Raw genomic sequence first — 60,948 nt, 5'->3', positions numbered from 1 at the left:
AGCCTACTGTTGATTACTCAGACTGACATTTGGATATTCGCATCGCTTTGATAAGTTTGCTTAGATATCATTAAGTTTCTAAACATATCGAGACCAGACTAGGTTTGCTAACGGTCCGTGTGTATTTTGGCAATTGGATTTTCCGTTCTGAAACGGGTATTAAAAAACAAAAATTTGATTTGATTTTCGTTTTAAAATATAAAAATTAAAATAGAAATACAAGGCGTTCTTCCTTTTCATGATCAAAAAGGGATATACGAATTTTTTAAAAAATTCTTTGATTTTCATTTTCTATTTAGACTAACACAAAATAAAACTAGTAAGAGACAGAAACGAAAAAATGTCCGTTTTTTTTCTCGTCACTGACGAGATGAAGTCGTTTTACTCACCTTCGACGCTTCCAACAGGAGAAATCGTAGCTCCTCTCTGTCAGATAGCTGTTGAGCTCTGATTCACCGAGCAGCACCACGTTTGGCGGGCTGGTGTTTGGGTGCGCCGCTCTAATTAACCCGTGTGGAACGTTGCGTCGCATTACTTCCGCTTTTGGCGCGTGTAAAATCATTATAAACTGGCCAGGGACATGTCTACAGGTGCACGGGCCTCCCTAGGCGATTTTAGACCAATTAAACTCAGAATATAATTGTATAATAAATGATAATATAATAATATTGGCCGGTTCCCAGGACCTGGGCATTCCATATCTTTGTTCTTGACATGTGATAAACAACGTGTGTGTGTGTGTGTGTGTGTGTGTGTGTGTGTGTGTGTGTGTGTGTGTGTGTGTGTGTGTGTGTGTGTGTGTGTGTGCCATCTTCAGGCGTGGAACTAATGCAACATAAATAAAGGAGAGGAGACATGAGTATGTGGTCTTCACCAGGCACAGAACATTTACGACCCAAAGCTAGGAGGAGGCTGTAATCTTCTTTTTTAGACACATATGGCATTCTTGAGGTATTCCAAGCTGGTTTTATGGATCTTCACAACACTTGATCTGTACTTGTAAACTTTTTAATCATCTTTTATTAGAAACAAAACTCATCATAAAAGTCATGTCTTTCCATTGGTATAATGATCACAAACTCTGGGTTTTGTTCTCTGAATTAGACATGTAAATATTCTGGCTCTACATGTGTTTTTCCATGCTGGTGATGAGCGACCTTCCTCTTCCTCACTGTCCCGACGTGCAGCGTCTTCATTTTCCCTGGAGTCCTGGTCGTTTGGAGTAACCTTTGATGTTTTGAGGTACCTTTGAGCCCTGATATTGGAACCATGTGGTACCTGTGATGTTCCCGGTGTCACGTATCTCTCTGACCTTTTACAACAACACGTCCCTTCAAGGTCACTCAGGTCAGGTCCTTGTCCCAAACTGAAGCACAGAGGAAACAGTTTAAGCCCCCAGACTCTGGAATGAGTTGCCTCTGCATGTTGGGCTGACCCCCACACTGCCTGTTTTTAAATCCTGTCTTAAAACACATCTTTATTCTCTGAATTTTAACTCGCTGTGACAGTGGCCTGTCTATATAATTGTCTTTTAAACTGGTCTTTATGCTTTTACAGTTTGCTTTTATTTTGAATTATTTGCTTTATTTTGATTGCAGAGTACTTTGGTCAACTGTTGTTTTTAAATGTGCTTTATAAATGAACATAGATTGGACTGGATTGGATAGTAATCTTTTAACGATATGATGAACTTTAAATCGCCCGTTGACAGCCGAGATAGGCTCCAGCCCCCCCATGACCCCGAAAGGGATAAGCGGCATAGAAAATGGATGGATGGATGAACTTTAAAACATTCACTCAATTGCAAACATTTAGCTTCATATATAATCATCTTAGGTTAATTAACATTGGTTGTCACTTTCCTGTCAGCCTGTTTGTATCTAGAACTCGGCTTCAGTCGCTGTAGCATCGCAGCTCAGGTGAGTTTTGAAGAACTCCTGGATCTTCTTCCACAGGTGGACTTCAGCTGCTGCATGAGCCTTGGGCTCACCTCCCCACATGACTGGAAAGCCGATGAGTCCATGTACAGATGAGGTGCAGTGCGGTCCGTACGGTGGCTCCAGTAGGTGTCCAGCTTTTGGGTAACACACGCTCTCAAACTTCTCCTTCCCATGATGCTTCAGTCTCTCCACCATCTCGTCCAAGTAACCTTTGCTGTCCCAGTTGAGGTCGTCCTCCGCAGCCACAAAGAGGAAACGTGCTTCGGCTTGTTCGATGGGGATCAGACTGCCCTTGCTCTCCTCTGCCAGGGGATTTTTAACACCATGCTTGATAATTCTAGCTCCTGACTCAGTGAGAATCACCTTGCTGGGGTCGAACAGTAAGGGTGAGATGATTTGCTGGTTCTTATAGAACAGAGGGAGGCCCAGATTGGCATTGCAGCCATTGATCCAGACTACGGCCTCAACACCCGGCACAAAAGCAGCAAGTGAGAGCGCGATATCTCCTCCCTTTGATCGTGATATTACACCAACTCCTTTACTGCCCACCTGTGGAAAAACAAGAATATTAGTGGTGATAAAATCTGTGGAAACACACAGAGGTTAGGAACTGGTCTATGAAGGTGACTCAGCAAACGGTGTAAAGACTGGATGAAATGTAAGATCTCATCAAGCATGCGGGCTCAAAAAAAAGACTTCCTTTGTTGTCACATCTAACATCCTGTGACCCCGGGTTCACAACTTGCATCTGCTGTGCTCACAAATCAGAACCAGAACATTTCTGGCTTCCTACCAAATGTGTCAAAATGAATGTCTGTAACTTTATGCTGCTGTGTTTCAAAGTTACTCAGAGGACTCACCTTAGGCTGTCGTTGTAAGAAATCCTTTGCTTCTTCAAAGCGGTCCAGATGCATCTCGTTGAAGGTGCCAGGCCTCTCAGTGGACACTGGCACAGTCAGAACCACAAAGCCCTTGTTGGCCAGCAGACAGGCTCTTTTTTCTGACATAAGGCTGCACACGTCCAACACAGCAGGAAACGGACCGTCTCCTGGAACATCGACATACGAGTGAATGTCAGCAGCCCATCATAGTGAAATCACAGAGCAACTCTGAGCAAGGACGGGACAGATGCTTTCACCTTATTGCTTGGTATGACGCATATGATTGGTTGTTCAATTTTGTCACAAGGATCAACTTTATGAATGTGACCCCTCAAGGGAGCTGTTACTGGATTGTTTGATTTGTTGGTAAATCAGCTGAATCCTTATTAAATCTGTGCCATCAAAATACAGATAAAGCTGCAAGCTACTTTGAGTCATCCATATTTATTTAGCCGATGTTATTCGTAACGTCTGTCCTTTTTCTGCTCTGCTGATGATCCTAATAAACACTGTCATACTTTCATTACAACATACTAAAGGCTTTAATTAAGCTCTGATGAGGCAGAACATGGAGAACCACCGACCTGGGGGAGTAAACAGGACTCCCTGAATGTTCCCCTCTTTGACGGGGAGCCGGCTGACGCCGTCTCCCATCAGAAGCCTCTCATTGGTCGCCTCTGCCAGCATCCTGCCCTCACCTTCGTCCTCGTGCACAGAGAACTTCACCACGTGGGGGTTCAGCGCCTTGTTTTTTTGACACCTTTTGTGCAGGGTCTCTGACCTCATCGACCACAGCAGACCCATGGGTTCCAGGTCGATCTCCCCGCTCCCATCTGCCCTGTAGGTGGCCGAGGAGCTGAACTCCACCCCCTTCTCGTCAGTCGATCTGGCTCTGATGGTGACCACCTGTCTGGGCCTCAGCCCGGCCACCTTCACCTGAACAGGCTCATCATACAAGCATCTGGCGCTCGGCTGCAGCCTCAGTCTGACTTGGGAGGACATGTCTTCTCAAACTGAGGATCTTTTGGCTGGAACAAAGTAAACAGCAGGACATAAAATCTACCTGCGTCAGTACTGACACTGTCATGCATCTGATATAGAGCTTCATGACTGTGTAAGAAAGCAACGAAATTAAAAGTCAAATGATTCATGGTTTTGTGCAGATACAGACTCAATCAGTTTTATTATCTGGGATGTAATAATATGTAAGTCTGTTAAAACACCTGTACGGATCACTCAGTACCCCTCCTGTCCAAAGTGGCATCAAAATCTGCATTAATAATCGGGCAGTTTATCTTTGTATGAACAAAGTCCATAAAGGTTACACATTAACTTTGTTTTCAAACATTCAAAACAGAACAAATGAGATACTTAAGTCTGATTACTGGTAAATATTAAAACCTTTCACATTTATAGACGACTGAGATATTTTAAAACGTGGTTGTACTTATTTATATGCACATGATCAAGCTCCGTCTTTTCTTTCTTTCTTTCTTTCTTTCTTTCTTTCTTTCTTTCTTTCTTTCTTTCTTTCTTTCTTTCTTTCTTTTTTGATACTGTGTGTCTTAGCATTTAATGGTGTCTGTAACTGAGTGTTGCTTGAATGTGTTTCAGGTCTAAAGGTATCAGTTACTGAGGAATGTAAGCACTACTAATTTTCAGAAAGTAATGGAAAGCACAAACAAGTTCAGCCAGACCAAAGACGACCAGTGATGGGAGGATACTGTGGTTCAAAGTCCACTCAAGGAGGAGGTAGGTTTTGTAACTGTGTGATTTTGGTTTCTGATTAACATTAATAGTCAAAAATTTCATGCACGCATTCAAATAGAACAATATGTTTGAAAACTGAAAACACTCCCTCGATGTTTAATCTGTGCCAACTGCAACTGTATGCCCTGTGAGTTAAAGATAAAGATAAAGACCTGCCTCACCAAATTCCATCCAAATTAAACTAAACTTCATGAGCAAGAAATAACAGAGCCTACAGTTTCACACTGCAGTTAAATATGATGAATCATGGGTCGTTCTGGTTAATTCGGCAATGAATGTCAATGAAATTTGAAAAAAATCTCAACTGGAAGGACAGTCTGGGCTAAAGGTCAGCAATGTGCAAAGGGGTAAAACTGGTCACGGAACTAATTTCCTAAGTTACATTTTATTGCAGCTTCTTAACACCATGGAGGTCATCGTATAACTTGGTTTTGTTAAAGTTCAACGTTGCGTTACTGTTAGAAGAAGTTTTACGGAGGCAGTAAAGCTGAACCACAGGACCCTAAAAGCCATGTAATACCTTTTTATTGATTTGATTATAACCAGAAGCTTTTTGTGAGTCTGGTCAATGTCCAACTGTACACTGGGTACTGAGCTTGATCAAACATATCAAAATTAAGAAACTAGATAAATGAATCAATAATCGAATGACTAACCTGTCATGTGAGCCTCGCACGGACCTGGTTTGAACGCTGATGAGAACATCAGCTGGTGTTATTGAATGAAGCTCTGTGCAGTTCAGCTGTTTGGCCTGCAGAGGGCGCTAATCAATCTGAGTCAGAGGGTTTTACACACCTGAGACATGAAGTGTCTCACATCAGTGGTGGAAAGTAACAAGTGCAGAACTTAAGCTCACTTTTGAAATACTTTAACTTGAGTATTTTCATTATGTGCTTCTTTACTAGGGATTATTGTACTTTTATGCCACATCTACTTTGAAGAGCTGCACGGTGGCGCAGCAGGTGGTGCGCGTGCCTCACAGCAAGAAGGTCGCAGGTTCGATTCCCGGGTCGGGCCTCTCTGTGTGAAGTTTGCATGTTCTTCCTGTGCATGCGTGGGTTCTCTCCGGGCCCTCCGGCTTCCTCCCACAGACCAAAAACATGCTCATTAGGTTGATTGGTGACTCTAAATTGCCCCTAGGTGTGAGTGTGAGTGGTGTGTGTACGTGCCCTGCGATCGGCTGGCGACCGGCCTGCCTCTCGCCCGTTGACAGCCGAGATAGGCTCCGGCCCCCCCGCGACCCCGAAAGGGATAAGCGGCATAGAAAATGGATGGATGGATCTACTTTGAAGATCAAACACGATGTACGATATGAACATGAACTTCCCAATCAAAATGTAAAGAAGATAAACTTTGCTCCACTTCAACGTGATGCATCAAAACGCAGCTTACATGTGTATGTAAGCTCAATATGAATCCAATAATATAATAATACAACACTCTGCAAGGGGCCACTATGCAAACGATTATGTATAATCACATTTTATTCTTCATTCTCCAGACTTAAATAAACATTTAAATGCATGGCTTTTACTCGTGTTAGAGTATTTTTAAGTTGTGCAACTGCTGCTTTTTCTTCAGCAAAGGATATGAATACTTCCTCCACCACTGCAAAAAGTGTTGGTGCAAAAGCTCGTGCGATTTGATTATTAAACATGCAGCGTGGAAGGAAGGAAGGAAGGAAGGAAGGAAGGAAGGAAGGAAGGAAGGAAGGAAGGAAGGAAGGAAGGAAGGAAGGACGTGGATAACAAATTATTTCCGACATTCGTTTGTTACCAAAACACGCAAAACGCAACGGAAAAGTTAAGTGTAAAAATGTGTAAAAATGTCATGTATTTATCTTAAATACAGCACACATTAAGCAGCATTTCTGTAGCCGGCTGGATCATTTTCAACTCAAATTTAGAGGCAGAGGACAAGACGACATGAAGACAGCAACAGCAGCAAAATATGCAATGAAATAGTCCTTGTCAAATAACGGCTGTATGATTGTCCTTTCAGACTCATGTTACTAAAACCAGACACCATGATTTGGCTCCTCTTACAGCAGAGAGGGGGCGCTGTCCTGGCACAGCAGCCACACCTGGCAGGTAAGAAGCCACAGAAAGAGCAAGATCACTTTTTAACCTTGAGCGTGGAGTAACATTAGCTCCACACTTCATATGCAGCGTGAGATCAGCTGGTTGTGCTGTGACAGGAAAGCCTCCTCTGCTGCTCGCTGTGTTGGTATGTTGCTGCTGTGTGTAAATGTACTTGATAGACGTGCCCTGTGGTACACTGACGGTTGTACTTATGTACTTTGGATTGTCTGCCAAATAAAAGATGTTGAGATGCCTAATCCTATTCCTTGTCTAACTGAGAGTGATTCACACAACATTTACTGATTAACTTAAATTACGGGGCAGGTTTCTCCGTCCAGAACACCTGTAGACTTAGGCCTCATTTTCATTCCTATTTTCATCATTTTTCTATCAGCTTGTCTTTCCTAAGATGTGTTGCTTTACATTGTTGATATAGCAAAAAGAAGTAGAATCATGTTTTGAGTTGAGTCTCCCTGTTATTTCAAATCGCCCACCCTTAACTTCAACCCAGGTGTTTTGCACACCATAGAGCCTATAGAACCGATGATGCAAAGTAATTTGAGAGGTTAGGGTTAGGGTAAAATTGCAAAATATGCAATGAAATAGTCCTTGTCAAATAACGGCTGCATGATTGTCCTTTCAGACTCATGTTACTAAAATCAGACATTAACACAGGCATGTGCATTCAGTGGGAGACTCATCCCACCAAAACTCAGGACTGAACGCCACAGGAAATCATTCCTGCCTGTGGCCATCAACCCGTACAACTCCTCCCTCTGAATGGACCTTGGACTTTTCACTTATGCTGTTACATATTTGACCAATTGAACTTTGCGCATCCTGTTGTATATAATGTTCATTTTTTCCTCAGTATGTATATTGTTTTATATTTTGTGGTATATTTTGTTTTAGATATATATTCTCAATATAAATATTGTTTTTATACTTGCTATTTATATATATATATATATATATAGTTCTCTCTCTTTTCTAAATTTCTTCTAATTGTATCCTTGTAAGGAGCACTGCAACAAAAACAATTTTCCCTCAGGGATAAAAAAGGATTTCTGATTCTGATTTGGCTCCTCTTACAGCAGAGAGGGGGCGCTGTCCTGGCACAGCAGCCACACCTGGCAGGTAAGAAGCCACAGAAAGAGCAAGATCACTTTTTGACCTTGAGCGTGGAGTAACATTAGCTCCACACTTCATATGCAGCGTGAGATCAGCTGGTTGTGCTGTGACAGGAAAGCCTCCTCTGCTGCTCGCTGTGTTGGTATGTTGTACTTGATAGACGTGTCCTGATTATTAAACGTGCAGCGTGCTGCATCACTATTGTTGGTTTATCTTGGAATCAATGAAGTGTGCAGGATTTGGAAGTTAAGGATAAAAAGTTTCATGTCATTGATTTATTTATGAGGACAACACACATGAATCAACATTTCCGCTGCCGGCTGGATACTTTTCAACTCAAATGAGGTGATGGCTAAAATTTACAAACAGATGATGAGACGCCATAGAGTCAGCAGCAGCAGCAAAGTCTTCAGTTAAACAGTCTTTGTTCAATAATGGCAGTATAGTTGTCTTCTTGCTATAACATGTGCAGCAGAACTGACCTCTAACTGACCTTCTTTCCCCCTTTTTGCATTCCTTCAGGAGAAATGGAGTCGCTAAACATCCCAACTTTTAAGAGCTTTTGACCATTTGAACTGTGTACAGGAGAGCGTTAATTCAGAGAGAGACGAGACGTCTGGCTGTAGAACACCTTCTCACATTCCTTCAGGGGAGACACAGGCACCTCTAAGGTGACCTTTCACCCAAGATGTTGCACATCGAGACCCTAATTCTTTCTTGATAGCCCCATGAGAGATAAGGACAATAAAACTGTCTGAATGGACAAGTGCTGGTCTCAGAGGAACCTACGAGATCAGATAATGCAGATAGGTTGTAAATCAGACATTCCTGAAGCAAACGGTTTGTATGTCTGTGTGCCTTCTTTCCCATCACACCAGGATGATGCAATCTATGTTTGATTCAACTGGATGTGCAGCAGGCAGCGAAGGCATGGTGGAGGACACGCCACCAGCGGCCGCAGCAGGGATTCGAACCGGGACCTTCTAGCCGTGAGGCGACAGTGTTACCACTAGTGTTACCACTTGTGCCACCGTGCCACCATTGTTACTATATGTAGTAACAATAACAGTGATAATCATTTCAGCAAATATAGTCTGCCTGTCTTTATTTCTTTGTCCTATTAAGTTATTTATACCATTAGTCATAATGTGAGGAGGAGTATCTGAAAGTGTTTTCATATGTGTTTTATTATACAAGGATGTTGTCATTATTCATCCAAGGTGTGTCGGTGACCTCCAACACTTTGTGCTTGACAAAGACATGATTTGTAATTGCAAAAAATTAAGAAATCTCCTGAAATAATTTTACAAAATTGCAGTCCTAACAAACACATCCAGAAGCTCCCGCCTTCCTTCAGTGTTGACTATGACTGCACTCGTATCGATAACTCGGCTTCAGTCGCTGTAGCATCGCAGCTCAGCTGAGTTCTGAAGAACTCCTGGATCTTCTTCCACATGTGGACTTCAGCTGCTGCGTGCGATCTGGGCTCACCCCCCCACAGGACTGGTTTACCCACAAGCCCATGAATACTGGAGGGGCAGTAGGGTCCATAAGGTGGCTCCAGGTAATGCCCGGCTGCAGGGTAGCACACACTCTCAAAGTTCTCCTTCCCATGACGCTTCAGTCTCTCCACCATCTCGTCCATGTAGCCTTTGCTGTCCCAGTTGAGGTCGTCCTCTGAAGCCACAAAGAGGAAACGTCCTTCGGCTTGTTCAATGGGGACCAGGCTGCCCTTGTTCTCCTCTGCCAGCGGATTATGCAGTGCATACTTGCCCATCATGGCCCCTGACTCAGTTGGAATCAACTTAGTGAGGTCAAACATTAACGCAGGCAGGAGCTGGCTCCTCTTATAGTAGAGGGGGAGCGCTGTGTTGGCACTGCAGCCATTGATCCACACAGTGGCCTCAACACCTGGCAGGTAAGAAGCCACTGAAAGAGCAAGATCTCCACTTTTTGACAGTGATATCACGCCAACTCCTTTATTTCCCACCTGAAAAAAAAGTCTCCCAGGTTAATATCACAATGAAATCCTTCATGTTTTCTGATGAACGCTGGTGTGGAGGGATCGCTTTCCTATAAAAGCTGTCTGATGCACATGAAATGTTTTTGAAGTGGATTTTACCAAATGTCCTTTATGTGGCTGAACACACAGAGAAGAGTGGCATCTATTTCCACACAGTCTAACTTAATGAACAGAAATCCCATTAAAACTCAGCTCTGACCCCAAACTACACTGACCATTCACGTAAACTTTCCAATGTTAAAAGCAATGAATCATGAAGACTTAGATGTGACACTATAAACTCACCTGATCTTGTTTTTTCAAAAACTTTATCGATTCCTCAAAATAATCCAGATGGACCTCTTGGATGTTCTTCGGCATGTCGTCGTGGCCGTACAGAGCTACAGTCAGAACCACAAAGCCTCGACTGGCCAGCAGAGACGCCCTCTTCTCCGACACACCTCCACCCAGAGTGTACAGATCCAACACGGCAGGGAAAGGTCCCGTTCCTGGATCGAAAGGTTCATTATAAATGACAACGTATTTCAGAAATCTTACAAACGACTGACACACACACAGCACAGAAATTCAATCCTGAGACGCCTCGTTCAGATTCATTAATTCCAACTGGACCTGAGGCTCTAATGTGGGCCTTTTTACGTGAAGCACTTGTGATTTCTTTGTTGCAAAGCATGTTGAGCTGCAAGCCTCGTATAAAAATAAAGTTTATTATCATCATCACCACGACGAACACGTGTGAACACAGGTCCCTACCCTGAGCATGCTCAGTGAAGTCCGCCTGATGCAAAGTGACCCTCTGCTGATTAAAGATGCAGAGTTTTGTCAGAGTGAACTACAGGCCGAATGGTTGCTTTAATGAAAGAATATGGGAAATATGTCTGCCACTGGGAGAATGCATTTTCTGTGTTTTTAATAGTTTTTGGATGAGTGATTTTCTGTGGAATGAGATACATCACGCTGTGGATGAACAGATGAATTAGTTGTTCCTCTTCAGAGGGCTGGTGGCTGCTGACCATAAAATAATGTCAGCGTCTTCCTCTGAATTCACTGATTAAATGATTTCAAGCCTGAGAAAGACAAAACCACCGACCTGGAGGAGTAAACAGGACTCCCCGAATGTTCCCCTCTTTGACGGGGAGCCGGCTGACTCCGTCTCCCATCAGAAGCCTCTCATTGGTCGCCTCTGCCAGCATCCTGCCCTCACCTTCGTCCTCGTGCACAGAAAACTTCACCACGTGGGGGTTCAGCGCCTTGTTTTTTTGACACCTTTTGTGCAGGGTCTCTGACCTCATCGACCACAGCAGACCCATGGGTTCAACCCCAACATAGCTCCCACCGAGTGAGGGGTCTGTGTCCAGGTCGATCTCCCCGCTCCCATCAGCCCTGTAGGTGGCCGAGGAGCTGAACTCCACCCCCTTCTCGTCAGTCGATCTGGCTCTGATGGTGACCACCTGTCTGGGCCTCAGCCCGGCCACCTTCACCTGAACAGGCTCATCATACAAGCATCTGGCGCTCGGCTGCAGCCTCAGTCTGACTTGGGAGGACATGTCTTCTCAAACTGAGGATCCTTTGACTGGAACAAAGCAAACGGGACAGTCACCTTTTTCAGCCAGTGTCTATCAGCTGACTGTCGAGCATTTGACACAGAGCCATATTATTTGAGACATTTTCTTTTTTCTGTGCTGTAACTGTGAGAGAAAACACAGAAATTAAAGGTCCAATGATGCAATGAACTGAAGTTAAACACAACAAAACTACAAACACAAAGTGATTCATAGTTTTGCGCAGACAGAGACTCCAGCAGTTTCATTATCATTATATAATAATATATATGTAAGTGGGTCTGTTAAAACACCTGTACAGGTAACTCAGAGCCCCTGCTCTCTTAGGTGGCATCGAAATCTGCAGTAAAGACAGCAGCTTGTTTTTTCATGAAGGAACTCATTAAATGTTACACATTAACTTTGGGTACATGGACAGTTTGATCTGCAGTGCTCTGTGCTCAAGTCTCACGGCCAGGGACATTTTGTTCAAACATTCAAACAGATCAAATGAGACACTTAAGTCTGAAAAATATAATCACGGCAATAACGGCATATTAAATGCTGAAACTGAGCCTCCTGCTGCTGCTGTGTGTCGCGTCCGTGATGACCTACGCACCAAATTCCATTCAAAATTTGGCCATTTTAACGTGCTTCAACTCTCCGCTGGTAAAGTTTGTTAAAGCGTTTTAATGTCGTGGAGGTCACAGTTTATTGCCGTAGCTGTGAAGCCACAGAATGTGCCCGTGTTGAAAAGAAGTTTTACAGACGAAGAGAGTCTGAAACCGCCTGATCACAAGACAGTCAGAAAGTGCGTCTTAACTTTGATCACAACCAGATCACAATCCTGACTGTGATGAATGTCGAACTGTACACTTGGTACTGAGATTTCTTAGACAAATTGTGTTACTAACCTTGTATTGTGAGCGTCGTACAGTCCCGGTCCAACGTCTGCTGAACACATCAGTCTGTAATTGAATGATTCTCTGTGCAGTTCAGCATTCTGGCCTGCAGAGGGCGTGAAGGAAGGAAGGACGTGAATAACAAATTATTTCCGACATTTGTTTGTTGCCAAAACATGTATTTTTAAAAACAGCACACATTAAGCAGCATTTCTGTAGCCAGCTGGATCATTTTCAACTCAAATTTACAGGCAGAGGACAAGAAGCCATGAAGACAGCAACAGCAGCAAAATATGCAATGAAATAGTCTTTGTCAAATAACGGCTGTATGATTGTCCTTTCAGACTCATGTTACTAAAACCAGACACCATGATTTGGCTCCTCTTATAGCAGAGAGGGGGCGCTGTTCTGGCACAGCAGCCACACCTGGCAGGTAAGAAGCCACAGAAAGAGCAAGATCACTTTTTGACCTTGAGCGTGGAGTAACATTAGCTCCACACTTCATATGCAGCGTGAGATCAGCTGGTTGTGCTGTGACAGGAAAGCCTCCTCTGCTGCTCGCTGTGTTGGTATGTTGCTGCTGTGTGTAAATGTACTTGATAGACGTGCCCTGTGGTACACTGACGGTTGTACTTATGTACTTTGGATTGTCTGCCAAATAAAAGATGTTGAGATGCCTAATCCTACTCCTTGTCTAACTGAGAGTGATTCACACAACATTTACTGATTAACTTAAATTACGGGGCAGGTTTCTCCGTCCAGAACACCTGTAGACTTAGGCCTCATTTTCATTCCTATTTTCATCATTTTTCTATCAGCTTGTCTTTCCTAAGATGTGTTGCTTTACATTGTTGATATAGCAAAAAGAAGCAGAATCATGTTTTGAGTTGAGTCTCCCTGTTATTTCAAATCGCCCACCCTTAACTTCAACCCAGGTGTTTTGCACACCATAGAGCCTATAGAACCGATGATGCAAAGTAATTTGAGAGGTTGCATGCAACTATTCCTTGATTGAGTCCAGGGCTACTGTCATGTGGAGTACCCATAACTAAATCATTTAATTTTCCTGGCGCTGGCACGTCTCCTGAGGAACTCGGTGTCCTGTCACACTGCTCTAGAGGTAACCGGTAGCATTACTCTCAAAACGTCAAGGATAAACCATCCCAGCTCTTACCTCCACTACAGGTAGCAAAACTCTTCCTGCAGGAGCCAGCAGTCCATTAGAGGGGGCACATAGTCCTGTCTTGTTACCCATGAAAAAGGTGAGACACATCAAGGAGCAACACTGACCCACAGTGTCAGAGCCCTCGGCAGCGTTGGTTATATTATCAGGTCTGCAATCGAATACCTCAAAGGGTACAGCCTGTACAACCAATACATGCTTGTTGTAATAAGACACTACACATGACATGTTTGCCATTGCTGAAGCTGTTGCATTCATCCACCCTTTTAAAGCCAACGTGCTGCCCCGGCTCTTTCATTTTTTGTGGTTAGATCTTTCAAATGATGTCACCCATACTGCTAACAGTGGCACAAGTAGCATTGCTCGTCCAGTCGCCACCCTTCTTCTGTACTTAGCTCTCTTCTCCTTGGGCTCCGTTTTCTTCAGTCTCTGTGAGTCTCCCATGCTCAGGAGGTGCAAAACTGTTGTCACTTTCCTGTCAGCCTGTTTGTATCTAGAACTTGGCTTCAGTCGCTGTAGCATCGCAGCTCAGGTGAGTTTTGAAGAACTCCTGGATCTTCTTCCACAGGTGGACTTCAGCTGCTGCATGAGCCTTGGGCTCACCTCCCCACATGACTGGAAAGCCGATGAGTCCATGTACAGATGAGGTGCAGTGCGGTCCGTACGGTGGCTCGAGTAGGTGTCCAGCTTTTGGGTAACACACACTCTCAAACTTCTCCTTCCCATGATGCTTCAGTCTCTCCACCATCTCGTCCAAGTAACCTTTGCTGTCCCAGTTGAGGTCGTCCTCCGCAGCCACAAAGAGGAAACGTGCTTCGGCTTGTTCGATGGGGATCAGACTGCCCTTGCTCTCCTCTGCCAGGGGATTTTTAACACCATGCTTGATAATTCTAGCTCCTGACTCAGTGAGAATCACCTTGCTGGGGTCGAACAGTAAGGGTGAGAGGATTTGCTGGTTCTTATAGAACAGAGGGAGGCCCAGATTGGCATTGCAGCCATTGATCCAGACTACGGCCTCAACACCCGGCACAAAAGCAGCAAGTGAGAGCGCGATATCTCCTCCCTTTGATCGTGATATTACACCAACTCCTTTACTGCCCACCTGTGGAAAAACAAGAATATTAGTGGTGATAAAATCTGTGGAAACACACAGAGGTTAGGAACTGGTCTATGAAGGTGACTCAGCAAACGGTGTGCTTGATGTAAGATCTCATCAAGCATGCGAGCTCAAAAAAAAGACTTCCTTTGTTGTCACATCTAACATCCTGTGACCCCGGGTTCACAACTTGCATCTGCTGTGCTCACAAATCAGAACCAGAACATTTCTGGCTTCCTACCAAATGTGTCAAAATGAATGTCTGTAACTTTATGCTGCTGTGTTTCAAAGTTACTCAGAGGACTCACCTTAGGCTGTCGTTGTAAGAAATCCTTTGCTTCTTCAAAGCGGTCCAGATGCATCTCGTTGAAGGTGCCAGGCCTCTCAGTGGACACTGGCACAGTCAGAACCACAAAGCCCTTGTTGGCCAGCAGACAGGCTCTTTTTTCTGACATAAGGCTGCACACGTCCAACACAGCAGGAAACGGACCGTCTCCTGGAACATCGACATACGAGTGAATGTCAGCAGCCCATCATAGTGAAATCACAGAGCAACTCTGAGCAAGGACGGGACAGATGCTTTCACCTTATTGCTTGGTATGACGCATATGATTGGTTGCTCAATTTTGTCACAAGGATCAACTTTATGAATGTGACCCCTCAAGGGAGCTGTTACTGGATTGTTTGATTTGTTGGTAAATCAGCTGAATCCTTATTGAATCCTTATACTTTGAGTCATCCATATTTATTTAGCCGATGTTATTCGTAACGTCTGTCCTTTTTCTGCTCTGCTGATGATCCTAATAAACACTGTCATACTTTCATTACAACATACTAAAGGCTTTAATTAAGCTCTGATGAGGCAGAACATGGAGAACCACCGACCTGGGGGAGTAAACAGGACTCCCTGAATGTTCCCCTCTTTGACGGGGAGCCGGCTGACGCCGTCTCCCATCAGAAGCCTCTCATTGGTCGCCTCTGCCAGCAACCTGCCCTCACCTTCGTCCTCGTGCACAGAGAACTTCACCACGTGGGGGTTCAGCGCCTTGTTTTTTTGACACCTTTTGTGCAGGGTCTCTGACCTCATCGACCACAGCAGACCCATGGGTTCAACCCCAACATAGCTCCCACCGAGTGAGGGGTCTCTGTCCAGGTCGATCTCCCCGCTCCCATCTGCCCTGTAGGTGGCCGAGGAGCTGAACTCCACCCCCTTCTCGTCAGTCGATCTGGCTCTGATGGTGACCACCTGTCTGGGCCTCAGCCCGGCCACCTTCACCTGAACAGGCTCATCATACAAGCATCTGGCGCTCGGCTGCAGCCTCAGTCTGACTTGGGAGGACATGTCTTCTCAAACTGAGGATCTTTTGGCTGGAACAAAGTAAACAGCAGGACATAAAATCTACCTGCGTCAGTACTGACACTGTCATGCATCTGATATAGAGCTTCATGACTGTGTAAGAAAGCAACGAAATTAAAAGTCAAATGATTCATGGTTTTGTGCAGATACAGACTCAATCAGTTTTATTATCTGGGATGTAATAATATGTAAGTCTGTTAAAACACCTGTACGGATCACTCAGTACCCCTCCTGTCCAAAGTGGCATCAAAATCTGCATTAATAATCGGGCAGTTTATCTTTGTATGAACAAAGTCCATAAAGGTTACACATTAACTTTGTTTTCAAACATTCAAAACAGAACAAATGAGATACTTAAGTCTGATTACTGGTAAATATTAAAACCTTTCACATTTATAGACGACTGAGATATTTTAAAACGTGGTTGTACTTATTTATATGCACATGATCAAGCTCCGTCTTTTCTTTCTTTCTTTCTTTCTTTCTTTCTTTCTTTCTTTCTTTCTTTCTTTCTTTCTTTTTTGATACTGTGTGTCTTAGCATTTAATGGTGTCTGTAACTGAGTGTTGCTTGAATGTGTTTCAGGTCTAAAGGTATCAGTTACTGAGGAATGTAAGCACTACTAATTTTCAGAAAGTAATGGAAAGCACAAACAAGTTCAGCCAGACCAAAGACGACCAGTGATGGGAGGATACTGTGGTTCAAAGTCCACTCAAGGAGGAGGTAGTTTTTGTAACTGTGTGATTTTGGTTTCTGATTAACATTAATAGTCAAAAATTTCATGCACGCATTCAAATAGAACAATATGTTTGAAAACTGAAAACACTCCCTCGATGTTTAATCTGTGCCAACTGCAACTGTATGCCCTGTGGGTTAAAGATAAAGATAAAGACCTGCCTCACCAAATTCCATCCAAATTAAACTAAACTTCATGAGCAAGAAATAACAGAGCCTACAGTTTCACACTGCAGTTAAATATGATGAATCATGGGTCGTTCTGGTTAATTCGGCAATGAATGTCAATGAAATTTGAAAAAAATCTCAACTGGAAGGACAGTCTGGGCTAAAGGTCAGCAATGTGCAAAGGGGTAAAACTGGTCACGGAACTAATTTCCTAAGTTACATTTTATTGCAGCTTCTTAACACCATGGAGGTCATCGTATAACTTGGTTTTGTTAAAGTTCAACGTTGCGTTACTGTTAGAAGAAGTTTTACGGAGGCAGTAAAGCTGAACCACAGGACCCTAAAAGCCATGTAATACCTTTTTATTGATTTGATTATAACCAGAAGCTTTTTGTGAGTCTGGTCAATGTCCAACTGTACACTGGGTACTGAGCTTGATCAAACATATCAAAATTAAGAAACTAGATAAATGAATCAATAATCGAATGACTAACCTGTCATGTGAGCCTCGCACGGACCTGGTTTGAACGCTGATGAGAACATCAGCTGGTGTTATTGAATGAAGCTCTGTGCAGTTCAGCTGTTTGGCCTGCAGAGGGCGCTAATCAATCTGAGTCAGAGGGTTTTACACACCTGAGACATGAAGTGTCTCACATCAGTGGTGGAAAGTAACAAGTGCAGAACTTAAGCTCACTTTTGAAATACTTTAACTTGAGTATTTTCATTATGTGCTTCTTTACTAGGGATTATTGTACTTTTATGCCACATCTACTTTGAAGAGCTGCACGGTGGCGCAGCAGGTGGTGCGCGTGCCTCACAGCAAGAAGGTCGCAGGTTCGATTCCCGGGTCGGGCCTCTCTGTGTGAAGTTTGCATGTTCTTCCTGTGCATGCATGGGTTCTCTCCGGGCACTCCGGCTTCCTCCCACAGACCAAAAACATGCTCATTAGGTTGATTGGTGACTCTAAATTGCCCCTAGGTGTGAGTGTGAGTGGTGTGTGTACGTGCCCTGCGATCGGCTGGCGACCGGCCTGCCTCTCGCCCGTTGACAGCCGAGATAGGCTCCGGCCCCCCCGCGACCCCGAAAGGGATAAGCGGCATAGAAAATGGATGGATGGATCTACTTTGAAGATCAAACACGATGTACGATATGAACATGAACTTCCCAATCAAAATGTAAAGAAGATAAACTTTGCTCCACTTCAACGTGATGCATCAAAACGCAGCTTACATGTGTATGTAAGCTCAATATGAATCCAATAATATAATAATACAACACTCTGCAAGGGGCCACTATGCAAACGATTATGTATAATCACATTTTATTCTTCATTCTCCAGACTTAAATAAACATTTAAATGCATGGCTTTTACTCGTGTTAGAGTATTTTTAAGTTGTGCAACTGCTGCTTTTTCTTCAGCAAAGGATATGAATACTTCCTCCACCACTGCAAAAAGTGTTGGTGCAAAAGCTCGTGCGATTTGATTATTAAACATGCAGCGTGGAAGGAAGGAAGGAAGGAAGGAAGGAAGGAAGGAAGGAAGGAAGGAAGGAAGGACGTGGATAACAAATTATTTCCGACATTCGTTTGTTACCAAAACACGCAAAACGCAACGGAAAAGTTAAGTGTAAAAATGTGTAAAAATGTCATGTATTTATCTTAAATACAGCACACATTAAGCAGCATTTCTGTAGCCGGCTGGATCATTTTCAACTCAAATTTACAGGCAGAGGACAAGACGACATGAAGACAGCAACAGCAGCAAAATATGCAATGAAATAGTCCTTGTCAAATAACGGCTGTATGATTGTCCTTTCAGACTCATGTTACTAAAACCAGACACCATGATTTGGCTCCTCTTATAGCAGAGAGGGGGCGCTGTCCTGGCACAGCAGCCACACCTGGCAGGTAAGAAGCCACAGAAAGAGCAAGATCACTTTTTGACCTTGAGCGTGGAGTAACATTAGCTCCACACTTCATATGCAGCGTGAGATCAGCTGGTTGTGCTGTGACAGGAAAGCCTCCTCTGCTGCTCGCTGTGTTGGTATGTTGCTGCTGTGTGTAAATGTACTTGATAGACGTGCCCTGTGGTACACTGACGGTTGTACTTATGTACTTTGGATTGTCTGCCAAATAAAAGATGTTGAGATGCCTAATCCTACTCCTTGTCTAACTGAGAGTGATTCACACAACATTTACTGATTAACTTAAATTACGGGGCAGGTTTCTCCGTCCAGAACACCTGTAGACTTAGGCCTCATTTTCATTCCTATTTTCATCATTTTTCTATCAGCTTGTCTTTCCTAAGATGTGTTGCTTTACATTGTTGATATAGCAAAAAGAAGCAGAATCATGTTTTGAGTTGAGTCTCCCTGTTATTTCAAATCGCCCACCCTTAACTTCAACCCAGGTGTTTTGCACACCATAGAGCCTATAGAACCGATGATGCAAAGTAATTTGAGAGGTTGCATGCAACTATTCCTTGATTGAGTCCAGGGCTACTGTCATGTGGAGTACCCATAACTAAATCATTTAATTTTCCTGGCGCTGGCACGTCTCCTGAGGAACTCGGTGTCCTGTCACACTGCTCTAGAGGTAACCGGTAGCATTACTCTCAAAACGTCAAGGATAAACCATCCCAGCTCTTACCTCCACTACAGGTAGCAAAACTCTTCCTGCAGGAGCCAGCAGTCCATTAGAGGGGGCACATAGTCCTGTCTTGTTACCCATGAAAAAGGTGAGACACATCAAGGAGCAACACTGACCCACAGTGTCAGAGCCCTCGGCAGCGTTGGTTATATTATCAGGTCTGCAATCGAATACCTCAAAGGGTACAGCCTGTACAACCAGTACATGCTTGTTGTAATAAGACACTACACATGACATGTTTGCCATTGCTGAAGCTGTTGCATTCATCCACCCTTTTAAAGCCAACGTGCTGCCCCGGCTCTTTCATTTTTTGTGGTTAGATCTTTCAAATGATGTCACCCATACTGCTAACAGTGGCACAAGTAGCATTGCTCGTCCAGTCGCCACCCTTCTTCTGTACTTAGCTCTCTTCTCCTTGGGCTCCGTTTTCTTCAGTCTCTGTGCGTCTCCCATGCTCAGGAGGTGCAAAACTGTTGTCACTTTCCTGTCAGCCTGTTTGTATCTAGAACTTGGCTTCAGTCGCTGTAGCATCGCAGCTCAGGTGAGTTTTGAAGAAGTCCTGGATCTTCTTCCACAGGTGGACTTCAGCTGCTGCATGAGACTTGGGCTCACCTCCCCACATGACTGGAAAGCCGATGAGTCCATGTACAGATGAGGTGCAGTGCGGTCCGTACGGTGGCTCCAGTAGGTGTCCACACACACTCTCAAACTTCTCCTTCCCATGATGCTTCAGTCTCTCCACCATCTCGTTTAAGTAACCTTTGCTGTCCCAGTTGAGGTCGTCCTCCGCAGCCACAAAGAGGAAACGTGCTTCGGCTTGTTCGATGGGGATCAGACTGCCCTTGCTCTCCTCTGCCAGGGGATTTTTAACACCATGCTTGATAATTCTAGCTCCTGACTCAGTGAGAATCACCTTGCTGGGGTCGAACAGTAAGGGTGAGAGGATTTGCTGGTTCTTATAGAACAGAGGGAGGCCCAGATTGGCATTGCAGCCATTGATCCAGACTACGGCCTCAACACCCGGCACAAAAGCAGCAAGTGAGAGCGCGATATCTCCTCCCTTTGATCGTGATATTACACCAACTCCTTTACTGCCCACCTGTGGAAAAACAAGAAAATTAAAGGTGATGAAATCTGAATAAACACACAGAGTTTAGTAACTGGTCTATGAAGGTGACTCAGCAAACAGTATAAAGACTGGATGAAATCAGAATCAGCTTTATTAACTTCGTATGTGTGAACATACAAGGTCTAAAGATTGCATTCAATGTACTTGCAGAGAAAAGAAAGACTGAGCTCAACAAGGACCAAACAGAGAAGAAAACTGAACAATAAGTTAAGAAGTGCAAAAATCTAAAGTAAACAATAAATAATATATACAATGAAGTCTACAATGTGCAGGGATTCAGTTGACAGTGACAGTGAGTGATGAATGTTTGTGAATAAGAACCAGAACACACTGGCTTTGCACCAAACATGGTAATTTTTAATTTCAGGCTTGCTGGAGACAGATAAGTCACAGTGTAGTTTGATCAGTTTGGAACTAAAGGATGGAATACAGATACTCTTGAAATTTCTGGTGAACCAAACATCAAATAGCCACAAGCATGCAAAGATCCAGGAAGTGCATAACATCAAATTTCAGTCTCTTTTAGTGTTTGGTGTAGCACACACCAAGCAGTCACAGGCAAACAAAGATGCAGGGCAAGACTCCTGGTTGGAGACAGAAGGCTGGGATATTTACTGGGAACACGAGAACAGACGTGGTCAAAGGCAGGCAGGTTCAGCAATGACAGTCAGTCCAATAGTAACAGAGTCTCGCATGGAAACAAAGAACAGGCGCACAAAGGTGCAGGTGGCCGTGGCTGGCAAGGGAGCAAGAGTGGAAAAGCACTGACTGAGCAAGTGAGCAGATGAGGGAAAATGGCAGCAGGTAAGAGACTCAATATACCGTGACAGTGATTGGTTGTTTAATTTCGTCAGTAGGTCAACTCTTCATACTGGAAAGCTTTTTGAGCGACCCCTGAAATACCATTCACCCTAAAGGAAGCTGTTACAGGATTGTTTTTAGCTTCAGGATGTGTAGTGAATATGGTCCCTGGTATTGTGAATGCTGGGTCACTGTGACACCTTCCTGGGACACTAAAAGGCAATCAAGCCATTGTTAATCGGTTGCATCTGTCCTGTTCCTGCTACGACAAGTCAAAGTGTCTGCTTTGAAAAAGGCCTACTATGGCACTGAAATCTGAGTGGATATTGCCACAGTGTCCTAATAAATAAACATTGTTATACATTCATAATGTACATTTTGAAAGACAGCTGGTCCAGCTATCAGAAAACTGTCATCTTTTTAACACAATTAATAATATTCTCAATACCCCCCCCCATCTGCTTCCCTTGTTGTGTCCCTGGAAATCTGTGAAAACTTCCTCCACTTTTTTAATGATAAGGTCATGACCTTACCCCCTTCCTATGACCCCTCCGTCACTGTCACTTCCTCTGCTGTCTTTAAGCAGTTTGGGCCTCTACCTGTCCCACTCATGTTGTTCCCTCTCACTTTTTCAAGGACGTCTGTGAGACTATTGGACCTTGTATCCAATCAATTCTGTTGAACCACTGATCAAACAACCTAACCTGCACACCTCCGTCCTCTCAAACTTTAGGCCCATTTCTAAAATTCCTTTTTTATCAAAAATTCTGGAAAAAGTTGTGCTCTGTCGACTGCAGTTCTTTTTAAACTCACATGATGTTCTTCAGTTGCTCCAGTCTGGTTTTAAAGCATTTCACAGCACTGAATGTGCACTTTTAAGGGTTTTTAATGATCTTTTATTAGCCATTGATTCAGGGCATTCTGCTATTCTTATGCTTTTAGACCTCTCAGCTGCCTTTGATACAGCGGATCACAGTATCCCCATAAATCGCCTGGAGCACCATGTGGGAGCAGCTCTGGAGTGGTTCAGGTCTTATTTGACTGACAGAAGTTTTTCTGTCTGATTGTGTGTCGTCCTCAGCGCCTTTACGTTGTGGAGTCCATTCTCAGGCCTATCCTCTTTTCCCTTTATATGCTCCCCCTGGGGTCCATTCTAAGAAAGCATGACATAGCTTTCCATTTTTATGCAGACGACACACAAATTTATCTGCCCCTGAAACAAAATGGCTCCTTACAGCCACTATTGGACTGTCTGAAGGACATTAAAGCATGGATGGCCTTGAATTTTTTTAAATCCAATGAAAATAAAACAGAAGTTCTGTTTTTTGGACCGAGTATGGACCTGAGCTCACTGAGTCCATACATAAAATCCACTGTAAAAAAATCTTGGGGTGATTATGGACAGTGATTTTAAATTGAGTGGTGAAATCCAGCTTCTTCCAGCTAAGGCTTTGATCTAAGGTCAAATCCTGCCTGTCTTTTAATGATTTTGAAAGAGTCATCCATGCTTCTATTTCATCCCGTCTTGACTACTGTAATGCTCTTTATGTTGGTGTTAGCCAGAGTTAGCAAGAGCACATTTCCTCTGTGCTGGCTTACCTTCACTGGCTCCCCGTACGTTTTAGGATCAATTTTAAAATTTTAACCTTTGCTTTTAAATCTTTACATTGGCTAGCTCCAAGTTACTTGGCTGAGCTTTCAGTGACACATGAGCCAGTACAAGCTCTTAGGTCTGCCAATCAATCGCTTTTACTTGTACCCAGAGAAAGGTTAAAACCTAGAGGAGATCGGGTCTTTTCTGTTGTAGCCCCAAAACTCTGGAACCAGCTGCCTCTGCCTGTCAGATTATCCCCTCACTGCCTGTTTTTAAATCACGTCTTAAAACACATTTTTATTCTTTGGCTTTTAACTCAGTGTGAGAGTTTTATTTCTGTCTGTTTCTTGCATGTTATTTTTATGTTGCTTTAATATTATGCTGCTTTTCTGTTGAAAATTGTCCAGCACTTTGGTCAACGGCTGTTGTTTTAAATGTGCTTTATAAATACATTTAATTGTTTTGATGATTTGACATTACTACCTTGTCTTGGCAGCTGCATCTCTGGAGTGCAAAGTTTAGTAAGAAGTCCTTGTTGATTTTGCAGCTTAGCTAGCAAAGCATCTGACTCCTTCGCGCGCTCTTGATCAGACAACTTCTTGTACTCCTTGTGTTTGGTCACGTAGTGGCGATTCAAGTTGTAATCCTTGAACACAGCGACCTGTGGACCACAAACTGGGCTCACGGCTTTACCTTTGACTTCTGTACATAAATATTTTGCAGTCCACGTCTTGTTGAAAACACGGCATTCGGTATCAACTTTTCTTTTGAGCTGACACTTTGAGGGCAGCATCACTTATAGCTGTTTACCACGCATGTGCGTCCTTACATAAATTTTAAAAAAGAAAAAGAAACACTTTTCAAAATAAAAGCTACACGTTATATTGCGTATACTTATTAGCATACTTATTAATTTATGTTCTAATTTACGATTGACCTCATGCAGACGGGACAGGGATGTCCTAAGGGCTGGATGTGGCCCGCGGGCCGTAATATGTCCAGTTCAGATCTATACAGTGGGGCAACTATGCTAGTCCTCTCTCACATTGTCAGATGCTCCGTGTCAACGCAACAGCCCGTACCTCAAGCACGTGTACAACATTAGCAAGCATGGTAACCGGTAGTAGCCTACTCAGCTACAGTTAGCTTTCAAAACACAGTACATAAACACAGCCTGTAGTGGTTCAACACCTTCGTCACAAAAGGGTTAGGCTACTACTAAGTTTACGTTATCTCATTTTTACCTTAAATAGCCAGTGGCAAGTCGCCACGCTAGAAAAGGTAAAATGCGCACATGCTGCTGTGTTGGGAGGGCAGACGACTCCCTACTTCACCTCGCTACTCCCTCTCCTCTCACCTTGTCTCACCCCCTGGCCAATCATGTTTAAAGAAACATGATGTCTCTCTACACTGACCCCTTACAGGCAGGTAACAACACAACATATACTAAGAAAACATGATAGTGTGTCATGCCTCGTGTTGAGGGATGTACGTTTCAGACCAACTATAGCCAGACTATATTCTTAAAGTGACATATTTTTTAACTCTTAATATCAACTCTGGGATTTACTTGATATGAACTCTAGGATTTATCCCGGGATTACACAGGTGAAATGCTCGATGTCTCCATGGGTAATATCTCTTCGTGCTCACAAAACTGATCTGCTCCAGAAGCTGGACTCGTTCTTTGAGTCCACGTGTCTCGTCCATGGTCTCTTGGAGCTCACTGATCTGATGTTGGATGCCCATCCAGCATCCCTCCATCCATCACCATCTAAATTCCTCCATATCCTGCTTCTTGGTGAAGCTGGGGTCCAACAGTTCTCTTCTACATGTGGACAACTCATAGTCCTCCAGATGTCCAGGGATTCTACAGATCCAGTTTGGACAGGGACTTTGTGGTTCATCGTGATGTCTGGATGTGCCATGGTTGAATAATGTCACATGGTCACACTAGGGCTGCTGGGAAATGGAGTTCTTCAAACAGTTGAACAGTTTTCATTGACAACATGTTTTTTGACTGATGCACTAAGATTTCTAATGAAACTGCAGGGAGGAATACATGAAGGTTAGTGGTGTTAAACTGCTGTTACTCGTAAGAAATTCATCTTTCAAAAGGAAATAAAGACATTTATTTTTGGAGAATGGTACTAACACGCTGATTTTATGCACTATCTCTCTCAAACGGCTCCTCTTCCTGAATGCATCAGAGCTTGATAACCCCTCCCTCTTCCTCCTGCTCTCAAACACAGCAGCTCCACTCTGTCCACATACTTCCTGGTTCCCTCCCCTTCAGATCTACACTTTGAAGATGGGTGTAAGCAGCATGTGGTGAAGTGCAGGAGCTGACAGGCCTCATTCACTGCAGAGACACATGCTGTTTAGATCAGAGCTCAAACTGCTTTCACTTCTGAGGAAGTGAAACTCAGACAGTCGTTGACACTGAGAGGTGAAATGGCGCAGAAAGGAGTTCAGCTGGACCGGGAAACCTTCTCTTGTTCCATCTGTCTGGATCTACTGAAGGATCCAGTGACTATTCCCTGTGGACACAGCTACTGCATGAAGTGTATGAAATGCCACTGGGATGGAGAAGATGAGAGGAAAATCCCCAGCTGCCCTCAGTGTAGGCAGACCTTCACACTGAGGCCTGTCCTGGTGAAGAACACCATGTTAGCAGCTTTAGTGGAGGAGCTGAAGAAGACTGGACTCCAAGCTGCTCCTGCTGATCACTGCTATGCTGGACCTGAAGATGTGGCCTGTGATTTCTGCACTGGGAGGAAACTGAAAGCCTTCAAGTCCTGTCTGGTCTGTGTGGCCTCTTACTGTGAGAAACACCTCAGGCGTCATTATGAAGTAGCTCCATTAAAGAAACACAAGCTGGTGGAGCCCTCCAACAAGCTCCAGGAGAACATCTGCTCTCGTCACAATGAGGTGATGAAGATGTTCTGCCGCACTGATCAGCAGTGTATCTGTTATCTCTGCTCTGTGGATGAACATAAAGGCCACGACACAGTCTCAGCTGCAGCAGAAAGGACTGAGAGGCAGAGAGAGCTGGAGGTGAGTCGACAAGACATCCAGCAGAGAATCCAGGACAGACAGAAAGACGTGAAGGTGCTTCAGCAGGAGGTGGAGGCTATCAATCGCTCTGCTGATAAAGCAGTGGAGGACAGCCAGAAGATCTTCAGCCAGCTGATCTGTCTCATGGAGGAAAGAAGCTCTGAAGTGAAGCGGCAGGTCAGATCCCAGCAGGAAGCTGAAGTGAGTCGAGTCAAAGAGCTTCAGGAGAAGCTGGAGCAGGAGATCACTGAGCTGAAGAGGAAAGATGCTGAGCTGAAGCAGCTCTCACACACAGAGGATCACAACCAGTTTCTACACAACTGCCCCTCACTGTCACCACTCAGTGGACCTACAGACTCGTCCAGCATCCATATCCGTCCTCTGAGGTCCTTTGAGGACATGACAGCTGCTGTGTCAGCAGTCAGAGACAAACTACAGGATGTTCTGAGGGACAAATGGACAAACGTCTCACTGACAGTGACTGAAGTGGATGTTTTACTGTCAGCAGCACCACCAGAGCCCAAGACCAGAGCTGGATTCTTAAAATATTCACGTGAAATCACACTGGATCCAAACACAGCATACACACAGCTGTTATTATCTGAGGGGAACAGAAAAGCAACATTAATGAGGAAACGACAGTCTTATTCTGATCATCCAGACAGATTCACTAAACTGTGTCAGGTCCTGAGCAGAGAGAGTCTGACTGGACGTTGTTACTGGGAGGTGGAGTGGAGAGGGGACGGAGTTTGTCTTGCAGTCGCATACAAGAATATCAGCAGAGGAGAGAGCTGGAAGGAATCTGTATTTGGATCCAATGACAAATCTTGGGCGTTAGATTGTTACAACAACAGTTATAAGTTTTTGTACAACGATGTGCAAACTCCCGTCTCAGGTCCTCTGTCCTCCAGAGTTGGAGTGTACCTGGATCACAGTGCAGGTATTCTGTCCTTCTACAGCGTCTCTGAAACCATGACTCTCCTCCACAGAGTCCAGACCACGTTCACTCAGCCTCTCTATGCTGGACTTTGGTTTGTGTTTGATGGAGACTCTGCTGAGTTCTGTAAACTCCAACAGTCAGAAGTCGTTTAAGGGACAGCAGGTTAAACTCTGTGTTTTCATTCTCAAACTTATTTTGTCTTCATGTTTGTTGCTGAGAGCTGATTGTTGTGGCATTTCTTCACTGCGCAGAGATCACCTGTCAATCAAAGAGTGAGGGCGGGACTTTGAGCTCTTCTCATTGGTTGTTCTGTAACTGTCTGAGTGTCTTCAGGTGGAGCTCCTTCCTGTGTCTGTTCAGCCATGGAGGCCATCACTGCTCAGGATGATTGTTGTTGACCTGAACTGACTTTTCTCTGCATGAAAATAGAAACTTCTCTGTGCTCTACATGTTTGCTGAATATTTGCATTGATTTATTTGGATGTTGTTGTTTCTCCTCCACTGCACGAGTCTTCAGAGAGACAGCAGCAGACCGTCCTCCATCGGAGACATTTTGTTGAGCACTTTGTACATTTGATCAGAAATCTATGATCACATTGACGTTTGTTTGTTTGGCAAGTCGACGCACAAACGAGGCTCAACCAGCTTCAATAAAACTGTAATTATCTTGATGGTAATCAATGAGGAGATCAATCATTATTTTCTTTGACATAGCTGATTCAAACTAATTGATTGTGTGTCTGATTGAATGTTTGCATCAAATCAGTGAAGAGACTTTACTGATGGGATGTGTGAACAAAGTGACGGTTTCCATCAGGAATAAACAAAGTGAACAAAGTGTTTTCTTCTCGTCTTCATTCTTCACACAAAGCTGATGGAGAACGTGTGAAACTGATCTGAGAGTTTAACGGAGGCAGATTTCCTGCTGAAACACCTCAGAGCTCAGCGTCCATGTCTCCAGCATCTGTCCGTCCGTCTCTGACCTTTCACCTGTCCTCACTGCAGCAGCTTCGTCTCACAGAAACCAGCAGAGTTTTCATCACTTGTTGCTTTTGACAACCGACATTTTGTTTGTGCACAAAGTCAATAAAGAGGATTTATTACACAGAGCTAAAACACTGAAGAGACGGTCGAATGAGTTTGGTGAAGTTTGGTGTGAAGGTTTGTTGAGTCCTGACACATGAGACAACAGATGTTTGTCGTTGTGGACTTGAGCTGTTTCCTTTCTCGTCTTGATCTCGATGAAGATGAAGCTTCAGGATGAAGCTGTCGTGCAGCTTCAGGGTTTGGCTCTGTCACCTCGCAGCCACACCGTCCTGGGCTGTAAAGTCTGAATCCAGACTGGAGTCAAACTTGACCTGATTCATGTCTCCAGGCGCTAATCTGTCCGTCCACAAAGAGTCCTGCTGTGATGAAGAGGGCTTCTCGTTTCTCCTCAGCTGCCGTTGATTCATCGCACCGTCACAGGTGACGTTACTCCACCTGTTCCAGCTCAGAGGCATCGAGCGTCAGAGACAAAGAGACATTTCTGACTTTGTGTCCTGTCAGTCAGCTTGGACCTGTTTCAGACACAGTGTGCTGTGTTACTGCAGCTTCACTTTCTACGCTGAGGACAAAGACAGCGCTGTGGGTCGTCGCTCCACGCGTTCATCAGACACTGAGGCGGCTCGTTCACCAAAAGACTTCGTCTCAGCGTCAAGTCTGAGCGGCTGGAAGAGCTGCTTTTCTGACAGGAAGTGAAGCTGCAGGAGGAAAACTGAGTCCACTTGTCTCAGTGTTTCTCACTCCAACTGAGTGTGTTGAGTCTCATGACGCTGGATCCTCAAAACTTCCTGGAATTTCATCTCAAAACGGAGAAAATGAACTTTATTCACACCTCAGAAACAGTCTTTTGGTGTGCGTGTGGGTCCATCAGCATGAAGTCACAAAAACATTTCGATTTGATCAGTTTATTGATTGAACTCTTTGCGCTGAATCTCACTTTTTTATTTCTCAGCTTCATTTCTTTCAGTGTTTGAACATAAAACCAGTTTTGAGGCAGATCATAATTTCTGTCTTCAGACGTCGCTCCAGTGAAACTTGTTGTTCGCGTGTTTGTTCACTTTGAACAAATGGCCACTAGATGTCGCCAGAAGTGACGTTATTTGTTGCTGAACTTGATGAGCTTCTGTTTCCGTCTGTAAACTTTCATTTCAAACGTGTGGCATGGCTTCATGTGACAGAAGTAAACTGCAAATGTTCTCAGCAGGCAGCGCTGAAGACCCCACTGAGCTGTGGGGATTTCTGGGGAAGCCTCATTTCATCGAGCTCGTCGAGCTTGAAGCGGAAGCGTCTCTGCGACTGTGTCAGGCGTCCACATGAGTCACGTGTCTCCAGGATATTGTGTCCAGTGGGAAGACAGACAGGATGTGGCCCTCAGCTCAATCAATCAGTCAGACTTTACTCACTTTTCATCCACAGCAAAGTAACACAAAGAGCTTCACATGATAAAAACACACACAAAAAGAAAACAAAGACCCCCCCAGACCCCCAGCAGCAGGTCAGCAGCAGCTGTCTGAGCTTCAGTCAGAGCTGTGTTAAACACTCTGAGGGTCGCAGGTGTGAACAGCAGCTTCCTGTGTTTTCATGCGGACGCCGACACTCTGAAGCTGGTCCTGACGGTCTGCTGCAGCTCTGTGACTGAATGTGAGGCAGCGCATCGAGCAGTCAGTGTCTGCTTCTTTCTAACCGTGTCTGACTTTCTTTGCTGTAAATCAACTATCAAACTATTTGAAACACAGTCTCATGTGTGACTGTCGCCGCAGTTTCTCAGAAGCAAAGCATTCTGGGTCGTTGCTCCACGTTAACATTCGACCCAGAGAGAGCTCAGTCCATGTAGACGTTTCAGTTTAAAGTCTGAGCAGGTGAACTGTCACATCATCATCTTCATCATCTTCATCATCATCATTACCATCCTCATCATCATCACATCATCATCATCACATCATCATCATCATCATCATCATCATCATCATCATCATCATCATCATCATCATCACCATCTCTATCATCATCATCATCATCATCATCATCATCATCATCACCATCATGAACATCTTCATCATCATTATCATCACCACCACCACCTTCTTCCTCAGTGCTGATGAAGCAGCGTCCTCTGTGGACATGCTGCCATCTTGTGGCTCTTCTCTCTCATCAGGACCAACTGAGGCTGAATTTAGACGTTTGTGAGGGTCAAAGGTCATTTTAAAGACGCTTCTTTTCCTCCTGCATCGTTCAGCTTCCACAGAAAGTTCAACTGAAGAAAACTGATATTTAGGATGTTTGCAAACAGCCAGTTTTTACTCCAACAACTTGTCCTTCAGTCCAACTAGATGAAGTCAATTGTGGACACGTGTGAAGACAAACACAAGCCGTCATGAGACAGAGCTGCAGGGACGGACATTTAGAAGATCTGATTTGATTTGGGGAGAAAATCATGAGCTGTTGGCAAAAAGCAGAATAAAATCAGTGAGACAAACTCAGTGAGCGTCTCCAAACCCTCTGATTCTAATAAGAGTTTACCTCCTAAAAACTGAAGCGAGCAGTGGTTTTAAATGAGAAATGAGCTCTGTTGTAAACACGTGTTAAACACACAGTATCTCTCTCAAACGGCTCCTCTTCCTGAATGCATCAGAGCTTGATAACCCCTCCCTCTTCCTCCTGCTCTCAAACACAACAGATCCACTCTGTCCACATACTTCCTGGTTCCCTCCCCTTCAGATCTACACTTTGAAGATGGGTGTAAGCAACATGTGATGAAGTGCAGGAGCTGACAGGCCTCATTCACTGCAGAGACACATGCTGTTTAGATCAGAGCTCAAACTGCTTTCACTTCTGAGAAAGTGAAACTCAGACAGTCGTTGACACTGAGAGGTGAAATGGCGCAGAAAGGAGTTCAGCTGGACCGGGAAGCAATTTCATGTTCCATCTGTCTGGATCTACTGAAGGATCCGGTGACTATTCCCTGTGGACACAGCTACTGCATGAAGTGTATTAAAAGCTTCTGGGATGAAGAGGACGAGAGGAAAATCCCCAGCTGCCCTCAGTGTAGACAGACCTTCACACCGAGGCCTGTCCTGGTGAAGAACACCATGTTAGCAGCTTTAGTGGAGGAGCTGAAGAAGACTGGACTCCAAGCTGCTCCTGCTGATCACTGCTATGCTGGACCTGAAGATGTGGCCTGTGATTTCTGCACTGGGAGGAAACTGAAAGCCCTCAAGTCCTGTCTGGTCTGTGTGGCCTCTTACTGTGAGAAACACCTCCAGCCTCATTATGACGCAGTTCCATTAAAGAAACACAAGCTGGTGGAGCCCTCCAAGAAGCTCCAGGAGAACATCTGCTCTCGTCACGATGAGGTGATGAAGATGTTCTGCCGCACTGATCAGCAGTGTATCTGTTATCTCTGCTCTGTGGATGAACATAAAGGCCACGACACAGTCTCAGCTGCAGCAGAAAGGACTGAGAGGCAGAGAGAGCTGGAGGTGAGTCGACAAGACATCCAGCAGAGAATCCAGGACAGACAGAAAGACGTGAAGGTGCTTCGGCAGGAGGTGGAGGCCATCAATCGCTCTGCTGATAAAGCAGTGGAGGACAGCCAGAAGACCTTCAGCCAGCTGATCCGTCTCATGGAGGAAAGAAGCTCTGAAGTGAAGCGGCAGGTCAGATCCCAGCAGGAAGCTGAAGTGAGTCGAGTCAAAGAGCTTCAGGAGCAGCTGGAGCAGGAGATCACTGAGCTGAAGAGGAAAGATGCTGAGCTGAAGCAGCTCTCACACACAGAGGATCACACCCAGTTTCTACACAACTGCCCCTCACTGTCACCACTCAGTGGACCTGCAGACTCGTCCAGCATCCATATCCGTCCTCTGAGGTACTTTGAGGACGTGACAGCTGCTGTGTCAGCAGTCAGAGACAAACTGCAGGACATTCTGAGGGACAAATGGACAAACGTCTCACTGACAGTGACTGAAGTGGATGTTTTACTGTCAGCAGCACCACCAGAGCCCAAGACCAGAGCTGGATTCTTAAAATATTCACGTGAAATCACACTGGATCCAAACACAGCATACACACAGCTGTTATTATCTGAGGGGAACAGAAAAGCAACATTAATGAGGGAACGACAGTCTTATTCTGATCATCCAGACAGATTCACTGATTGGTTGCAGGTCCTGAGCAGAGAGAGTCTGACTGGACGTTGTTACTGGGAGGTGGAGTGGAGAGGGGATGGAGTTTGTCTTGCAGTCGCATACAAGAATATCAGCAGAGCAGGCTGGTCGAAGGAATGTGGATTTGGACAAAATAACAAATCTTGGGCATTAGATTGTTACAACAACATTTATAACTTTAGATACAACAAAGTGCAAACTCCCGTCTCAGGTCCTCGGTCCTCCAGAGTTGGAGTGTACCTGGATCACAGAGCAGGTGTTCTGTCCTTCTACAGCGTCTCTGAAACCATGACTCTCCTCCACAGAGTCCAGACCACGTTCACTCAGCCTCTCTATGCTGGACTTTGGTTTTCTTTTGGAGCCTCTGCTGAGTTCTGTAAACTCCAACAGTCAGAAGTCGTTTAAGGGACAGCAGGTTAAACTCTGTGTTTTCATTCTCAAACTTATTTTGTCTTCATGTTTGTTGCTGAGAGCTGATTGTTGTGGCATTTCTTCACTGCACAGAGATCAACTGTCAATCAAAGAGTGTGGGCGGGACTTTGAGCTCTTCTCATTGGCTGTTCTCTAACTGACTTTTCTCTGCATGAAAACACTTTGTGATTGTCAGACATCATCATCACCGCTGTTAAACATCTCAAAGTCAAAAGGAAGGATCCTTTCGAGGAAAACAGCTGAATTTATTCATTTTCCTGGTTGTAGTTTGGTTGATGGCTCATTAGTGGTGTTCATTGTAGGTCCTCCTCCAGTTTAATCAAACGAGTGTTTAAAATCTTTGAACAGTTCGAATGTATTTTCTACTAATTCTAGTTTGTTCTCCCAGATGTTTGTTCTCATATTGATGCTGTTGAGTGAAGAGTTGTGGTGACGCTGATCAATAAAACAAATCCTTTACTGATCTGATGAGAAATGGACATAAAGCGTGATTCCTCTTGGTTACAGACAGACAGTATTCACTAACATGTTGCCGTCAGGATGAGTTGTAGGCACCTCAGTGACCCTCTGACCTTTCAGCGCCGTCGTTCGCTCCAAACTTCAGTCTGTCACATATTTCACTTCGTTACCAAACAGCTGCAGAACAAAGGACATGCAGACGTTCTGCCAGCTCTCTGTGTTTTGTTTTAATTAGCAAACGTTAGCATGTTGCAAAGTGCTCTTTACTGCCATAGCGCGCGTGGTTTGTCCCAGCGGAGTTGCCGTATCTAGCAGTCCAAGATGGCGGCACCCCCCCCCCCCCACTTTATTATCAGTTCACAAGATACAGAGTTAGTGCAACTGATAAAAATTACATTAACAATTGAAAGAAAATAGAAGAAACAGAAAATAAATACATAAAGAGAGATTAAGGTTTGAGAAACAAATAAACAAACAAATAAATCAATAGATAGATAATAATAATGATAGTAGTAATAAGTAAATAAAATACGCCAGGGGACTCAAGCAAAGAAGTTAAATTGGATTAAAGATATTGAAGTGGGAGCAGAGATTCAAAGCTTTGATAGCTTTCTTGTTTTTAGCAGAGGACATTGATTTGAAATATAACTGCAGTTCTTTCATAAAAACACTAAAAAGGGGCTTCACTTTGGCAAATTTACACTTGTGGATGTAAAATTAAAATGAGGTTAATTTAAAAGTATTTTTCATCAGGAGTGTCATTTTTTACAAAACCAAAAAGGACATTTTGCAAGAGGAGCTTAAAGCCACTGCAGATATTATCTCAAATAAATCTACAAATATCTTGCCACAGTTTATATTTACATTTCCAGAACAGATGGATAACAGCTTCACAAAAAGCACAATTTACATCTAGATCATTAAATTTAAAGTGGATAAAGAAAGATTTAACCGGGTAACAATGATGAATAAGTTTAAATGAAACTTCTTTGACCTTATTAAGCACAAAAAATTTGGGGGGCAGAGACCAGATTTTTTCCCAACATAAATTATTCACACGACTTTTCCAGTAAGATAAACCAGGAGAAGGGGCTGCAGCAGGTGGCGCAGCAGGTAGTGCACGTGCCCCACAGCAAGAAGGTTGCCGGTTCGATCCCCGGCTCAGGCGGGGCCTTTCTGTGTGAAGTTTGCATGTTCTTCCCGTGCATGCGTGGGTTCTCTCCGGCTTCCTCCCACAGACCAAAAACATGCTCATTGGGTTAATTGGTGACTCTAAATTGTCCGTAGGTGTGAATGTGAATGTTTGTTTGTCCTTTCATGTGGCCCTGCAATCGGCTGGCGACCGGTTCAGGGTGTACCCCGCCTCTCGCCCATTGTAGCTGGGATAGGCTCCAGCCCCCCACAACCCCGAAAGGGATAGGCGGTATAGATAATGGATGGATAAACCAGGAGAAACAGAGACAGTATTACTTTGGAAAAGAGCACAGATTTTACGATTACTCTTACAGCTACATGGGCCGAAGCACACCTTACCAACTGCTGACACAGTTCCATCAGTAAAAGAAATATCAGGTAGAGAAACAGACATATTGAATAACATGAGCACACCAGATGGAATAGCATCAAAGACTGTGGCAACTGTTCAGGAGTTATTGGTATTCCACAGCGTTGAAGAAACTCCTGATGAGAAAATAAAGTACCATCATTGTTGAATAGTTGTCTTTCTCGAATAATATTATTTCTAAACCATCGCCCAAACAATGGATCTGTTCTTGTAAAGTATATCTTTGTTATTCCATACAGAGTTACGATGTGCTGAAAAATTGTGTTTCTATATCATTGACCATGCAAGCAAAGCTGGTTTGTGGAAGTTGGAGAGGTGAATAGGAATTTTCTCTATATTATAGTTGCACACTAAAAGGAATTTTAGACCACCAATTTTAGAAAAATATAATTGGAGATACAATTCCATGTTGAGTCAGCTTCTCTCAGAAAATGTTTGATCCAATTGATCTTAAAGGTTCAAAGAATCAGAGTCCAAAAAATTAAGCCCCATTCTCACATGTGTTTATAACAACAGATTTTTTTATGTAAAGGAAAGCTGCTCTATCACTGCGAAGCTTCTGCGTAAATGACGTCACAGGCGGCACGTCATACGCTAAAATTATCTTTCAAGTTTCCGAGTTGTTGTTGTTGTTGTTGTTTACTCCCAGGAACTCGTTTTTCAGTTTATTTCGACACATGAAGGCGCCGTCAACAAACAGCAAAGTGAATAACTAATAACTGAAACATCACCCTTACTTCTCAGCTGTCTAGTTGCGCATGCGCAGTAGTGATCGTGCAGGAACTGGTCCTGACGCGCGTGTTCTCTGTGCACGAGCAGGAAGATTCCAACAAAGCTTTAACTGTTGTTCGTTTCCGGTCCTGTAAACGGTGAACTCTATTTGAACCTTGAACCCGTGTTACAAGAAGAAAGGAAGGAGATTAAGAAGGAACGTGAAGCTCTGAGAACATTTTCTATTCTCTCTAGTGATTGTTTCTGTTTACTGCGCATTAGTTTCGACCACGTCTAAATTAAGCTCTACAATCGGTTAAAAACATATAAAAATATGAAAATCTAGCCGCACATGCAGCCAGGTAGAGGAAGTCATCACACAGGTGTGACAGTGTCAGGTCAGGACTGAAGCTCTGACATGCAATTAAAGCTTCGCCGGCGCCCCCTAGTGGCGGGATGGAGACATGGACGTGAGAGCGCACCGTGCACTTCGATTTTAAGTCCGAAAAGTCAGATTTCTTGGGAACTGAAAGAGAAGTTATACAGCAGCCACAGAGCTCCAGACACACTGACTATCCCAGCTGGATTTGTTTTGTAGTTTGACACTAAACTACAGGCAGAACTCCTGGTTCTTCACCAGGATGCCATCATCATCTTCATTTACCATTTTCTTCACTCTCCTGGGAGTCAGGATGGACAGTTTCGCCTGTGAAGGTGGTGCTACAGTCAAGCTCTATACAATAACAGGAAAGAGGTTCCAGCTGTGGTGCAACTTTGTTCACGCTGAAGAGGTGAGGCAAATCAGTGATGGCTGTCGCTAACAGGAAGTGCAGTTCTGTAAAGGAACGTATGCAAGGTGATTGTTCTAAATGAAAGGAGGTAAGACAGGAGAAATCAAAGAAAACAGTACATTTCAAACACAATGCTGTGAGTAATTAAGGGAAGGATTAAGTGACGTCATTGTGCTTCATCGTACGCCAGCCTCCTCTTCTTACTGCCCATACTGAGATTTACACCTGCACCTTGTTGGTCACTCAGGACACACACAAAACCGCTCATAGAAAGCCCAAAAAATACAGACAGTGGCTCCTCAACAGTGCCTAAATCTTTATTTTTCAGTAAGCTACATTTTTTCTCCAAATTAGACAATTTTACATCATGACACAGAGTAACTTAAATTACCGATAGCTGACATGTACGCTTGATTCCAGTCTCGATGGAAGAATAGACCCAAAAAACAAACCAAAGAAATGCTAAAAAAGAAGCCCTCTTGAACGCAACCTCCATTCTACATCTGTTAAAGGTGTCGTTATGCAAAATTATCTGTCCAAACCCCAACAGGATGGAGTCATCGATTGTCCACAGCTGTTAGCGAAGCATGGTGAGTGTTAATGAGTTAAACCACAGTGAGTTGATAAAGAGATTGAGTTTTGTTCCAGTCAGTCGGTGTGCATTCATTTTTATATCTTTGAAAATAATAATAATAATAAAAAAAAATAGAAGGGAGTCCATTTTTCCGACGAGATGCAACCCTTGAGGAAAAAAAACAAAACAAAAAATGGCACTGTGAAAACGGGCGAACAGGAAGGAGACCGAGAGCTGAGGCGACAGACGGGCTGATATGAGGTGTGATGCTCCGTGTCCACGTCCAGGAGAAACAGGAGCTCCTCAAAACGCCACAACGCGAGCGTTTGCGTTAATGCCGGCGATACAGGAGAGGCGTGCAGAACTTGCGGCCGTCTTGCCGCCAAAATGACAGATCCCTTCAAAGCGGTACTATCCAGTCTGAGGTATCGCACTTCAGGAAGAGTCACCTTTGCATTGGTCTGGATTTCTGGGTGGTACATTTATTTACTTCACACATGCACACATTCACAGTTAAGGGATGCCCAGTTTGCAATCGTCTGTGTTTTACGTCTCAAGGATCGAGGTCAAACGCACCTCGACCTCGGCGGGGATCGACCGCAAGTTACAACGCACGAAAACTGCTCCTACAGTCAGTGGTGTAGATTTCTCCAGATGTGACAAGTCCTTGACAGACTTTCAGCAACAAGAAAATCACATCTTGAAATAAAACACAAAAAACTAAAAGCCCGAGATGGCGAGAAGCGCTCAGCTATGTACAGGTTAAACTGCCCAGTCGAGACAAAACAAGGTGTATAATGGCACAGTTACTGGTTTCCTTTGCCACATCAAAACGCAGTCCACATGTGATCGAATGGTTCAGGCGTCTCAACCTGCACACGTCAATGTTCCGTATGTGCCAGAAAACTCGCTCTGAAACACGTGAAAAGAAAAAACAAACGATTCCAGTTGAACCTCTGCTTCTGTCCCCAACTCCCAAAAAAACTAAACAAAACAAAAACAAAACATTTGTACATTTATTTCTCAGGAGAAGAGGTCATGAAAGCTGAAGGACATGAACAAGAACCTCAAGCAGGGACACCAGAGGGACAAAGGGTGAAGACACAACCACACTGAGCAGGTTTCAACAGGTTTCAGCTGAGGGGGTGTCTGTCTGGTACCTGCAGCGACCCTCGGGTGGGGACTTTAGCTCCACCTGCCGCACCGACAACGAAACCGACATTTCGCTTTATTTCCCAAAAAGCGTCTTTGCCACCTGCAGGCGACGGCCGGCAGTCTCCCACCTCGAGTGTCGCGTGCTGTACGGGCTGAAGGAAATGTGCTTCGCCGTGCTCCGTTTTGATATCGTCCATGGGAGTCACGCATCAGATTGCCCTGAAGCACAGCGTGTCTGAAGACGACGGACAAAACTGCAACGTGTCCATCAGGCATCGCTCTTTGCAGCCGGCTAGAGGAGGTGCAGCTCGTAGCAAAAGCTCAGGTCGCACCGATATCAGGGCGCCGATACGCCACGGCGACCGAGAGAGAAGTTCTGCCTCGCTGTTCGGTTTTATTTTATCATCTGCGTTCTTTCATCCGTTTGTCTGAAAAACTAACAAGTTTCTGTGTTTTTCTGTCCATAAGAGGAACGAGCAGCAGCGACTGTGCAGCGGGATCCCACACTGACCCGCTTCATCAATTAGCCTCCAAAAAACAGGACAGGCATAATTTGGACTCGGCCTAAGTCTGGTCCTGGGTCAGTCTCGGATACAGCACCTACGAGGGCCTCTTCTGCAAAATTTCCATCAATGTTCAACAACTACATCTCCCATGAGTCTTAGCTGTTGATACACTGCCAAAGCTCACAAGCAGGGATGGGCATCTGACCTCGACACCTTGCTAAGCTACCGACCGAACTGTGCCGCTGAGCTGCTCCACAACAGACTTCTGCCGAGCGCTGATTACTTGATTCAAGAAAAGTTCTCGTAAGGCTGCACGTGTTTAGAAACGTCAGCTTCTTTAGTCCACGAGGAAAAAAGGTTCTACAAAGTCGTGGTGTTTTTGGTATGTTGTACAGGCACTAGTTTCTAAAATTCAAAGGATATCCAGCCCCGTTCGCTGGAGCTGTCGTACACTAACAGGACTGAGGTTAAAGATTTTCAACATTTAGTGAGTACGTTTACCAGGAGAGACGATCGATACCACTCTGACACATTTAGCAGAGCTGAAGTCGGGGTGTGGTTAGCTTAGCTTAGCATAAAGAGAGGAAACGGCTAGAAACGGATTGTCATTTCAACATGTTTCTTTGTGTACGCGTTAAGCAAACCGGATTCTAGCGAATGAGCTTTATGACATGTTTAAACTTAAGAGCGCCAGACTAGCAGCTCCCCGTCTCCCGTCTTCATGCTAAGCTAGGCTAACCACCTCCTGCCTCCAGCTCCACACAGACGTGAGAGCGGTTCTGATCCCTAAGCTGACCATCCCGTACAGTAAAAGATACTCATTCATCTTTGAAAATGGACAGAAAACCACAAATTAAGTTTCAGCTTTGCAGGAAAACCGATAAAAGAAGACATCATCGCGCTGAGGTGGGTCTTAGAAAGAGGCAGAGCTTCAGCTCTCCCTGGTCTCATTTACATCGTTTAATGTTAGATACTGTCTCGTTAAGCTGTCCACCTCGTGGACACAGTACAGTTTGACTGGATGCTGCTGAGCTGCATACGTATGAACATGTCATAATTCTCATTGTATATGTCAATGCTGTGTATTAGTGTTCGGGGCTATTCTCCCCATGAAATTACTACAGTTCTGTTGGCAAACATTAATTCTTTTAATGCCTTTTAGTCTAGCTTTTACGTTACATCTATTCATTTCCTTGGTGTTATAACAGTACGTAACAGTTTGTTAAGATGTCAAAAATACTTTGCATTATTGGCTGCAGCTGCTGCACAGTGACGACTAAGACTCTGACATGTAGTGCTTCTTTTTTCTGCTAAACGGCTTCAGCATTCAAACTTCTAACGGGAAAAACAGGCGAAAACGTCTGGAAAACATCACTTCCAGCGTTAAAGAGTGAAAGAAAAAGAAGCCAGAGCTCTAAAGAGGATGTTGGTGGACACGCAGCTTTGTAAGGTTCATTAATAAGATTAATTGGGGGGGGGGGGGGGGGGGGGGGCAATGGAATGAAAGACAATGAACAAAAACAGAAAATTTACAATCAGACGACCTCCGCACGCTGCAGAGTGGAGCAGAAATCAAAATCCACACACCCAAACTAAGAATAAAAAAGTTAAAGAAAAACATTTCCAAAAGCACAACATTAAGTTTTTTTATATCCTACATCCAGCTCGATAGCGACATTAATAGTTGAACAAGATCAATATATTTTTATAATCATTTTAAGGTACCTCTTATATTTTTCTGAGTATTTACAACTGTACAAGCAAAGCACACACTTCAAAGTGCACAAATTTAATACAGTATTGACTAGTTTTGCATTTACAAGGTTTATATTTTTCCCCAAAAAACATCCTGAAACTATTCAACAAGAAACAAAAACAATCCAAATGATTCTTTTTCGTACAGTTTACAAAAACAAAAAAGGGAAAAGAAAGAAAATGCTGCTCGAGTTGTACTCTCTCTCTCTCTCTCTCTCTCTCTCTCTCTCTCAGTAAGACTTGTGACGTCTGGTACGACTAAATATTTTCCACATGTCACGCTTCGTTAGCATTTTGGGGATTTTTTTTTTGAAAAGAAATAAACTCTATGCTTGTCTTGTATAAAAGTTAAGGCAAAGTCATTTTTCAAGTTTAAATAAAATTCAAGTTTCTCAAACACTGGATGGATTTTTTTAAACATTTTGCGTATTTATAGAGACCTCGAAGCGTCTCTAGTTTTTCTTCTCCCTAAAAGAAAACGTAACGATATTTCTCATGGAATAAACAGCACTGGTTTATAAATATGTGGATATGGTGCATCTTCTCTTTTACCATTTCCACCAATGAGGGAAACAAAAAAAAATTATAATAATAATCGACTCATCCAAGTGCATCTCAGTCCTTCAAAAAAGAAAAAAAAAAATCCAAAATATATAAATTTTTTTAAGCAAACTCCAGATTTAGCATCCAAATCAAAGCAGCTATGAGCACGAGTACAGGCGTTTCAGTGAAGCTCCCTTCTCCAGATGGGCTCCTGTTTTCTCTTAGTGGGATTACCCAGAATGCTTCTTGTTGCAGGAAGACTTTGGCGAGACGTGCGAGGTCCCGCATCGTGTAGGTTTGCGTTTCCCCCAAGCACATATATTTTGTATAGTACAGTGGTTTTTTAAGGGTGTTTTGCATCTGAGGAGACAACTTTAAAAGATGACCCTTCGCACACGACCGAGGAGCAGAGAGGAAACTCACCTCGAAAAACGCTTTCATCGTTCGACTCGTGTCAACACTCGCATGCTGATAATTCAACCTCACCAGCCAATTGCATCTTCAGAGTACAGTAAAACATCCAGGACCTGGTTGGTCATCTGCCAAAGTGGCTGCTACAGTAGACAGACCTCCCAACCAACGCTTGGATTCAACAAATCTGACCACCAAGTTTCCTCCCTGCATCTTCCTGCTTCACTCAGACTGAGGAATCAAAATGTTCCACCAGCTCCCCGACCTGAAGCGCTGCTCAATGAAGTCCCGTTGAGCCTGACTTTGTGTGGTTGCTAGTGTTCGCGTCTCCATGCTGAACCACATTCTGCAGGCTCAAGGTGAGTGAAGGACGTAACGACGTTCTCCTTTAATCTGTGCTTTAAATTTAACTCCTGCCGGCTGAAATTTATCCCAAGAACACAGGAGTGAAGCAGTCAGTGTGCTTTGGTCAATCTTTTTTTTTCCAGGACAAATCAAAGTGCGCAAACTCGAACTAGAAGAAACCAAAGAAGCGTGCTGACAGAGAAACAAACTGTTGTGGTAAAGACTGAAAAAGGAGGAACTCAACATCTTCACCCCGAGGATGGATGACTCGACCTCCCTGATGGCGCTGCTGCTGTAAACCCGCCTGCTGACGGTGTCAAATGTTTAAAATTTCAAAGCATGTTTGGTTCAACGCTGTTCACATGAACCCGAACAAAGTCCTCCCAACAACCCCAACATGGCAAACTACATCCCAAAAAACTCACTCTTCATTTCCCTTCATCCGTTCAGCTTGAGTAGAATATTCTAGGTCAATTCAACCGTACCTCACTTTCCGTATGTGTCAGTTTTACGAGCACTCTTTCAATGAAAATCCTCATCGATACAGAAGAAGAGGCCAAAATCCAAACCACCGCACGCCTGTAAGAGCACCAACAGCAAAAAGTAAAAATGAATATGAGCATCCACAGCGAGCCGTCAAAAACATACCAAGCTGGGCGTCTCTGCCAGGTCACGTGACGCCTAAACGTTCGTCCTGCAGTGTGTTCAACAGGCATCCACGAGGCAGAGCAGCAACAACAAAGAGCTGAGCGAGCGTCTGCTGAGCGAGCGTCTGCAGAGCTGCTGCTGGTTGATTTTCTCCTGCCAAACTCTCACTGAATTTGCATCTTGTTCCTTCTTCACTTTAAGGATCAATTCCCTTTTTCACTTCAGGTAGGATAATCAATCGTTCGCCCTCTGAGTCTGAGAAACACTAACAGTGCAAATAAAGTTCTGGTAGTTTTTTTTTTTTTTTTTTTTTTACATACAGTAGATGAGCTGCGGTAACAGATTCCAGGATTCGACGTCTAGCACCAAATCTAAAGAAAGAACTAGAAACATGCCACGGTTTGCCAAAGAAATCCCACTGTCACCACCCCGTAGAAAAGCTCTCAGCTCTCAGCTGGTGCCCCTCGTGGTGCATTTTTGGCCTTTTCGTCCCCTGAAGAGTCACGTTGTCTGGGCAGATGTTCAGAACACGCACGCCTCCTCCTCCTCCTCCTGACAGCTGTGTGTCACAGTGGCAAACTGACGTAGGTTCACCGAGCATCTGAACGGTAGCTAGTGTTCATTTCCTCCTTCCTAATCTCTGCTCACCAGTGTTTCCTCACCTCCAGAGCGAACTGAGCCGCTTCAGATGAGAAGCAGCCGTTTTATCGTCACGACTGGATTTGTCAGCCTAAAACCTGCCCGTCATGTGTCCGCTGGTCGTTTTATTCCACAGTTTTTAATGGGAAATGAGAAGAGAGGAGAGCATTGCAGCTGTGAAGGTTTTCCACACTTTCCCAAAAATACAATGCCAAGAAAACGGAGCGTCCCCTGACTCATGAAATGTCTTCACACACACTGTAAGCAACTGAAAAAAAACACCTTAAACCCACTTCCAGATATTCCCAACAGACAAACTGTTTGTCAACAACATCAACAAGGTGCCGCGATGCCTCATTTGTCTTTGATATCCACGTGCCCTTCCTGTCCGGCACTGACCTCACATCAGCCGTCAGACACAAGCTATGCAATGTGGCTAACTGGTTAGCAGTGTTAGCAAATAAAAATAACAAAACAGCAGAGGGAGGTGAATCTTTACAGAGAAAACGATCAGAGGAAGAAACCGCTGACACTCAGCGACGATGACCAGCACTAACTGTACCGACACAACACACAACACTGAGCTGCTGAAAGACAAACACATTTCAACAAAGTCGTATAGTGTGAATAAATCTGCGAAGAGAAACATTCACTTTGAGGCGACGTAAACCAAAGGAGCCGAGCTGTCGTGATGAGATTTAGATGTTAAGTCTTGCATATGGATGTGAGTATGTATTAAAAAACATATCTGCTAATTATAACCCCTAATTAAGCTACATGAAGTTGCACAACGGTGCCACTCAACATGCAAACAAACCCCTCACTATGAGAGCCAAACAAGGTGGAGTCTGTTGTACGCACTCTTTCCCATCATCCACTGGGGTGGCTTCCAACAATGCCCTGCTGCTTCGCACACAAGACTAATTTTATCCCACAAGGCCATTTGGACAGAATGAATCAACTTCAGTGTTGTCTGTGCCAACTTAAAGGCTGACACAACTACGTAATGCAAAAAGAGAAGAGGAGAAATAAAAGTGAAATAAAAAAAGCAAATAAATAGAATAAAAAGAATGAAACGGTGCTCTACATGCACAGTAAAGTGCTTTTGTCTGCAAGCCCTGATCCAGAAAAGAAGGCGTCCTCTATGCTTGTTTGTGACTGGTGATTCTGGGATTGAAGTATTGAGTAGCCCTGACTTATATTTCCTTTTTTAAACGCATCTCTGGAGCGTAGTGGGGGGGTTGGAGGACACGGGGAGGGGCAGGAAGTCGCCCTACTGCGGGGACTTGGGCGGGGTGTGGTGGGGATCTTTGCTGGGGGTTTTCCCTGGGTGTGGGGGCGGGGAGGCCCACCGCCCGGCCGGCCTTCGGGCATCCCTCGGGGGTCTGCCCGGGGTGGCCGAGCTGGGTTTAGAGGAGGGGGGGTATGTCTCTCTGGCCTTGGCCTCCCCTGCCGGGATGGAGGCGTCGGGGCACTTCCTCTCCTCGCCTGCGGGGGCAGCGCAGGCTGGCTTGGCTTCCTTGGGGGTCGGTGGTTGCTGTAATGCCGGTGCGTCCTTCACCCGCTGGCAGATCTCAGCGTAAGAGGGCTTCCTCAGCTCCTGGCGGGAAAACAACAACAACAACAACAACAACAACGGAGTCATAAAATATTCTGCACCCAAACCCCGACACATTTATCATCAACGCATTTCCATCTGCACGCCTGTTTATGTAAGTCAGAAAGAAACAAGAAAGACAAAACACCATAAATGACAATAACCTCCTAAAAGTCATTACACAGCAGATACACACAAGTGCATGACAATCAACATTTTAAAAAGACGTAGCATTGCAGAGAAAAGTAAGAAGTAAGGCCACAGGACAGCCTGTAAGGTTACTGAAAAGTGTCTTTAAACCCCTCTGGACAACATAAAAAACCAAACTAAAAACAGTTGCTGCTGTTTCTGAAACAGGCAAATTCGGAGGTTCACCAGCTGCAGGTTTGTTTGCGTTTTACTGCAATGCTCAACAGCATGAAAAAGGTCGCATATGAGGGAGGAAAACCAAGGAAAAGGAGTCATTACTGACCGTGGCAGCACCGTTGACTTGCACCGACTTGCTTGCAGTGGACAAAGTGCCAGGAACTCGCTCCACTGACAACTGCACCTCCTTCGGCTTCACCTCCGTCACCTTCACCTCCCTGAAGTAAACAGACGCAGGAGGCAAGGCCAAATAAAATGGGTGGTCAAGCGGTCGTGAAACACACAGTAAGAGGAACACAGTAAGACGGACCGAGTCAGTCTGTCTGTCAGAGGAGGAGGAAAGAGAAAGTCTGGTCTTATAAGGGCAACACATGCTGAAAGTGATGCTCAGTGATGACTAAAATACACCAGACGCACAAAACAAATCAACAAAGTCCAGCAGCAGCAGTCAGGATGGCCGACGCAGGGAGCAAATGTCATGAACGGCTGCTTTTCTGGGACAAAGGACTGTCGTTTCTTTATGCGTCTTGATGCACATAAACCTGTGATGACACACGTCCTGATGCTTTTCATGCAGCAGCACAGCTGGCTACCAAGTTTTTGTCTTGAAATGCTCTGACTGTAAAAGTCAGATGTAACTTCAACAGAGAAGGTTTGATATGAAGGAAAGGTAGAAGAGCAGCCATGTGCATGAACCGTCTCTTCACCCTACGCTTCGCTTCAGCAACAAGACGCTGGCGCTGCTTCCCCCTCCATCGTCAGTGTGAAATTCGAGTCCTATAAGTGAAACATGTAGAGACTTGATGTGTAAGCAGTTAACAGCTCTGCAGGTGAACTGTGGCAGGGCGGCAAAGCCGGGCAGAGGTGATGAACAGCAAAGCATTTCTCACAGTTCTACAACCCCGATTCCAAAGAAGAAGACAGAACGGTCTAAAATAAAGAAAGAAATGCAGTCATTTACCAACAAACTGTGCTCACTGACAGCAGTTTTCTGAAGTGTTCATGTATGAATCTCCTTCATCCAGTCATGTGTTCACAAAGCTCGCTCGTGATCAACTGAGTCTTTCCAGGACGCCCCTTTCATACCCAATCATGATCCTCTCACCTGTTAGCAATGAGCCTGTTTACCTGTGGAACGATCCAAACAGGTGTTTTCCCAAAGAATAAGCAGATATTTAGAAAAGTCACTGAAGCTGATGAGGAAACACATTAAATAAAATATGTTTTACACAGCGTCTAAACTTTTGGAATCAGGGTTGTGAGTCAGTATTACTGAAAAGGCACCAGTAATAATAACGAGTGTTTTCCATGCACACGCACGCCTGGATACACAGCAGTGGTTAGAAAAAAGACCCTGTGATGCGTCTCAGATTCAACGCCGTCAGAGTGGTTCTTACGTTGCTGGGAGGGGCGGAGCGGGACTGTGTGGTGGGCCGGCGGCTGGGGTCAGGGTCGGGACTGAGGCTGAGGCTGATGCTGATGCTGGGGCTGGGGCTGAGGCTGAGGCTGAGGCTGAGGCTGGGGTGGAGGTGGCTGGCGAAGGCTGGAAGTTTGTGGGCTGGAAGCTTGTGGGCATCGGGGAGGAGGAGGGCCGAAGCGGCTCTTTGGGGCCCGCTGGAGACAGACCTCCTGCAGTACTGGAATCAGCACTTACATTCTACCAGGAAAACACAGGAAGAGGAAGAAACTTTAAGAGAGGCTTTAAAGCAAGTTTTAATTCTTCTGTAGTCCTAACAGTATGAACACCAATCAGAATACCTTTCAATCCTACGTAAATACTGCCTGAACGGGAGTACCTGATAAATCTGTGCTTTTAACTATGAATCCTTACAACCGTTTTCTCACTACATCTGAAACGCAGCAGCATCTGAAGGTCGTGGCTGCTCTCGAGTGACGATTTCAGCTAAAAACAGGGAATGCAAATGATGAAGAAGAGTATCTGTGAATCATTCTGCTGATATGGAGAGTTGTGTCGTGAGGTGACCTGCCCTGATGAGCACGAGGGATACTGATGCGGATTTAAGGAGGGGAGTCCAGGGAGTCCCTCAGGAAATCATTTAGCCCTCTTTAACGCGACGCTCACTCCTAAAAATGTGTCTTCAGCCTGGTGTCCATTAAACATAACCCGGCGTTAGACCTGACCCTGAGCCGACTGACCATATGACACGTGGATCTGAACTCACACAGGTCCTGGGTCCTCAGGTGGAGCCCTGAAGACCTTCACCTGCAGGTGAAAAGACAGCACACAGATACTCGTTCAGCGTTGGCATCAGTCTTTACCCGTTCCTTTGTGGTTCCAACGACGACGCTGCTGGCCAGCCGGTTGTCGAACACATCGTCGGTCTTGAGCTGGCCGGCTGCTCCCGGCAGGGGAGGGAAGCTGGAGAGACCCAGCTCGAAGCTCGGAGACGGGGGTTTGGGAGGAGGCGGCGGCGACTGAGGCGTCACTCTCTGCATGATGTCAACAAACACAGAGTCAGCACACAACTTCGCAGAGGAAGGGAAACAACCTTGAAACACAAAGTCAAAGTACAGCAATGGAGTCAGTCAGCTGACGGGGCGTCCACCAGCTGATCACTCAGTACAAGGACACGCTTTAACGTGTCATTACAGGGTAGACTTCATCCTGCTTTCACTGTTTCCTTTACACTAATCTCTCCAAACAAAGAAAAGCTTAATTCAGACAAAAGCTAAATCATTGTAAGATCTAAATAGAGCTACATTAGACTGAAAAGGGGGACACCAAAGGAGTACTTACTGTAAACTTTTCGTCCCTCTTTTTCCTAGAAGCAGAAACATTTTTCCTTTAAGAAAGAGAACACTTCAATTTACAAACATCCACTCTAACTGAAACAATGACTTAACCTTTCACAATGTAGAGACACAGATCAATCCTACATCATATCAATCATATTTCAGAGTGTTCATCGTTTGATTGACAGCCAGTGAACGGCTTATGTCTCAGACGGATTGGGCCACATCTCAGCTCTGCTGTTAACGCAGATCAACAGCACAGCTAACACTGAACAGCTGTGAGGTGCAGGGTGCGGCAGGTGTGCATACTTTTGTTTGCTGGAAATATTAATTCAATCATTTTTAACGATCAACTTTCCAGTTTTCCTGATTTGAAGCTGATGAGTGACACCTTTCAAACGCAGCTCCTGTTGGAGGATTTTCAAATCTGAATGATTTTGGACCACAGTGCCTCCAGCTACTTTGTCTTTCAGCTAACCATACATACAGTTTGGCTGAAGAAAGGGGTCGTGCAGATATACTGAGTATCTGCCCAGTTTAAACATAAAGCTGCTTGTCATTACTGCTTTCAAACTGTTTAAAATGTGTCCTGGCCCTGAACGCTGACAGCAGGCTGACTGTGGATAAAAGGATCAATAAATGTAGATTTACAGCACTGCTGTTTGATGAAGTTACTGGTGTTCTTTGTGGTTTACTGCACAGTTGCTTACAAACATTTTTGCCTATAATTTTACATTTCCTGTAAAACTGGCGACTGCCTTTCAAACCGTCCAGACCTGTATTATGAGGACAGGACGGCGCTGTTGTCGAGCATTATTGTGCACTGGAGCGGTGACGTACCTTCCTCTGCCGACACCCACGGGGTAATCTGTGGTCGTGGGCTCAGTTACTCGCCCCGTGCCCACCGTGTCCCTGCGTGGGAAGGCGGAGGTGGAGGGTAGCCTGGTTCTGGGCTGGCTGGTGGGGAGTCGTGTCGGCGGACTGCTGCGAACCCCGTTGAGTCTCTCGCTGGGGAAGCTGGGAAAGAGGCCCGGGTTGTCCAGAAGGCCGGTGCTGCGGTCCGCTGTGGGGATGGTTGGCCTCAAGTGAGGTTTACTGTGATTCCTGCAGGAAGTGATATCAGATCAGATCAGCCTGTACTGTCTCTCTTGTCTTGGGCATTCGGGAAACACAGAGGATGTAGAAGTGCACATGTTCAATCAAACTATAGTCAACACACACAAGAAGAACACTGCACGGTGATACGACAGCGATAGTGTGAAATACAAGAAATCAAACGCTACGAAGCCAAGTTATTCAGGTAGATAACGTAGCAACATCCTGTTAAGAAACAAAGCTGGAGTTAACAGAAATCTTATCACTCAGAGATATTTCTGCTAACAGACGCTTGTTTTCCACCATTTTCCTGTGTTTGAGACGGAGGAGCTGCAGATACTGACCTGTTCCTGGGCGAGTAGTGTCTGACAGTGAGGGGGGACGTCGCTGGTTTGAAACTGTGCGATGTGGTAAATCCATTGATGAACTGGTTGTTGTGAAATGGTGCAACCTGGTTAAAAGAAAAACAGGAAGTGAATTTACAGGAAGTGAAATCGACATATTTCGGGAGCAAAATAAATGAGTGTTTGCTTGCAGTGATGCCTGAGTGCAGAAACAAAGTGATTTAAAAAGGTTTTTTTTGGACCTGATGGTTTTATTTAATAGTTTCAAGTTGAATTTTATAATTTTATATTGAACATAATGTTTCTAAATCAACCAGTTCTGGGAAGCATTTACAGGATCATAATCTGTTTCAATTCAAGACGAAGTCAAAAGAACAATTTTAAAACTGTACGTTAGCAGTTCAGAAAAGGACACCTTGAATTCCACTATTTATATCTGACAAACCTGAAGCCATAAAATCAAAATACATTTGGCGTATTGTACCCCCTCTCATCCACATGCATGTTGACTTCCACGTAAATACAGTGAAACTCACGGTGACATGTAACTGTGACAGACGTCTTCATCCATCACTTCATCTTTCTGAAAAACAGCATCTTCAGCATCAGTGTTTGTATCAGCTGTTTCTTACCAGTGCGGGGTCGATGAAGCTGTGCGTGGCGGACCAGGCCTGCGGCGTGATGAGGCTGTACAAGGGGAACTGCTGCTGGGGGCTGTAAACTGGCGGGATGTAGTAGGATGCGTAGCGCTGCTGGGCGTACGGGTTCACCTCCACCGGCCGGTAACCGTTCTTTGGCATGAAAGTGTTGATAGCGATTGCCTTCGCCTTTATCCTCGCCTGGTAGAGCCAGAACAGGACAGGAAGTGAGCACTGCAGCTCTGACAGCATCAGAGCCAGACTTCCAATGACTAAAATCCTTCATCTGGATAAAAGATGTAGTTAAAAGTGGCCAAGATCTAAAAAGTGACAGTGAGGTTACTTGAAAAGTAAGAAGCAGCCGGCTGGAAAAACGTTTTAGTGTCCGGTGTTTCGGTCGGCAGCCCACTGACTGGAAAACTGCATGTGATTTTCAATTGTGTGAAATCTTAACAAAATATATACCGAAATATAAATATAAAATTACAGGAACTATGCATCCAAAAATAAAAACAAAGCTGGGCCAGGGAGGGCGGTGCTGAAGTTTGAGGAACGTGCTCACATTTGCTTTGCTGATAAATGTCAGAGTCCAAACGTTCACTTCAAGCAGTTTAATAAATATCAGCCTTGGTCTGCATCTTAGTTTAACTGTGCTTTGAACTTCCATTGAATACCACCGCGCTGATACACCTGGTGTATACCTGCACTGTGCTGAGGGCTGTCTCCTCGTTAAATGTGTACTTGTACTGTTAGTTTATTGCTGATCACTGCCTGACACAGCATTCATCAATGCTTGGACCAGATTTTAAGCAGTTTTGCCAGTAACTGCTGGTCAAATGTGAAAGTAGCCGGCCACATAAGTCCCCAATCAATCTTCACTCAGTACATGCGTCAAGTATATCAAGTCAGCTTTGTGTTCTATAACTAAATGCATTGATTAAGCATATGCAGAAAATGACGGCGACGCAGTCCTACTATCACAAACGATGACAGACCAGCCCACAGACGGACGCGTGCCAAAGGAGATGAAATAAAAAGGAGTGCGTCTTAGGTTCGACTGTCACTTGAAACCAGTAAGTTCATGGCACAAATGAGGATTTGATTGTGTTTAATTGAGTGTTTTTCTTTGATGAAATCGGACAAATATCGACCAAAGTTAAATACACGATGCTCTGGTCTTTACACGTCACTCATATTTTAGTCAATGAACTTAGACATTTCCTACCTTTATAGGCTTCCCTTGGAAGGTCTTCACCTCCTCACGTAGATACTGATATGCCTTTATCAAGAGAAAGCGGACAGAAGTATAACATATAAAGTATGGGTGCACTGAAACGGGGAAAGCTAGCTTGGATTTCTATTTTTTCTCTTCCTATAAATCATACAATATTTATGATACCTCATCTCAAGCACGGGGGTGGTTACATAGATTTATCCGATCAAACATGATTTGGGGTGACCAGCTGGCTCCACCTGTCGCATAAAACTGCACTCGCCCATTAGCCTGTGGGGCTAGAGGCTAGCTGAGCAACTTCACGTGAGGTGAGTGTCTGGATGGCAGTTAGCCAAATCTTTATTTACATTTGTAAAAGAGCGTGGCAGAGTTTTCGTCATTTCACGCTCGTCCTAATAACAATCTCACCATGCAGGTGAGAGATGTTTCCTAGCCACGCCCACTTTGAGTGACCCAATCAAAGAAGGATTTGATGTTGATCCACTCGTATTTAAGACCTGCTGACATATTCTGTCACATTTCAGGAGATAAACACATGAACTTCACTGCGACCTTTGGGAGAAAAATGAATAGCAGCAAAATAACACGCTGACTCTCCACCTGTGCTGTTACCTGCTGTGCATCTGCTTCTGATTCAAAGGTGATGAACCAGTTGTCATTGTAGGCAAATTCACAGTTGATGAACTTGGGTAAGTTGTCCCCTTTAAAAAGAGCTTCGACCTCCTGCAAAACAAACCAGGAGTTGAAATTCAGCCAAATTCATAATGACACACTAAAACAACCTGAAAATAGAGAAATAGCAGCTATACACCAGTTAGTATTAAAGTACTGGCTCATACATGAAAAGTATTTATTAGTTAGATTTCAATTCTTCATTCTGTGACTGAGTTTCTGGTGTATTAAACAACAAAACTAGTGAAAATTTAGGAACTGTGGAATCTTTTACGGGTCCAATATGTGCAGATTTCATGCTCGTTCCCGTTTCTTTTCAAACACACACACTTGCTTGTCACACCCCAATTAACACACTGGACAAAAACGTCTCGAAAACAAAACAAAATAAATAAATAAATAAATATTACAGCCAAAAACACAACATGTCTGGGAAATAACCCCAGAATGTGAGATTGCAGGCTGGGGTGCTCCGTTGTTTGCCAGAGAGCTCTAAGGTCAATTATCACATCTGAGTCCTGTGAATAATTCAGTCAGCTGTGAATACTTCATGTGGCTGATAAATTTAAAGATGCTCCAGATACTGTGGTCGGTGCAGAATAAATATATTAAATAATAGCACAAATAACAGGTTTCCTCCTTGATTTTGACCTCATCAGTGGTGAAGAAAGCTGTCAGACGCTTCCTAGGCCTGTCACAGCTTCACTCTTACAGACAGAACCGTACTGTTGTAGATGAACACAAAGCCATTTAGCTTGATTTGAAAGGTGGCCACACGAGAGCTGTCGAGCTCCAGGGAACAAGAAGATTCAACGGCACGCCACAAAGGTTCATGCTTAAAAACTCGCATCTGCAGCTGCACTAATGTTATTCTCAATTACTGCAGCTGAAATAAACATTAACGTGGCATTTTCTGCCCTGTTAATATAACGCTGACGCAGCACAACACAGTAACATTAATAAGCGTACGTGAACAGGTTTATCTGACACACTGCGGAGCTGAAAATGTACCGCTGTGAGAAGCCTCTTAAGTTCTGAGTGTGTTGAACTGGAAATGTTCTGTCATGCTGAGGCAGATAAACTTGTTCCTGATATCATAAGCATTCTGCAAATATTCCACAGCTGCTGCTCGACTCTTCAGGATTTTTCAGCTGCTGCTGCTGGAAACGGCTTGTGTGGAACAATAAGCCTCCTAAAACCTGCACGTGTGCGCGCAGTAGCCTGTGGCTAAAACCTAGACTGTGGCCGCATTAGTGGAAAAGGTGGAGTGACTCCACATTAAAACCCTGATCAGGTTCAGGTTTAAATTCTGATTCATGAAAAATGATGAGGACAGATTACATTTGAATTTACAGGGAAACACTTTAAACAGCATTATTACTGTGATTTCAGCTCTACAGCCAAATCACATGTGACTGTACCCTGAAGACAGAAAATAAAATCTAACTTGTTGTCTTAAATACACAGCCCCACCAGCACGGCAAATAAAAGACAAACCAACAACGTGAACAGACCGTCACATCAAACTATACATGCTCGGTGCCTTCAACGTACGGATGTTATGCTTGTATTTAAGCTGTGAGCGGAGTCTGTGAAAGAGTTTATCGATGAAATAATCAAACACCTAGTCTTTGCTGCCTCATACTGGAGAATTGTTGGGAGAATCAAAAGACAGACAAAGGACTCTATAAACTACACAGACCATCACACAGGGCGAGCATCCACTGACCTCTACAGGCGTGCTCTCAGGAACCTCTCTGAGGATCACGATGCAGCGGTTCTGATTGGGTCGCACCTTCTCCCCCTTCTCATCCACTTGGACCAATGGCAGAGCTGCAGATACGAATTACAGAATGAAGCATTCACAGATTTAGTTGAGCCTGAATGCCTCGAATCTCGGTGAAAAAAATGATTCATGAGGCCTAACAGCAGTACAAATCCGTTTCTTTGTTCACAGCATCTCATCCAATTTCATACACAAAATCTCAACACTGCTCACATCACTGAGCCAGAAAAGTGAAGCTTCAAGCCAGATAGGATTAATTTACGTAGTAAATTATGTGTGTAAATCAAACACAAGCAGTTAAGACTGATGAATGCACTTTAACAACCTCTCCTGGGAAATCAACCCAACCACATGCTGATTAACAGTCACTGCGCCTGGTAGCTTTGTCTCGTCACACAGCCTTCAAAGCAGGTACGAATCCACCAGCTGAGATTCAAGCAGGTGAGTCAAATCATGATGCGGACAGTAAACGATGTAGGACAAACACTCGACGGTCTACTCACATCGTAAAATGTCAACGATGAGCTCCACGTCAGTGCTGAGCTTCTTGACGTGGTCCAGGTTGGCCACCGTCACAATTGGCACATATTGGTCGCTGTCCATCTGGGAGATGAGGTACATGTCACTGGCCAGATTCTCCCTGAGACAAAGAAGAGGTGGAGGTGGTTAGTGACACTTCCAGGGCGCAGCTCAGACGGCAGATGTGCCCTTATAGCTTTGTTTAGAAAACCTGAGGGTGACATTTGGAAAGGTGAACCAGTGCTCTTCTTACCACGAGCGAAACTTGTTCGCAACTTCAGTCTACAGCTGTTGCACACTTGGCTGCTTTACTTATGCAACTGTGAGCTAAGCAGTTTTCCAAAGGAAACGCAACGTCGGTGCTCATGGTTTCAGTTTCTCTGAACATATTCTCATCCAGTATTTCATAACATGACGCCGCCCTTCGGGTTGCTCTGCCCTCTTGGCTTTTGTCCCCCCTTCATATCTGGTCGCTGTCACTTTGGAGTCATTTTTTCTATGAATGAGTGGTGAATCTAGCTAACAGCACGCTACACTTGATGGCTTGTTCCAAGTTGATAAAGAGGAGAAAAAAAGAAATGTTAAAATCTGTGAGGTCTCCCTTCAAACCAGCAGCTACACAGACGCTCAACAGTTTGAAATAAGGCTTTCATTCAGACCACGCCTGACGCCCACAGGCAGAGAGAGAGAGAAAACAAAGCACAACCCCCACGAAACATGTAGAACTGAAGAAGAAGAGCTGCAGAAGAGAACTGACAGGAAAAGCAAGGTGAGCAGATTAAAGCAGTCTGTGATTAAACACTAAAATAAGGTGGAGAATTAAAATCTGCTAGAAACTCAGCACATGGCTACATATCTGCTCTGTGAATCACTTCCCGTGTGGTCTCCTTTGAGAGACACACACAAAAAATCTGAAATTAAACCGGAGAAATGTAATTTTCAGTATCTGACAAAAGCCGTTCTGTGGTTGGAGATCACATTTCAATGCAGCCAATCAAAACTGTGTAAAGCAGTAACGTCATCACTGTTTCACAGGCAGAGCAGATGGTCACACTGAGCCCGACAGCAGCCGGCAACACAAGAGCTGCAGACTCTGAACAACAACAACAACAACCACAATAACTTCACTGCTGACTTACACACATGTATACAAGCGCTGTCCTGCACGCTGGCCCGTTGACCGAGCCACCGAACATTCACTGAGGGAGCGCGCTGCTAATGTCAGCAGCAGATGTCACTTTGGTCTGGTTAGACGCTGGTGTAGTTCCCACTCTTCAACACCACTAACAACGCGCTGCCTGCTGATGACATGCAGGCGACACGCACGTTTGTTTACTTGCTGGATACTTCAAAGAGGTGAACACACAGGGTTTATTCTGCACGGGCGGGTGTTGAGATGCAGACATCCATACAGAGGTGGGAGGGTGTCAAAGTCTGTCACACGGACCCTTGTGGACCCTCGAGGCTATGCTGACATGGAAGCATCATTTTAGCTTAACAGAAATCCATCTTCTATTAAGCTAAGCTAAGCTAAGCTAAGCTAAGCCGGGGGGGGGGGGGGGGTTCCACTGAGTCAGTCAGTTTATTGATCACTAAAGAGAGGCAATTTTTCTTGCTGTCGCTCAATTTAAGTGCTTTTTCCCATTAACAAGTGTAAAACTGCTGCTGAGTGATGAGAACAGCAGATGAAGTCTGAGATTTTAACATGTTTAGTCTGTTGCTGTTCTACATTAAAGGAATTCCTGAACAATCTGAGGTTTTCTTCTTCTTTCCTGCATCACATCCAGAGAAAAGCACCACTAATTATAGACAATGGCTGACGACAGCGTGACGTCTGACAAACTTAGCTCCAGCCTTGTCAAAAAATATGCGCGGTACCTCATGATGATGTAACGTAATGTGTGAAATTATGACGTTGAACTAACCGGGAAAGACAGAACTCCAAGGTCTTCTTCAGGTGCTCCCTTAAGCCCTCCTGGGGATTCTCTTGCTGGGAATCACTGCCTGTTGACAAACGAGGACAAGTTTAGGTGAAAAAAAAAAACAAAAACTAATCCCCGAGCCCTCGAGCAGAACATTATTCAAACCACTGAAATAAAATAAACTGAATATAAAGCATGATGTGGATGGAAAGAGCTGAGCAAACATTTCAAGGATTACTTGTGAGTCAACAAAACAGAACAAAAGGCTGCCGCACACTGTTCTCCTCACTTTCATCAGAGGAAATCCATAATGACGTTTCTCCGAGCTGAAGAGGAAAAATTCCTTTATTGATGCCCCTTTGGGGAAATCCATCTTTACCCTCTGATTAGTACTTTACACACACAAACACACACACACACACACGCAGAGAAAAACCTAAACATGCAATGAACATGGAGGGATGTCAGAGTGGTGGGTTGCCACAGTGCAGTGAAGTCCTGAGTGGTTTGGGGTTAGATGCCTTGCTCAGGGGCATCTCAGCAGTGTCCCAGAGGTGAACTGGCACCTTTCCACCAGCCAGTCCCCCTCCATTATGAACTGAGCTTCTATCCCAATCACTACTGCGACTACCCCTGACTGAGGACAGTGTGCGGGAGTCTAATGTGCTGTTTCATCGACCGTCTTCTCCCGTGCACCTGCCGACCCACAGGTGTGCGGAGGCTTTGCTCTTATCAGGATTCCTTACGTGAAAAAGTACAAGAAAATGGTTTTTATACACAAAAAACATGCAGCACGCTTGTTAGTAGTTCAACAGAAACTCAATCAGTCTGAATCGCCTTCATTTTTACAATTAATTCAGCTGCAGGACTTGAGACAGACCCTTCAAACCCAGAGCAGCATCCTCATCAAAATGTTTACATAAAACACCAATAATGGTTCATTTCATTTAGGACTTTTTTCACTTGTTTGCTTAAATCAACCTGATAGTGTGATCGGGTCTTTATTCGCTTGCAATCAGAGCTCATGTCAATCAGCTGAAAAGTGGCCGTTGGCTGTGATGGTTTGGTGGGGTGGAGAGTCCTGAAACAGCGTGACATGTCCAGTGTTTTAGAGTATTTCTCTCAGCACCAGACTTGGTGTTGCTGACATTGCTTTCAGGTGGAGGACATTTAGAAACAAATGTCCTGTCACAGACAGTGTCTGGTCAATGAAACTTTAAAGCTGCCATAAATAAAACATAAAACAACAAACAGCTCTTAAGCGGTCACTGAATGCTTCCAGACAATAAATTCAACTCTTAACAACATGATGCAATTTTATTCCAATCATTCTGACTTTAAAAGAAAAATAAAGAGGCAATATTGCAAGCCTCCCTCTGTAACTGTAACTGTGATCATTCACTTAAGCTGCCAACCAGAACAAGTAGATACTATTAGCCTCAGCAAAGACCACTTATTGACCACCTACAATCGGCCCACAGCCTGCTCCACAAACAACCAATCGCTAACCAGCCCACCTGTGCGCCCTGGCTGCCCAGGCTCAGGGTATTCTGTGTAGGCTGGCTCGGAGCACTCCAGGGTGACGGAGGCCACCGGGGCCGGCTCGGCCAGCATTACTGGTACCGGTGGAGGCTCATCTGGGTCGGTTAGTAGAGGCTCCTTGTAAGCCTTGTCTTCACTGGCTTCATAGCCTGTGACAATCAACAAGGGGAGGCATGATCATTATTAAAGGTGTATCAGGAAATTTCAACAGCCATTTTACATGAAAGGTGGTGCTTTTCAGGACAAAGTGCCTCAGAGCTGAGCCTTGTCTACAAATTTATAATTAGCAAAGATGAAGTTATGCAACAGAAAAATGAATTCCCATTAATACCTGAAGCTGTTTACGGCGGATGCAGTTCTGATGGTTCTGATCTGATTGTTCAACAGTCTGACCTGTCGATTCTGATGTTTCTGACAGCATTCACAAACATTTTTGTCAATTTTCCTTAACGGAAAATTCTATTTTATGTTCAGAATTAATCACTGACTATTAAATAACTTCAGTTTTCTCCAAAAGTGCACCAGGTTACAGGCCCTTCTCTGGCTGTGCCTCAAACAAATCTCAAAATAAAGTGCTCCACGAGGCTGAAAGATCCCACTGTGTCCCACTGTAACGTGTTTTATTTTCCAAAAAGTAAACAGGTGTAACCTGACACTGATCGAGCGTCACCGGTCATGGCCGATCTTGCTGAAAACCGGTTGATTCCGGTCACCGGCCAATCGCTCAGAGCATCTCTGGTAAATGGCCAAAAAGATGTAAGGACCAAACAGTTCACTCGTCCTCTCTTATCTTTTTAGACCACTACAAATTAGCTATTAGTATTCAAATAACGTGAACAACTAAGATGACAGTTGGGGCACAAACAATTTAAGGTTGAGTAAAAAAAAAAAAAAAAAAAAAAAAGGTGAGAACAAGTGGGATTACCTGTACTATAACAGCTCAAATGATAGAGTCAGCATAATATCATTTCTACAGCACTAATGTGCTGCTCTGACTGAACAAAACAGAAATACCTCTTCATTAATATTTTCCAGTTTTACTCTGCTGCTTTTTCAACAGCTATTAAAGCAGCCACTGAAACACAAGGGCTAAAATCTGAAACATCTGTGAAAGACGTGTTAAGTTTCACTGACAGGCGCTTCACAACAACATGAAAAACAGCGAAATGACTGGAAATGACTTGTGGGTGAAAACTGCTTCTCTCAGAGGGGAAACTCAGAGCGACAGAGCGCAGAGGAAGACATGAACTCACTGTTGTCTAAACTGAGTTAGTGCTGAAGAATGAACACAGTTATTGACTTCAATTATGACAACAGGTAGACATGAAGGAAACGTTTGCCTCATCAACAGCAAATTGAAACAGGAACACAACAGAGAGAAGAAGAAACATGACAAAATATACCTATGAACCGATCAGAAATAAAGACCTGTCCCTGGTGTTAAACACAGGGAGCGCTCACCGTTTGGGGATTTTTGGTCAGGTATCACATAAATCTTGCTAAAGCATCAACAATACTGAACCAAATTTTAATACTCAAATGGTACTTAAAATGCTTTCAGCGGCTTGTGACTGTGATGGAAAATGAGGCTACTCTACTAAACACATACAGCCGGTTTGTTGAAGGTTTTGTGTTTCCTACTCAGAGCCATTAATTTGATCTTTCAGACTTGTTGGAAATAAGAAGACCTCAGTAGCTTGCGTAAGCTGCAACAGTCACTGTGGCAGACTAACAGAAAAGGCACTTCACCAATGCTAAATAAACCCTGACATCATACTGCTGCTCCCAGTTTGATTGGCAGCTAATCTATGGAAAGTGCAGCATGCGTCACGGCATCGCTCTGGTGTTTGCAGGTAGTAAACCTTCAGTTACGTGCTCGGTAACTGTCTCCAGACAACAATGCTTCCCTGCATGGATTCTTTGTGGTGACCCCCCCCTCCTCTCCGTGCATACTCTGAATCAAAACATGATCGTGTGTGGGAGGAAGGATTGTTGTTTCCTGCAGAAAAGCCGCTGGCAAAATTACAGACTGGGATCACAAATGGTTGGTATCATGATCAAGTCCAAAACTGATGTATTCAAATTAACTCTGGCAAATCAGTCCAACTTTGTTCTTAACACAACGCTGCCAATCTCACAGGCCAATAAATTATTAACAAGCATATAAGGAGCTTAGCTAGTGAGAATAACTGCAGTCAAGCAGCTGCTGCTTGGATTCTGATGCGCGTCTACTCGTGCTGCTACGGTACCGGTGCTTGGATTGGCCAAAAAGGACGAAACACTCGCAGTTATTTGACATAAAGTGAAGCAATGGGGCTGTCTATATTGTTCAGTTAATTATTTATCATAAAGTACTTGTAATAATACAATAGTAACATACAGCATTTAGTAATTTTAAGAAAGCGTGGCCGTGCATCCTTCTGCGTCAACGCACATGCCAAACGCTGACTGCAAAGTGTTGAACTTTAATCAAGTCTATACCTATAAAACCTGTTTACCAGACCCAGATTTAGACTAATCCTTAGAGGGGGAGGCATTTAAAAGAATCATGGACGAGAGCAATGACGGTAGTGAGGTTAAAATGTGGGTAACTTCCATTTCAAGTGTCTCAATTAAATCCATGAGTCCTTCAAGGTACTGAGCAGTAAATTCTGTCACCTTAACAGCCAAACCACTGCTCTCCAACAGATCTTTACTTGCCAAAAGATAAAAAATAAAACCCCATCTCAACGGGAGGAACCAGCCACTGACGTGACGCCTGTGACATGCATGGACGGACTATATTAAGTCTACTGTTTTTTCTACATGTCCTCACAGACATAAGAGATGAAATACGCTGGGATGCCAATCAGAGTCAAACTAATCAATAATTTCTGTTCGCCACCACATCTTTGTTGCCTCTGTATTGGCTATACTTGGCTGGGCACATTAAAGTGAGTGATTATGGTCATTTGTGTAGCGGGAACGGTGACGGTGGTTGGAATATTCATAGCTCACGCTAAATTGAGTATGAATGATTTAAGAGGTGCCTCGGCGTGACGAGAAAAATGACAAGAATGGACAGACGCACTCTGAAGGAAAAAAAAAGGTTTGTGCGTGGAGACCAGCTGGGATTTCAACACGCCAACATTACCGGTCGCTCTACGGTTATTACGGATACACCGTGTTGTTGGCAGCTGAGCAGCAAATCAGTTACAGTCTTTCCAACAGGTTGAGCGGTCAACTTCAAACGACCCGTCTTTTCTGTTTGTTTTTTTAAGATTGACCAATGAACTGCCTGCAGCTTTCTTTTCAGGGGTTCAAATCCAAATTACATCTTAACTCTTCTCAGCCTTTCAACTCACAGCAACACCGACAAGCTGTTATACTTCCACTCCTCAAGTGCTTCAACCACACATTACTCTCACACCAATTTCCAGTGTTTGACAGTAATTCATGATCACATTTCATGGCTTTTATGTTAGCAAGTGTGACCTGGAGCTGTGGCACTTTGTCTAAACTCCACTCGACTCTTCTGCACTGTGCAAAAGTTAAACTACCTTCAGTGCTTAAAATTCAGCTGACATTTCAACTACTACAGAAAAAATAAAATTATAAGCAAGTCATTAGAGCTTAATGGATGTCATATAATTGCTATAATGGTCAGATAACAGATGCCAAAAAGTGCTCAGTATATTCTGCAAACCAAAGCGCTGGCTGACCTTCTGGGCCGGGGTCGGCCGAACTATCGCAGCCTTCCTTCCATGGCTGCAGGGCAGCAG

At 44.3% G+C, this 60,948-nt stretch overlaps 6 protein-coding genes across 12 annotated transcripts in view; 2 read left to right on the top strand and 4 right to left on the bottom strand.

Annotated features, from left to right (window-relative positions):
• Positions 1 to 1,823: 1,823 nt before the first annotated feature.
• On the bottom strand, positions 1,824 to 3,823 carry LOC139339355 (acyl-coenzyme A thioesterase 1-like). Its single transcript, XM_070974934.1, has 3 exons — positions 3,406 to 3,823; positions 2,801 to 2,988; positions 1,824 to 2,489 (listed from the first exon to the last, which is right to left on the bottom strand). Exons 1-3 carry the CDS (start codon positions 3,821 to 3,823, stop codon positions 1,881 to 1,883), a joined length of 1,215 nt encoding a protein of 404 aa, XP_070831035.1. The 3' UTR covers positions 1,824 to 1,880.
• Positions 3,824 to 9,166: 5,343 nt separating this feature from the next.
• On the bottom strand, positions 9,167 to 11,383 carry LOC139338740 (acyl-coenzyme A thioesterase 1-like). Its single transcript, XM_070973992.1, has 3 exons — positions 10,917 to 11,383; positions 10,112 to 10,314; positions 9,167 to 9,793 (listed from the first exon to the last, which is right to left on the bottom strand). The coding sequence occupies exons 1-3, from the start codon at positions 11,371 to 11,373 to the stop codon at positions 9,167 to 9,169; spliced, it is 1,287 nt and encodes a 428-aa protein (XP_070830093.1). The 5' UTR covers positions 11,374 to 11,383.
• A 2,476-nt stretch (positions 11,384 to 13,859) lies between these two features.
• On the bottom strand, positions 13,860 to 15,890 carry LOC139339267 (acyl-coenzyme A thioesterase 1-like). Its single transcript, XM_070974799.1, has 3 exons — positions 15,434 to 15,890; positions 14,857 to 15,044; positions 13,860 to 14,554 (listed from the first exon to the last, which is right to left on the bottom strand). The coding sequence occupies exons 1-3, from the start codon at positions 15,888 to 15,890 to the stop codon at positions 13,946 to 13,948; spliced, it is 1,254 nt and encodes a 417-aa protein (XP_070830900.1). The 3' UTR covers positions 13,860 to 13,945.
• A 9,453-nt stretch (positions 15,891 to 25,343) lies between these two features.
• LOC139338540 (tripartite motif-containing protein 16-like) lies at positions 25,344 to 27,806 on the top strand. Its single transcript, XM_070973672.1, has one exon. It carries the CDS (start codon positions 25,436 to 25,438, stop codon positions 27,128 to 27,130), a length of 1,695 nt encoding a protein of 564 aa, XP_070829773.1. The 5' UTR covers positions 25,344 to 25,435; the 3' UTR covers positions 27,131 to 27,806.
• A 2,987-nt stretch (positions 27,807 to 30,793) lies between these two features.
• Positions 30,794 to 32,715, top strand: LOC139338542 (tripartite motif-containing protein 16-like). 4 transcript variants are annotated; one of them, XM_070973678.1, is made up of 2 exons: positions 30,794 to 31,844; positions 31,980 to 32,715. In XM_070973678.1, the coding sequence occupies exons 1-2, from the start codon at positions 30,899 to 30,901 to the stop codon at positions 32,588 to 32,590; spliced, it is 1,557 nt and encodes a 518-aa protein (XP_070829779.1). In that variant the 5' UTR covers positions 30,794 to 30,898; the 3' UTR covers positions 32,591 to 32,715. The 4 variants fall into 4 exon arrangements, with proteins under 4 accessions (XP_070829779.1, XP_070829778.1, XP_070829777.1 ...); XM_070973677.1 differs by having other exon boundaries at positions 30,794 to 31,966; positions 32,021 to 32,715; XM_070973676.1 differs by having other exon boundaries at positions 30,794 to 31,987; positions 32,021 to 32,715.
• Positions 32,716 to 36,438: 3,723 nt separating this feature from the next.
• The window catches only part of larp4b (La ribonucleoprotein 4B), a 42,698-nt gene continuing 18,188 nt past the window's right edge, over positions 36,439 to 60,948 (bottom strand). Inside the window, exons 3-17 of one of the 4 annotated variants that reach the window (XM_070973661.1) lie at positions 60,889 to 60,948; positions 57,163 to 57,336; positions 55,649 to 55,727; positions 53,708 to 53,844; positions 53,148 to 53,251; positions 51,359 to 51,469; positions 50,738 to 50,791; positions 49,507 to 49,713; positions 48,875 to 48,981; positions 48,276 to 48,539; positions 47,440 to 47,485; positions 46,962 to 47,132; positions 46,079 to 46,338; positions 44,788 to 44,899; positions 36,439 to 44,318 (exon numbers count right to left, since the gene is read on the bottom strand). The exon at positions 60,889 to 60,948 is cut by the window's right edge and continues 94 nt beyond it. In XM_070973661.1, the coding sequence (XP_070829762.1) occupies positions 43,992 to 44,318; positions 44,788 to 44,899; positions 46,079 to 46,338; positions 46,962 to 47,132; positions 47,440 to 47,485; positions 48,276 to 48,539; positions 48,875 to 48,981; positions 49,507 to 49,713; positions 50,738 to 50,791; positions 51,359 to 51,469; positions 53,148 to 53,251; positions 53,708 to 53,844; positions 55,649 to 55,727; positions 57,163 to 57,336; positions 60,889 to 60,948 (2,213 nt within the window). In that variant the 3' untranslated portion in view covers positions 36,439 to 43,991. The remainder of the gene's footprint in view (positions 44,319 to 44,787; positions 44,900 to 46,078; positions 46,339 to 46,961; positions 47,133 to 47,439; positions 47,486 to 48,275; positions 48,540 to 48,874; positions 48,982 to 49,506; positions 49,714 to 50,737; positions 50,792 to 51,358; positions 51,470 to 53,147; positions 53,252 to 53,707; positions 53,845 to 55,648; positions 55,728 to 57,162; positions 57,337 to 60,888) is intronic. The other 3 variants (XM_070973662.1, XM_070973665.1, XM_070973663.1) reach the window with 3 other exon arrangements.

This window comes from Chaetodon trifascialis, chromosome 11 (genome assembly GCF_039877785.1).
Source record: "Chaetodon trifascialis isolate fChaTrf1 chromosome 11, fChaTrf1.hap1, whole genome shotgun sequence".
Taxonomy (NCBI): Eukaryota; Metazoa; Chordata; class Actinopteri; order Chaetodontiformes; family Chaetodontidae; genus Chaetodon; species Chaetodon trifascialis.
Note: the sequence above shows the minus strand (reverse complement) of the source record. Positions and strands in the feature narration are given on the sequence as shown.

What these genes read in the sequence shown, in the direction of transcription:
- LOC139338540 (XM_070973672.1), top strand. Translation starts at nt 25,436, where the DNA reads ATGGCGCAGAAAGGAGTTCAGCTGGACCGGGAAACCTTCTCTTGTTCC.
- LOC139339267 (XM_070974799.1), bottom strand. Translation starts at nt 15,890, where the DNA reads ATGTCCTCCCAAGTCAGACTGAGGCTGCAGCCGAGCGCCAGATGCTTG. An exon ending in AGTCCTGTTTACTCCCCCAG is followed by an intron (nt 15,045 to 15,433) that starts GTCGGTGGTTCT and finishes TCGATGTTCCAG; the next exon opens with GAGACGGTCCGTTTCCTGCT. An exon ending in TCTTACAACGACAGCCTAAG is followed by an intron (nt 14,555 to 14,856) that starts GTGAGTCCTCTG and finishes GTTTTTCCACAG; the next exon opens with GTGGGCAGTAAAGGAGTTGG.
- LOC139339355 (XM_070974934.1), bottom strand. Translation starts at nt 3,823, where the DNA reads ATGTCCTCCCAAGTCAGACTGAGGCTGCAGCCGAGCGCCAGATGCTTG. An exon ending in AGTCCTGTTTACTCCCCCAG is followed by an intron (nt 2,989 to 3,405) that starts GTCGGTGGTTCT and finishes TCGATGTTCCAG; the next exon opens with GAGACGGTCCGTTTCCTGCT. An exon ending in TCTTACAACGACAGCCTAAG is followed by an intron (nt 2,490 to 2,800) that starts GTGAGTCCTCTG and finishes GTTTTTCCACAG; the next exon opens with GTGGGCAGTAAAGGAGTTGG.
- LOC139338740 (XM_070973992.1), bottom strand. Translation starts at nt 11,373, where the DNA reads ATGTCCTCCCAAGTCAGACTGAGGCTGCAGCCGAGCGCCAGATGCTTG. An exon ending in AGTCCTGTTTACTCCTCCAG is followed by an intron (nt 10,315 to 10,916) that starts GTCGGTGGTTTT and finishes CTTTCGATCCAG; the next exon opens with GAACGGGACCTTTCCCTGCC. An exon ending in TTTTGAAAAAACAAGATCAG is followed by an intron (nt 9,794 to 10,111) that starts GTGAGTTTATAG and finishes CTTTTTTTTCAG; the next exon opens with GTGGGAAATAAAGGAGTTGG.
- LOC139338542 (XM_070973675.1), top strand. Translation starts at nt 30,899, where the DNA reads ATGGCGCAGAAAGGAGTTCAGCTGGACCGGGAAGCAATTTCATGTTCC.